The sequence below is a fragment of the Gossypium arboreum genome, chromosome 7 (assembly GCF_025698485.1).
Source record: "Gossypium arboreum isolate Shixiya-1 chromosome 7, ASM2569848v2, whole genome shotgun sequence".
NCBI classification, from domain to species: domain Eukaryota; kingdom Viridiplantae; phylum Streptophyta; class Magnoliopsida; order Malvales; family Malvaceae; genus Gossypium; species Gossypium arboreum.
The window spans coordinates 105,176,252-105,248,340 of NC_069076.1; the positions used below are offsets into that span (position 1 = coordinate 105,176,252).

Here is a 72,089-nt window from a genome sequence, read left to right on the forward strand (position 1 = left end):
TGCTCCACTGACACTTCAGGAAGACAAGATCTACAATCTTCAGCCTACTCCACTAAAACTTTAGGGAGCTAGGATGGTGGCTTAAATCTGCTTCACTGCAACTTTAGGAAGACTAGATTCGCCGTCTTCGATTTGCTCCACTGCAACTTCAGGGAGACAAGATCTACAATCTTCAGCCTACTCCACTACAATTTTAGGGAGTTAGGATGGTGGCTTAAATCTGCTTCACTGCAACTTCAGGAAGACTAGATTCACCGTCTTCGATCTGCTCCACTGCAACTTCATGGAGACAAGATCTGTAGAATCAGTTTCATAAGCTTATGCTTATACCAAATAATTAGGATGCTATGATCGATATGAATCAAAAGTTCCTAACTAGATGTGATGCTTATGTCAAATAATTAGGATGCTATGATCGAAATGAATGAAATGCTCCTAACTAGATGTGTTATGTATGATATATGAATGCAGAAATGAAGATGATCTATTTTTTTAAAAAAAAAGGCTTAAGGTATCATTGCTCGTTCATTAGGACATTATCACTGACGTATTACGCGGCCATCTTGTTCAGTTGGTATTCTTGACAGAAATCCCAAAGAAACAATCTCAATCTGCTCGATAAGCTTGCCCCACTGAAACTTTATGGAGTTTTTACTTATCCAACCCACTCCAACTCAGGGTATAGGATCAATTTGATTTGTCACACCATTCCTCGGGTGTAATGACCCTGTGCATATCTAATATTTTGCGTAAATGCAGAATATTATTTTTCTTTTCCTGAGAATGATCCCCTCTTACACTTAGGTTGACATTGCTCGTCATTTGTCGAGGTTGTGTCACCGACAAAATATCTTGCCTCTTCGTTAATCGATACCTTTAATAGAAAATCCGAAGAGATAGCCACAATTTAGACTCCTCTTTCTCAAACATTTCCATCCCTTAGGTTTGGTGAGTTCTAAACAACAGTCCTGTTTCAGGTTCTTCTACTATTTAGAAGCCTCCAGAGTAATATGCAGAACTTCTTTTATAAAAGTATTATTGGTCCATTAATCGTTATTTCAATGCAAAATGCTAAAAAAAGATCAAAACAATAGACAAAAAAGAAATTGGGTAAGAGCAAAGCTCGAAACAAATAAGTTAATCAAAGATTGCAAATACAATAAGAAGGCAATTAACTCTATATGAATAAGTTAATCAAAGATAGCAATGCAATAAGAAGGCAATTAATTCAACATGAATAAGTTAATCAAAGATAGCAATGTAATAAGAAGGAAATTTATTAGGAGCATATCTTGAAATGAATAAAGTAATCAAAGATAGTAAATTCAGTATGGGTAAGATGAAAACTAGGTGCCCCAGATATCACAGCCTGAGCTTCTCTGTACAAACTTCTTGAGGACCATTTTGAGCTCAATATGTATTTAAGGGATCCAGAGTACTTTGTCGATGCTTCAAGATGTAGCATACTTCTTCATTTTAATTCAGGCGTAGCAAGACCACTGTATGCCCCACTTTGATTCAAATTTGAGCCGCCCTTTTCGGGTTTTCAACTCAAATCCCTTTTGGTCTCAAGGCGCCCTTTACGGGTTTTCACATTGGCCTCTCCCATTTTTTTTATTTATTTTTTATAGGCGTCATTTACAGGTTTTCACCTTAGACTCTCCTTTTAGGTAGAATACTCCTCAACCGGATTTGAATTCACTGGATTGGGCAAATTTTTGCCATCAACGGCTAGAATCAATGCTCCTCTTAGAACGAGTGTAATGACCCAAAATTCGTGGGCACCAGAAAAGTGTGTTATCGAGCCTCCGTCTTAGTGAAATAAGTTCGAAAATAATTATTAAAAATATTTATGAGCCTAGTGGTGTGTCTAATTAGGTTTTAATTAAGTAAATTTAGCTTAATTTAGAGTAATTAGCAAAAAGGATTAAATTGAATAAAGAGTGAAAGTATTATAGATTAAAAGAAAGTAAAAAGGGCTAAAATGGCAATTAAACCATTTAGCATAAGTTGAGGCGGCAAACATGTTAAAATCTAAGATATTTTTAGATTTTAATTATGTAAATATATATAATTTAATTATTAATTACTTTTTATTTAAGTATATAGATATTTATTATTTATTATTATTATTCTATTAAATTATAATTTATATTATTAAAATAAATTTAAATAAAGGCAAATGTATGGTGATTAAATTATACAAGTGTAATGCATATATTTATACATGTGTAATATATTTATTTAATTAATTTTTATTTAAGTAAAAATATTTTTATCATATTAAAATATTAAATTATATAAACTAAGTAAAATAAGGACAATTGGATGGTGATGATGATGGGCAAGTGTAAGATATATGTGTGTCCAATTGTAATATGTATTTGTTATTAAATAAGATATTTATAATTATTATTATTATTATTATTATTATTATTATAAAGTTAAAAATTAAAGAATAAAAGAAATGAAATAAAATAAAGAAATAAAACAAAGTAAAGAAGAAACAGAGGACATTTCGAAACAGAGCAGGAAAGAAAAAGGAAAGAAAGAAGAAAGGGAAAATTCAGGTTTTAAAGCTTGAAGTTTAATTGGTAAGTTTAATCAAGTCATTTTCTTATAAATTTGATGTTTTTGGAATCTTAGAGTGAAATATTCTTGAATTTAAGTTGAAAATTTGAAAGTTAATAGATTTTTTAGTAGGGTTTATGTTGAACAAATGATGGAATTAGGGGTTTATTTGATAGAAATTTTGATTAGAATTGAATAAAGGATTGAATTGTAAACTAAGCTATAAGTTTTGAGTTTTGGGGATTAAATTGAAATAAATTCGAAATTATGAAAATATGATAAAAATTAAGTAGTTAGATGTGAGTTTGGCAAGAAATTGAGTAGCAAAAAGGTATGAATTGAGAAAGAAAAATATATAGGTTTAGTTGGGATTAAATTGGAATTAAAGTAAAAGTTAGATAAAAATTTCAGCATTTAAATTGTGTTATGCTAATAATTGTAAAATTATTTTAATTGTTCGTAGCTAATATCAAGCCCGAAGCATCGGCCCAAAAAGAAAAAGGAAAGATCGTCGAGGATTAAATCCGAAGAGCATTCTGGTTTGTATCACTATAACTCAAGCTTTATAATTAATATGTGTTTAATTTAATATGAATATATGGTAAGTATTTTAAGGTAAGTATTTAATGAACTGATAAAATTTGTGATTGGGTATTAAAATTGAGATTGATACTGAATTGAATTATGGGATACTGAATATTGTTTTGAATACTGGATTGAACCGTGAAATTCTTGAATAATGTTACGATCTTGCATTGAATTGTAAAATTTCTAATGAAGTGAATTCTTGTATTCATCGTGAAAATTGATCAAAATAATAAATTATAATTAATATTAAATCGAAATGGAAATTATCTTTGAAAAATGATTTAAATACCCTATTAACTAGTCGGTTAGTCGGATATAATTGGCATGCCATAGGATATGGAAGAGTACGGGTTTTTGCCGGCCTTCGATCGAGCACTTATATGCCAACTCATCATTATCGTTATCGTTCTCATTACCGATTCGACACTTTGTGTGTCGAATCTTTATCATTCTTATTCTGATTCAAGATTTTGTGTGTTGAATATCGCTATCGCCATCGCCATCGCTACCAATTCTCGATTCTTGATTAGGTATCAGTATCAGTTAAGGCACATTGTGCCGCACTGGTGTGTTGGTTGAAATCCGTGTATCCGTCGAGTCCGAGTCAAGTTAATAGGGCAAATAAAATAAATCTACTGATAAAACTAAATTTGAATGATATGGTATATGTAAAAGTTGAGAATTGAAATAAAGAAATAAGAATGGTATATATATAATCGAATGATAACGTAAAAAGATTGATTTGTTCATTAAGTGATGATAATTGTAATGTACAAGTATGTGTGTGATTTAATGTATTTAATTATAAACTGAATTATAGTGATACCACTAAGTATATGCATACTCAGCGTACGGTTGTTTCCGTGCGTAGGTTGTAGAAGTTAAGTACTGAACCAGCATCTAAAGCCAGACCCGACTTCAGCAAACTTTTGGTGATGTATATTTTCTTTTGGTAATGTGGCATGTACATAGGATGTGTATAAAGGTTATTATGTTTTGAATATAAATGGTTTAAAATGTTAGTATTACAAGTCTAAAAATTATAATGAAAAAGTTTATCCATTTCAATTTAATTAGTACAATGATAAATTTAAATTGATATTATATTGATTAAATTGATTAGAGGTATTTAGAATAGAAAATGAATGTGTGAAATAATTTGGTTGAATTGGTTATGCTTGAAATGGATATGGTTTTAATTGCAGGGGGTTTTATGTAAAAATAAGCGTAAATGTCATTAAATTTAAAAATTAAAAAATAAAAATTAGAGTACTTAAACGAGTCCCATTTCACTTAAATGTATGTTTTAGACTTTGAGAGTTTGATATAGGGATTTAGTAATTAAATTATGCTATGAATGTTATTTTATTTGTGAATTATTCATAAGTTGACTGATACGTCCAGTAATGCCTCGTAACTCTGTTCCCGCGACGGTTCGGGGTTAGGGGTGTTACAACGGGCATTCTTCACTACATAAGTTCTTTCCCAGTTTGGTGTCCACTTTCCTTTGAAAGTCATTTTGTATAAAAAGTATATTTTTCACCGCCAGGTCCCCCTCGTGGAATTCTCTAGGATGAACCTTTCTGACGTAAGCTTGCATCATTCATTTCTGGTACATTGGGCCATGATAGATGGCTTTCAACCTCTTTTCTTCAAATTCAACTGATCATATCGGGATTGGATCTATTCTGCTTGATCCAACTTCAACTTTGACAAGACTTGGCCAAAAGAAATCTCGTTTTCAAAATCATTTCTATCATTAAGCAAACGAGCAATGTATTGCCCCGGCGAAGGTTCTAGCCGACATTCGATAAGTATAGAGGGTAAATGGTAACTTTTTTATGCCAATCTTTACAAGCCTCGATTATCTTCCATGATTTTTTGTTGCATTATGATATGGCGTCTGATCTTTGAACAGATTGCCAACTTCTGACATTGGATCTTTCTGACGTTCTTTATCGGCACCTAATCTCTTTCACTCTCTTTTTTTTTGAGTCTGATGACTATCGACTTAGTAACATTGGCATACGACATGACTTTCACCCTTTCCGTGAATTAATCGACGACCTCAAAGATGAATCGATATCGGTTAGAAGCTTTTGACGAGATCAGCTTCATAATATCCATGCCCCATATATAGAAAATCTGTGAATAAATTAATGAGACATAAAAGTCTTGTCTTCTTTCGTTTGGCGTTCGCAGCTTTACTGATACAATCCCCTTCCATGTTGGATCAACAGCACTCGAACCTCATGATTAGTCTGGCTAACGTAAAACCATTAGCATATGTCCTCCTGACACTTATATGGACCCTTTTTAGCATCCACAGGCCTTAGTAGTCCAGGCATATCTTGATACGATCATGTGAAAATATCTTAGTATTCTTGGCATCTCGCTTTGTCTCTGTGGTGTTATACACTCCAATCTTTATCTCTTTTTCTTCTCTCAGGTTCACGACATCCATTGCCCCTTTGTAAGGTAGGATCTATTTCTCATCTTGTTCTACCATCCTTGACAAATCAGGAGATAGGCTACAATCTCTATCATCTTCAAGGTCCTGAGATCCCTCTAGAAACATATTTTGCTCAAAAAGAGACTCGAAATTAGTGACAGCGTCACTCACGTCATTGATATCTGAAGACCTATTATAGGTTCGAAGGCAGCTTCCAAAGAATAAATGATTCTAAGGATGATTATTTGTATGGTATGATCATGAATGAAAGAATCTAAGAATAATCGTTTGTACAATATGAAATGGAAAGAATAAAAGAATATTTACTCAAAACGATAACAAACATGTATTTCATTGAAATAAAGATTTTGGATATAAGCCTATTTTACAAAAGGATTCTTGTTGCTTCTAGGCTTAAAACAACAAGTGTGTTTTGAATATTACTCTAGATTAGCTCTAAAAATACAAGGATCTCTTTCATAGTCCCATTGTTCAAAACACTCTAAGTACGTAAGGGCAGAAGATTGGAAAAGTCTACTCCCGGGTTCTCTCTTCTGATACCTCGTTAATGTTCGGATTCCCCAATACCAGGTCTTATACTAGACTCTTGAGCTCGTTGTACCATTGGATTTCATGCCCCTATCCATCATGGAACTCATAATGTCCACCCTTTTAACAGAAAGGTTGGATAACAGATTTCCTGCTCCAGAGGGATCTTCGAATTTCACGATACCCAATTTGATAAATCTTTCGATTAGCTTCTTAAAAGCGGTACAGTTCTTGATAGAATGCCCCGTGATTCCCGCATGGTATTCACATTACCCGCTTGCATCGTACCATTTAGGGTATGGAGGCTGTATTGGTTCTATGTAAAAAAGGGATACAACATGTGCGTCGAATAGAATACGGTACAACTCCCTGTACGTGATTGGGATGGGCGCGAATTAGGGTTTTTATGAGTTTGATCTTCGATTAGGTTCTTGCCTTTATTGAGGCCTGATGGCTGGTAGTTACCGTCCTTGGCTGGCTTACTATAATCGGCTCCGAACGACCTCTGTCATACCTACTCGTGCTATTTGCTTTCTTTTCTTTCTTCTTCGGGGCCTTTAAAATCCACTCTTTCTTTTCCTTTGTTTCTGCCAGAACAACCGGTTTGGCTTGATCATCTTCCGAATTAGAACTTGAACCCATCGAGAAGTTCAACAGTGCCGAGGTATCAGCTCGATATTGGGGTCCGATAATGACGGGTACCCCTTGCATGTCTGGTTGGGTCAGGACGTTTATTGGGGTAAAACCTGGGGAATAGACGATCTCTTCATTATCATCCTCACTCTTGACCACTAGACCACTCCTTTTTTCAAATTCTCGGCCAGTAACTAGGTTAACTGGCCCATCATATTTCTTTGGAGTTCTAACATTTGTTCTCGCATATCTTATTGAATTCTGATCAATTGCTCTTGCATCTGTATTTGCCTTTGCTCTATTCTCTTCAACCTTTGGTCCATATCTTTTGTCGGTTTTGAAATAATTTTACCTAATTAGGGTCCTTTTGGGAAAATTTAATGCAAATGATGCAGTGCAGTGCAAATGATGCAATGCAATGCAAATGCATGGGATGGATGCAAAGGAAAGAAAGATGTTGATTTTGAATTCAATTCCCTTAAAACAACTTTTCTAAAAAACAAATTCTTTTACATAAAACGGATTACGTATACGGCCTTGCTTTCATATTCCAGGCGATGACACTGATCCCCTTTCTTCGTTAAAGTCAAATCTTGCAAGCTTCCAATACAGGCCTCTACTAGCTCATTTTTGCTTGATCCAGGCCACCAATTACTATCCTCGCAATGTTGATTAGCTCCTTTAAGAAATTCGGGATGCGACGGCTTTTAAATAATCTTTATCAGCTTAAATCCTTAGGTGAAGTCTTGTTTTCCTTCGCGAACTGTTAGCCTTCTTCTGTCGTGTTCACTTGGACCATATTCGGACAACCGTATTGTAATCCACTTTATCAAGAAATTCATTTTCTTATAACAAACTGTTCTATTTAGTAATCGAATATGAATCAACACCTCTTTTCTATGAAGATGCAATACAATGCAGTCATCAACAAAATAAAAACAAAATACGTTAGTACAGGAGAAATAAATGACAAATAAAACACCTATTCGGGTGATCACTAAAGGTTCGGAGTGGCTCTACCTAGGGTAAGCTCCTAGGTCTCACTATATGTGGCTCGGTTCTAGAGTAAAGGTACCCGAACCAGCAGATTCCTCGATCCTCATCCATTATAGGCTCATACGGATCGAGTTCAGTTCAGGGGAATACATTTTCCTATGACCATGCAGAGATGAAAATCTCACGAAATCATAGGTATGGATGTATCCCAGAAGTAATCCACTAGCCCATACGGAGATGAAAACCTCATGAAGGCGTAGTTTCTCACTCACACTTAGAGGGTGTGACCACAGCGGTCATGCAATAAAATGCATTATTATTCTACAAGATCCGAACCAAAACGATCATACAATCAAATGCAGTTGAAAGAATCATGATTTTCAAAACAAAATTTCAATTTTTTCGACAAAAGGACAACGAATAATCAATTTTATAGCTCGACTCTCAATGTCCCCAGCAGAGTCGCCAAGCTATCGAAACCATTTTTAAATTTTAAGAAAAACGGGAGATCGACTTTTAAAAGAACGAAAATGAGAATGGAGTCGCCACCAATCTTTTTTTGTTTAGGTGTGATTGGATCACCAAGAAGTTTGGTCATTTTAATAAAACATTTTGGCTTATTAAAACAACAATTTTGGTCTACATAAATATGAGAGAACAGGTCCGGGAGTCGGTTACGTATGAGGAAGGGTTAGCACCCTCATTACGCCCAAAATTGGTACCAAATCGATTAGATACTGTCTTTATGTCTAAGATTTAAAAATGTTTTTTTTTTGAAATGTGGTTCCTTTTATAAATATTTGAATAGCCCAAATTGGTCATCAAAATTCTCTTGTTTCGGAGAAATACAGCATCACATCCAGCACGATAGGACGCGATCCTTTATACCATTGAAGACACGATAAATTTCGATTTTCAAAAGTTTATATGTTGAAAATAACAAAAGGATGCCTAATTATTTAGTCCGACGAAAAACCGAAGCCCAGCACAGTAGGGCACGATTCCTCGAATTTTCGAACATTGAACATTACCCTGCCTTAGAAAACACGAGTGAAATTCCAAAGGAATATTTGATTATTTTGAACAAATGGGAAATCGAAACCCAGCACGATAGGGCACGACTCCCCGAATTCCCAAAAACCGAATATTACCTTCGCTTTAAAGAGTTTTTAAAGACATAGTGAAATTCTAAAGGGATATTCGATTATTTTGAACAAACGGGAAATTGCAACCCCGCACGATAGGGCACGCCTCCACGAATTTCCAAACATCGAATATTTCTTTCATTTTAAAGAGTTTTTAGAAAATATGAGTGAAATTCTAAAGGGACATTCGATTGTTTTGAGAAAACGAGAAATCACAACCCAGCACAATAGGGCACGATTCCGCGTATTGCCAAATATCGAACATCGCCTTCGTTTTAAAGGATTTTTAAATGAATGATTGTAAAAATAGCTTAAAATGCGTTAATACGGCTTGAACTAAAACGAAATCAATCTTAAAGATTTGGACCTTATAAAACCAAATTTCATAAACTAAGTGGAAAATAATGATATGGGATAATATACTCACATGAGATACAATCAATTAACAAGCTAATAATTAAGTATAACTAACCTAAAAAATATAACCCGACTAGGATCATGCATGGGAAATAATTGATATAATAATGCAATGACGAAAATAATAACAATACAACACAACCAAAATAATACACACAACAATATGCCACAATAATATACATAACATGATATAAAATAATCAAACCAATATGTGGAAAGCAAAAATAAAAATGTAATATGAAACAAGTTTAAAGTAGTGATAAGCACATGGTATATATGATGTATGAGTTGATGGATTGATCAATTAAAACCATTTGTAAAGACAAGCTTAATATACACATGGAACCATTAAAATATGTATTATAGAATGAATATCTTTAAAACACATAATATATATAAGTTGACAAATTTATGAGAAACTAAGGATATATAATTTTGAAATAGATATTATAGAATAAAAGTTTGAATCGAATTATATGTAAAATATTTTAAACACAATTCATTTAAAATTGACAATGTACATGACAACTTAGATAATAAAATATAATATGAAAGAATAATACATGGTGGGATATAATACACAATAGTGATAAGCTTACATCCAAACAATAATAATCGAAAATATGAAAACTAAAAAGGTAGCTATTTAAAGTAACAAATCAGAAGAAAACTATAACAAGTTATCAAACATAGATAAGTAGAATTAAATAGCAACACAAAAGACTAATGGGCAATATGAAATAATAATATATGAAATAATATAAAAACAACACATATAACATATAAAACAATATGAAAACTAGGAGACAATATTATACAAAACGATTTAAAAACTACATAAGAAATTAAAAGAGGAATAACACATGCTAGAATTTGAAATAATTTATATGTATAAAATAAAAACTAATAATATCCGAAAGATTATTAAAATAGATGCTATGAAAGAGGAGTTTGGATCGAATACTGTACAAAATATTTTAAAAACGAAACATGTCTATTTACGGTTGATAATATACATACAATGAGGAATAAGATTAACACCAATAACATATAAATGGTGACAACAATATTTGAAAGAGTCTTAGATAACAAAGATATATGATAAAATACGTTTTAAGGAATAAATTATATACAAAACAAAATTAAAAGGTATATACACAAAATAGTTTAAGATAAATAGCATATATAAAAAATATTGAAAGTAAATAATACGTAAAATAGTTTAAAATAACTAATACATGTACAACTTTAAAATGGGTGATAGTTTTAAAATGATTAAAAATACGTAATATGTAAAAAACTTAAAGTAAATAATAATAGAACAGTTTAAAATAAGTAATGTAAACAAAACTTAAAATATATAATAATGATAAAACAATTTTTTTTTAAAAAAATGAATAAACAAGACGGATTAGGGACTAAAATACAACTTAGTCGAACTTTTAGGGTAAATTTAAAATAAAAAGAAATCAAATCAGATTTAAGGAGTAAAATAACAAACGCGCAAAGGTGCAAGGACTGAAGAGAAAATTATCCCCAGCACTCATGCATGCTGTCCACTCAGTACCAAAATGGGACAAACGCAAAAACCATGGGGTCAAATTGAAAACGCAAAAGAAAGAGCAAAGGGGGCGAATTGAAAGCAAGTAGCAAAGTGGAAGGACCCGCAGCACAAATAACTCATAAGGCGTGAAAACACGCGGGTCATGGCCTCCATCTGGTCGGGTCGCGCGGGTCATGGCCTAAACGGTGCCGTTTTGAGGCCATTGACATTGGCCTAAAACGACGTCGTCTGATCAACGTACAAAAGCAAGAAGAAAGAAAAAAAAAGAAAAATCATTCTTTTATCTCTTAAAAAAAAATCAAAACACCCCCAAATTCTCTTAAAACAAGTTTCAGAACCCCTTTTTTCTTCAAAACTTTCCAACCTCTCCTCCCTCTCAGTTGACTCGTGGGCTTCACCGATGCCAAACGCGCCTCCACTCCGTCACGGTTCTGACCAGATCCACAAGGATCCGTCGACCAAGTCGTCCCCAAAAAAAGGTAAATAAACCCTCTTTCCTTTGATTCGTCGAATGGATTCAAAATAGAGTAAAAAAAAAAAGAACAAGAACAAAGAAATAATCTGTGAATCACCTTGAAATCTTTGCTTTTTTATAGTTGATTGTTTCGTATCTCTATTTCAATGTGCGTCGTGTGCGTGTTTGTTACATTCCCTTCTTTGGCTTTTGTAGTCGAAAGCAAAAATAAAGAAAAAAGAAAAAGAATACAAAAAAAAAAATTGCTCATTTTTCCTTGTCTCTGTTTTGCTGTTGTCCCTTTTGTTTTCTTGCAGGTACGGAGGCACTAGATGGCGTGTACGGAAGTGGTACGGTCGTGTCGATGTGGAGATGCAGACGAGGGCTGCTGCGAGGCTGTTGCGGCTCAATAGGGTGACCTAGGGTTCCTGTTAGTGTTTTAATTTTGGGCCATTTGAGCCTTGTATTTCTGGGCTGGTGCTTGGGTTGTAATTAGGTTAATTTGGGCCTTTTTGATGTCTAAATGGACTTGGACTGGATTATTTGGTTTTATTTATTTTAGCTTTATTATTTATTTTTTGTTTGTAACGGGCCGGGAAAATTTGGCCCACGACACCTTTTATTTTAGTACTCTACTTTGTAGGCCAGAAAATAACAAGAACAAATAAACTGATTTAAGTAATCAGCATAGTGAAGCAAGAAATCTTTTTAGGGCCGAAATTATATTATAATTTTACAATAATAAAAATGTAATTTTATTTTTATTAATTAAAATTTTAAAAATTTTAAAGGATTTAGATGAAAAATTTTCTATTTTAGGGGGGATGGGACCCCTACCAAGCTCCCTAGATACACTCCGGGTAATTAGATATTTAATATTGCAACTTGATGAAGACAAGGGATTTGAGTCAATTTCAGGTTCGAATTATTTCATGTGTGAACAATTTTGAGTTATTTTATTAAAATTATTTCAATTTTGGATCATTTCAAATTGGCTATAATAATTATTTGTTTGAGCCGTTTTAAATTTGGATAATTTTGGACAATTGTAATAGTGATTGTTCTTTTTTTATATTCTTAATGCCCGTTTTATAGTCCATATTTATGGTTTGTAGTTGCCCTTTCCAATATGTCGTCTCCAAGACTAGAACTTACGTTCTCTCTTAATCAACCCCCCTGAGTGAAATTTAAATTTTGGTCCTTTAAAATTTATAAAGTTTTAAATTAATATATAATTAAATTGCACTTTGACCCCCCAAAATGATAAAAAAAATTATTTAATTCTTTAAAAAATTATAAAGATATAAGCTTTTAAAATAATAAATTTATATTTTAGTTCTCAAAAAATTATAAAACTTAATTTTGGCCTCAAAAATTTATTGCCTTCACTCTTATCTTTAGGTATATAATATGTCTTAGCACTAAACTCAATACTTATTGGTAATGTAATACTACAATATAGAGCATTTAATTTTATATGAAACACATTTAATGGACTCAACCATCACAACTGAGAGCCTGCATGTCCTACTCAAATGAAGCACCAACATAAGTACCAATTGAGGAAGAGTTGGGTTTATTGTTTTCTTGCCACTTTGTTGAGAAAAAAAAGGACAATAGTCAACAGAAATGGCCACCGATTGTGGTGTCTATGGATTTCAACTTTTAAATTTCATATTCAAAAAGGGCAAAAAAAAGAAAGAAAAATGCCGAAAAATCATTAATTGCACTAGTGGTTTTTAAATTATGACAGATATTAAATTAATCTCGAATTTAGGTTTAAAATTTAGAATTTAAATTAAATTTTAAAATATTAATATTACAACAACGGATGTTAAAAGTCAACTTAAATCTAATTAAAATATATTTAAAACACTTGATAAAAAGAATATAAATATCAAACACGTGAACTTTATTTTAATATGTAATATCATTTGTAAACTTAGATTGGATACAATTCTATTAATGACATTTAGATTTTAATCATTTTACATAAATTACCAACATATGAGACACCATTTTTAGTTTTAGTTTACTTAATGTATATACAAATAATTATAATAATTTAATATAAAAATAAATAATTTTTGTTTCAAACGTAAAATTATAATTAATTTTTACGTGTATAATTAAAAAATAAAATTTCACTTTCATTGCACCACACCAAATCAAAATTTATTGATCGAATTATATATAAAATTAAAATTCATATATAATTTGAAATATATATTGACGAATAAAATTTTATCTAATTTGTTCATAAAGTAAGCACATTTGTGCTTATAATTTGATACGCTTAATTTAAATATTTTTTCATATTTAGAATTAAATTAATTGATGTAAAATCTTAATTAGCAAATTACTAATAGTGATTCGGTAATTTTGGATAAGATAGGTGGATAATGGAATAGAGATTTAGTGATAAGAGTTTACGAACTTTGTAGGAAAGATTGACGGGTGAATATACAAAAGATGTAAAAAGAAAAAGACATTCAGTGTAAACTGGAAAATTTAAACCCACCAGCATTAAGGGTTGCACATGGGACTAAATCCCAACAACATTGATTAAATGCTTAAAAATTGATGGCATATTGAATCTACCACCAATTAAGGAAAGGGCAAAAATAAACTTGAAAATGGCCCCCTTTTTAGGGTCCCACTAATCATCTCAATTACCACCAACCTCCTCGATAGAAATTCCAGGGAGCTTTTCATAATCCACTCATACAAAACTATTTTAAAAAACCCAGAATTTTTAAGCCAAAAAAACTGGAAAATGCTCCCTACACAATGTTAAAAGAGTAAAATTTTTTATAGGAAAAGTCAAATTACATGGAAGAAGAATGTAGAAGGTATGAATGAAGCAAAGGAGAATTGATTATGAATGGCTAAGTGATGATAAAGTACATGTAAAATGTTCATGAGAATATACTATAAACGAAAAATAAGAGAGAATAATAACAATAATAAAAAGAAAAAAGCCCACAAACTAGAAGCAAGATAGCAACATGAAGCAAGTGTTGCTTGTTGCTACCATTGTAAGGGCTTTAGATTACTATGGTTTTTCTTTTTTTTGGAAATTCATCCCTATACATACATCTTTCCTTTCAACCTACACTCTTCTCTTCTTTTATTTTCACAACTCCAAATATCAAATAATTTATGGGAGAGAATTTCTCCTCTTTTTGGGGTTTTTTTTATCAAGGTTAGAGGAAACTCTTGAAAGAATCAATAGAAAGGTGGCGGTGGAGGTGAAGCGTATGATACTCCGATTACTGGTGGAAGTGGCCCTTCGTATACGGGAGCCGGTGGAGGTGATGGTGGTGGAGGTGAATGATAATGGATTGGTGGGGGTGGGGGTGAAGGTGATGGAGGTGGTTTGTAATGAATTGGGGTGGGGTGATGGTGATGGTGGCGGCGGTGATGGCGTGTACTCTACACATGGTGGTGGTGGTGGTGGAGGTGGCTCAATACATGGAGGAGGTGGGGAATAAACAGGAGGTGGTGGTGGTGGTGGAGATAAGTATGGATAAATTGGTGGAGGAGGTGAATGTGGTGGGTGTGGTGGAGAATGTACAGGAGGTGGCGGTGAATGGTGTGGCGGTTGCAGGGAGTTATAGTAGTAAGGAACTGGTGGAGGTGGGGAAAACAATGGAGGTGGAGGAGGGGTGAATTTGGTGGTGGAGGAGGTGGAGACCTCACACAGTATACTGGTGAAGGTGGTGGAGGAGATGGTGGAGGTGGTGATGGATAAGTAGGTGGCGGGGTGATAGTGGAGGTGGGGATGGAGGTGGTGGTGGTGGAGAGTAAACTGCTGGTGGTGGTGGTGGTGGTGGAGGTGGAGGTGAATAAACAGGTGGAGGTGGAGATGGTGGCGGTGGAGGAGGAGAGTACACAGGTGGCGGCGGAGGTGGAGGTGGTGAAGGGGAGAGGAGGGGAGAGTATACTGGCGGTGGTGGCGGCGGAGGTGGTGATTGTGGAATAAAACAGGCGATGGGGGTGGCGGTGACAGCACAACAACCGGCGGCGGAGAAGGCGGAGGAGGAGACGGCAAAGAAGGAACAAAAGGAGCACATCTAAATGAATTACAATCCACCGGTCTAGACAAGAAAGACCTACATTGAGCAGCACTCCGTTGTAAAGGCCTCGCAGGCAAACAGTTCCTCCTATCGTCAAAAGCACGTAACCCCAAACAAACCGGCGGTTCTCCGGTGAAGAAATTATACGAAAACGTGAAATTCTCCAACTTCGGCAACCGACAAATACTTGCTGGAATCTTCCCAGACAACATATTATGTGCCACATTAAGCTGTTCAAGACTCACCATTCCCCCAATTTGCTCCGGCAAAGTACCCATTAACTCATTAAAGCTAACATCAAAAAGAGTCATATTTCTCAACCCCCCAATTTGCTTCACTTTTCTTGTGATCTATGTTTGGATAACGTGTTTACCCTTGCTTTAGCTGTTTTGAACTTTGTTAAAATCTTAATTAACAAATGTCAGATAACTTAAAGGAAAAAAAAGTGAAAAAAAAAAACAGAATAACTATGTTTGTAGCTATTTGACAAAAGAAAGAAAAAAGGGTTTGATTTTACGCAAATAACGTCAATCAAGGAGCCTTTGTTGCTCCAAATCAATGGCTAACAACAAATATTTTGGATGTTCATTTCCCATAATTATAGACTGGTCTTCCTTTTACAGAATTTAAATTGAAAAAAGCAACAAAAAGTTAGCTTATGTTTGAATGGGGTTCTAACAAAGGAATTGGACAGACAGGCTTAGCATCTAATCAGTTTGGTTTTGTAAATTAAATTACAAAGAATATTATTACAAACGATGTTTCTGGTTGGAACCAAGCATGTTAGGTACAACAAATCTGGCTAGGATGGCGCCCGGGTAAGCAGGGGCCTCAAAAATGGTGATCCATTTATGTTACACATGTACGCTCCGCCACTAGGATACCTTTGTGAAGGCATCATAATCTCTTAACTTCGCCATACAAATTGTTTTGCTACATCACAAGCTAACCATTTCAGACAATTAGACTACTACCGCTGGACTGGACTAATCAATTAAATTGGGAATTAGTTGGTATACAAGTATAAATATAAGTGTTGAATCCATCTCTAATAGGTGAATCGATTTTATAATTTTTTTAATAATTTATTTAATTATTGTTGGTCTGACAATTAATTTAATTAAATCAAAATTAATGATTTGATTGATTCGACAATTGATGTTTGAATTGAATTAGGAACTGATTGGAGTATCGATTTAAAGAGTGATTTGAACCGATCAGATTAAGAACTAATACGAACTAATTGAACTGTAATTTTAAAAAAATAAATAAATTTAATCAAATCAATTCAATTGATTGAACTAACAACTTAATTGATTTAACCATCGCTCAATTTAAAACATATTAAATTTAACCATCAATCCAATTATTAAATATTACTAACAAAATATCAATTACTTATCACATGTAATGTAATCATCCCATGTTACATAAGAAAGAATCAAGAAGTGGCCACCTAGCCTATTAGGAGGCGATACATGACAAGGGAAGCTGACCCATATTTATATCTCGCTACTGAGCAAGGGAGGTCCACACATAGACACTTTCCTTCAAGCCCCAACCCCCTTTTTTCATCCTCCCTACCTTCTTGCTCCTTCTCCTCTCCAGCCTTACTCTTCCATCAATCCCTACGACTTTCAACCCAAATAAGGTAAATCGACTCTAACTTCCACGCCACTTTTGATATCAACAAAGTTAATACAATGAAAATTTTGTACTTATACACTCTAAAATTTATAATTTAGTTTTGGCCCTCCCTAAAAGAAAGTTTTAACTTTGTCCCTTTATTTGGTCTTTATTCTTCCAAACATGTCCATCATGGATTGCCTACATTTAGGCCTAGTTCGGGAGAACAATTTTGCAAGTGACGTGGCACAAAATCATTAACGCATCTTTGCATTGAATTTCTAAAATTTTGGAAGTCTTCAATTAAAAGTTGAAGGGCTTAATGAGAATTTTTTAAAACTTTAAGGTATTAATTAAAATTTTCAAAAGCCTAATAAAAATTTTCAAAAATATTTAGATAGGCCAAGGCTCTCGGCTCCCGTTATGGTCTGTCTATACACAAAAATTGCAAAGGCAAGCCGAACACAATTTATAAAAGAATTTGAAGGTAGGGACATTGGCCCCTTTGTTCCTTCCAACACGAGAGGATAGGTAGTGTCAGGTAAAAATATTAGTAAAATTATCATTTTTTTAATTACGGTATGTTTTATGTTCATTTTACGATTCGTGAATATTAAATTTTTTGATATTTATTATTGTTCTTTTTAACGATATCGTTTTTAAAAAGAGAAATTGAATTCTCTTGTTAAAATTTTAATATACTTTACCATTACACTTAACACTTGTTAATAATAAATTACATTTTCATCTTTCAAAATCATATAATTCAATATCATTCTTCAATATAAAATTTTTGGACATTCAATGGCAAAATCGTATAGGCATATTGCATTTTCAATAAAGAACAAAAGTTCGAGATCTTAAAAATAATATTGTTAGGTGGACAACCATGAAATATGAACCTTGAATATAAATTATAAAAGCAGACATGAATAATTATAATAATAAAAAAGCTTATATGGAGTCCTCACTTTATACCTAGACATTCAATCATTTTATGGACCCAAAAATGGTATAATTACCATTTAAACTCTTCAAAGTTTTGTGAAATTATAAATTAATATAATAACCACAAATCAGTAATTCATTACTAACTTTTTAAAACAAATTTTTAGTTTCTCCTAAATTCACTCAAAAAGTCATATAATATTTTTAGGAGATTTGACTATTTTTTATTAGTGAATAATTCTAATTACATCCTCAAATTATCGGTGTTATATTAATTAGGTTCTTTTGCTATTAAAATTATTAATTTAACTATTAAATGATACATCAAATCTTATATGACATAACCTAAAATGAATATTGTTAAAATGCATGTTGTCAAAATCTTGATTTTGAAGTTTTCGGAACTTTTACGGATGCTTTATCGTTCAGTCTCTTTTTTTAGTTTTAATTTATTTTTAGTCTTTACTTTTAAAAGTTATGCTGCAATATCGTTTTTATTTTTTAATATTTTAAATTTAGCTATATAAGATTTGACATATCATTTAACAGTTTTAATAACAAAATGACTTGATTGATATAACTTGAATAATTTGAAGATATAATTAAAACAGAACTAATTTACAATGAGGTTTGAGAAGTGAGAACTCATAAAAAATAAAACTCGAAATTTGATGGTTAACATGTCAAATCTCCTTTAGAAATCCAAACAGAAAATAACATTGATGGCCCAAATAAATAGATATTATCATCTTGTTTAATGAACATGTATGTCATCACTACTTTCTCAAAGAGAAACTAATAGGCCCAAATATGAACACTAGGCCTAAATTACACCCATGGGCTTGTTAATTGTGGCTCATGTAAAATTTTTAAAAATTTTGGAGGCGTTAATTAAAATTCCAAAAATTTGAAGGGTTCTTAATTGAAATTTTAAAAAATTGAAAACCCCAAGGCACCCTGGCTCCATTATAGTCAGCCTCTTGTTATTATTAGGACTTCTAACATATGTTTATAAATATTAAATTTTGATTTTGATTTAATTGTGTATATTTAAAAAATAAAATTATTTATTTATTTTTATATTATAATTATTTATGTATGTAATATATAAATGTAAAATAGTATTATATCGATAATAATGTTAGATGTTTATAAATATTAAATCAAACTAAAATGATATGCACAAACCTAAAGTTCATGTATAACATTGTATTTTAAACCAAAGTTTATGTGTAATTTTAGGATTCATTCTTATGTTCTTCCCCATAAAATAAGATGATACATTTGAAATGTAAATTTTCAATATGACCTCATACTTAAGTGACTCGCTTTTAGTATCAAATTTTACAATTCAATTTATATAAATTGGATGCATCCCAAAGACCCTTAAAATTTAAAACTCGAAAAAAGTTGTCAACTGAATTTAAGGTACAATCGCAAAAAATTTCTATTACAGTGAAGTTTTAATAAACATTGAGTCCTATATTCGATCCTAGATACTATTACCCTTTAAATAAAAGATTCCAAATAGAGTTACTAATTCCATTACCAAAATTAAAGTCCTAATTAATTTTTTTCATCAAAGTCTTCAATTGTATTAATTTATGGGGACCGTATTTCATTTACTAACTTGACTCAAATTATACCGTTAAGAGGGGTGGCTTACTCTTGTTGTTGAAGTTGCATTACTAAGCCAACATCCCATCACCATCACAACAATTTAATAACCAAAAGGTTTTAGAAACTTGTTGAAAATTATGATATATTTAATTGTTGTGGTTAAAGTTATGACATGAAATTTGGATCAAGGTTAATACGGACGGCGCGTGGGCCTGAAGTTGTCGACGTTCGTCTGTTGGAGGAGTCTTGCGGGGCTCGGATGGGGACTGTATTTCATTTACTAACTTGACTCAAATTATACCGTTAAGAGGGGTGGCTTACTCTTGTTGAAGTTGCATTACTAAGCCAACATCCCATCACCATCACAACAATTTAATAACCAAAAGGTTTTAGAAACTTGTTGAAAATTATGATATATTTAATTGTTGTGGTTAAAGTTATGACATGAAATTTGGATCAAGGTTAATACGGACGGCGCGTGGGCCTGAAGTTGTCGACGTTCGTCTGTTGGAGGAGTCTTGCGGGGCTCGGATGGGGACTGGCAGCTTTGATTTGCGATGAATATAGGGCTGCTTCGGTTTTTCAATTGGAGGCAAGGGCATCCCGCTGGCTTGGGTGAATGGGGTATAGGAAGTAGAGTTGGAGAGTGACAATGGTGTTCTTGTCGAAGCTATTCGGGCTGTCTGTGCTGTGGACAGCAATCTTACTGAGTTACGCTTAGTGTCGCAAATGCTCAGTCGGAGTTGGTGGTCCGTTTACCGTAAATCCAACAAACTGCAAATCTGGTCGCTGATCATATGGCCAAACTTGCACATGCTGATATTGGTTTAATGCAAGTGTTTGCAGAACCACTCGGATCAGTTTTACGGATTCTGGCGGAAGACAACTCCAGTTTTGTAGTTGGTGCTAACTAGTCCTGTTAACTAGTTTCCATTCAACCCAAAAAGAAAATAAAAAATTATGAAATTGAAATTTATTTTTTCTTCGTTCTCAATCATATTCAATCATAATAAATTTGTATATTAATTAAATACTTAACATCATTTAAAAATTATTCCATATCATTATTTTAGTGGTAATAATTGAACGTAAAATCAATTTAGATTTATTAATAATATTACAAAAAAAAACTAAATTAAATCAAATTGAGATGAGTAAAACTTTAAAAATTTTAAATAACTTGATGAAAATTTCTAAAAGTTTTGAAAGAAAAGATACCTTGACTCTTATTGTAGTTCTGTTAAAATTATTAGAGTTACAATTTAGGGTTAATATTTGTTTCATTGATAATGTTTCACAAACATGTTGTATGTCTCTCTTTTTTTTAAAAAAATTGTATTAATTTTAATATTTTATTATATCTCTATAGGACAATTTGTCAACTCCTAATATTTCTCGTGGAGTATATTTTTCTCATAAAATAATTTGATACACCTGAAATTTAAATTTGTCAATATAACTCCATTTTTAAGTGCTTGGCTCCTAGTATCAAATTTTACAATTCAATTTTATATTAGATTAGATACTTTTTAAAGAATTTATTTTGTTTCAAATAATCACGAATTATAACTAATTAACATTCCGAATAAAATTATCAATTGAATTCATAATACAATCGTTATAGATTTTCAATATAAACATCACCTACCTTTCCTTATATATATAAATCCATGATGTTGATCAATGATTCCAAGACCCAAAATTCAACTGTATTAAATTATGGGGACCTTATTTCATTTACTAACTTGACTCCAATTAGACCATTAAGAGGGTCGTGTACTCTTGTTGTTGAAGTTGCATTACTAAATCCAGCACCCCATCTCTGTCACAATGACTAAAAAGCTTTAGAAACTTAGAGACTTAATTTCTCTATTTTTATAATTTTATTAGTAGGCCTACAATCATGATATATTTATTTGTTTCTGTTAAAGTTATAAAGTGAATTTCATTTTTTTTTTTACTATTATTCGATCATATAATTAGAGTGATATGATAGTCTAATTTATTGAATACTTAAAATTATCAATAAAAATTTACATATCAATTGAACATTTAAAACTATTTAAAAGCTTTTTCATGTCACCACTTTATTTTTTTAATATTAATCTCATCATAAGTTCGATCATATCTATTCTTTTAATAAAATGCCTAAAATTAACCATACCCTTCCCCAACCCTTAAATAGAAGAATAATAATTTCAAGTAATCGAACCCACGCCTACTAATAATGCTATAAGTCATATTAAAGTAAAACTATATATATATATATAAAGAATATTAATTTCATTATAAGTTCTTATCATATCTCTTTTTTGATACAATACCTAAAACTATCAATTGTCCCTCCCAACCCTTAAATATCAAATATTAAATTTCAATAATGTAGAAAACTAAAGCCATAATTAAACCTAAACATGTTCAAGAATGGTGCCTTTCGTTCAAGCCCAAGATTTGTCCGAATTTTGGGAGAGTTAGGACATACATATTAGAATTGAAAATGGGTTAGGATAAAAACATTAGACCTGTTTAAAATATGGGATGATTCAACTCTAAAATTCAAAACATGAGCTCGACTTAACACTTTTGAAGTTAATAATTTTTCTTTTATATATTATGAAAAATAGACATAGTATACTATAATGTAAATACTAGAAATATATTAAGTTGTTTTTGTTTATAAATTTTAAAAATAATAAATAAATAAGGATAGCAAGAGATATATATAATTACTAAATGGCTTAATATATCATTTGGTACTCGAGCTTGACACTTGTTTCTTATGTGGTATCTCGTATTATTTTTGGTCCAATTGAGTATCTATATTTGACAAAAGTTATATATTTTGGTATCCAAAGATAATGGTACTAACATTTAGTGCTTAATTCAGGTTTTCAAGATTGATTTTATGAAAGTTAATTGCTAAGATTATTAGGTTCGAATTTTTCATAATTTTTTGATATAATAAATTTAGTGCTAATTGTGAGTTTGTTTAATTTTGCATTTACTTTGTCAAATATAGTCGATAGATATGATTTAATTTAGGTTTTAGGGTTAATTTGATGAAAGTTAATTGTTAATTTTATTAGCTAATTATGAATTTTATGAAATCAACTTTAAAATCTGAATTGAACACCAAAAATTAATAATGTTACCTTTAAGTACCAAAATATATAATTTTATTAAATACAAGTACCACATAAACTAATAATATATTAAAATCGGATTTTGCCGGCTGCCCTACTCTCAACATTAACTCATCTAGATCATCATAGGATGCAAAATTACAAATCCTCTTTTAATATCTTCATCATAATGCATTATTTTTATAAGGTTACCTATTTGTAAGGATTTGTTTGTTTTAACAATACTTAGATAGCAAGTTGGGCAAAAGATTACCATAAGAACAACACAAATCATTGGGGTGGGATTTGGTAAATTGATGGGGAAATGCTTATTTTATTTAGTTTTCTTTGGTTGATTGGGGTCAATTTTTTTTATGATTTTAATATATAATTTTGTACTTGAATTTAATATATATTTAATATAGTTTGTGTGTTATTTTTAGTTCAATGTAATATTTATATTTAACAAAATTTATATATTATGGTGTTAAAGGTCACAATGATATATATATTTTTGTATTTAATTCGATTCTAATTTTGATTTCTTAAAATTCATAATCAACTAATAATATTAACAATTAACTTTCGCCAAATCAACTCTAAAACTAAAATTAAACACAAAAAATTAACATCGTTACTTTTAAGTACCAAAACATATAACTTTTTGTCAAATACAAGTATTAAATTGGACTAAAAATAGCACAAATACTACATTTAAAAAATGTCAAACTCCTATTTATAGATTCAAGTGCGTTAAAGCATATTATTCTCTTATTTATGAGTTGGAGAGAAGTTATGAGTAGTTTTAAGTATTACGTAAAAAAAACAGATAATAAACAAAAAGTTATTTTTGATAAGCAATGGCTTTATATTGTTCCATCAATACATGAAACCTAATCACAGCCAGTCCAAACACTAATTAAATGATAGTCATGCCCCATTTTTGAGGTAAAATTAAACCCAAAATTCAATTAAGTTTTACATCATTTTTTTTTTATGGTGTGCAAAGCTCTAACATCCCATGTGACTATCACCTTTTGTAGGGCCCCAGTTTCTATTTAATTTTCCCTCTTTCTGCATCTTTTGGTGAGATATAGTTTGCACCTTTGTCATTCTATTTGCAAATGGGAAATGTACAAGTAGAAGACTTGCTTGTTGGCTTTGCTTTTAATTTAATTTAAACAAATAGAATTGAAGCTCAAAATTGACAATGTTATGAAATTCTTTAATGCCATCTCATTTTTAATTTTTTTATTTTACTTAGATTTAGTGTTTAATAGAATCTCAATTAAATATTTAGTTGAGTTCAATAAAATTTATAAATGAAAGTATTAATTTTTTTTTATTTACAAAACTCCAACTCTGATAACATCATATGTTAATAGCCTATTTGAAATTTGAGAGCTAGGAAGGTGACCCTATATTGCCTTATGGAATGGTTCCTACATTTAACCACTGCTTTTATGGATAGTAGATTCTTCTTTTTTGGGAATATCTAACAATCATTCATAAGTTGAGATGTTTTTATATAATATAATTTTTCTTATTTTATAATATTATTAGTTTATCTAAATAATTAATAACGTTAACAATTTTAATTAAAATGTTGATATAGTTTATACTTAAAACACCTTTTCCAACAACAACAAAAAAAACCATGTGTTAATAAGTTGGAAAATGTGTTTTTGAGAAAATATTTTAATTAAACTTTAATTAGAACAAACGTGATAAAATTAGGATGATCAAATTATTTCAAATTAAAGTATAAGAATTAAATTCTAAAATTAAATATTGTATAAGGACCAAAACCAGGATTTTACCCTTTTATCTAAACTTTTCATATTTTTAGGGTAATGTACTTAATCATGCATTTATCCGCAAATGGGCTCTTCTTTCTTTGTTTGTCCATTCATCATTTAAATTATTATTGAAAGAGAACAACATTGTTCAATTTCATCCCTTTTATTTTAGTACTCTACTTTGTAGGCCGAAAATAACAAGAGCAAATAAACCGATTTAAGTAATCAAGATGGTGAAGTAAGAAATCTTTTAGGGCGAAATTATATTATAATTTTACAATAATAAAATGTAACTTTACTTTAATTAATTAAAATTTTAAAAATTTTAAAGGATTTAGATGAAAAAATTTTCATTTTTGGGGAGACGGGCCCCTACCAAGCCCCCTAGATACGCTCCGGGTAATCAGATATTTAATATTGCAACTTGATGAAGACAATGGATTTGAGTCAATTTCAGGTTTGAATTATTTCATGTTTAAACAATTTTGAGTTATTTTATTAAAATTATTTCAATTTTGGATCATTTCAAATTGACTGTAATAATTATTTGTTTGAGCCGTTTTAAATTTGGATAATTTTGGACAATTGTAACAGCGATTGTTTTTTTTTATATTCTTAATGCTCATTTTATAGTCCACGTTCATGGTTTGTAGTTGCCGTCTCCAATATGTCGTTTCCTAGACTAGAACTTACGTTCTCTCTTAAGCAGCCCCCAAGTTTTAAATTAATATATAATCAAATTGTACTTTGACCCCCCAAAATGATAAAAAAATTATTTAATTCTTTAAAAATTTATAAAGATATAAGCTTTTAAATGATAAAATTGCATTTTAATTCTCAAAAAATATAAAACTTAATTCTGGCCTCAAAAAAAATTCTTACCTTCGCTCTTATCTTTAGGTATATAATACTTATTGGTAATGTAATACTACAATATAGAGCATTTAATTTTATATGAAACACATTTAATGGACTCAACCATCACAACTGAGAGCCTGCATGTCCTACTCAAATGAAGCACTAACATAAGTACCAATTGAGGAAGAGTTGGGTTTATTGTTTTCTTGCCACATTGTTGAGAAAAAAAGGACAATAGTCAACAGAAACGGCCACCACTTGTGGTGTCTATGGATTTCAACTTTTAACATTTCATATTCAAAAATGGAAAAAAAAAAAAAGAAAAAGAAAAATGCCAAAAAATCATTAATTGCACTAGTGGTTTTTAAATTATGATAGATATTAAATTAATCTCAATTTAAGTTTAAAATTTAAAATTTAAATTAAAATTTAAAATATTAATATTACAAGAATGGATGTTAAAAGTCAACTTAAATCTAATTAAAATATATTTAAAACACTTGATAAAAAGAATATAAATATCAAACACGTGAACTTTATTTTAATATGTAATATCATTTGTAAACTTAGATTGGATACAATTCTATTAATGACATTTAGATTTTAATCATTTTTACATAAATTACCAACATATGAGACACCATTTTAGTTTTAGTTTACTTAATGTATACACAAATAATTATAATAATTTAATATAAAATAAATAATTTTTGTTTCAAACGTAAAAATTATAATTAATTTTACGTGTATAATTAAAAAATAAAATTTCACTTTCATTACACCACACCAAATCAAAATTTATTGATCGAATTATATATAAAATTAAAATTCATATATAATTTGAAATATATATTGACGAATAAAATTTTATCTAATTTGTTCATAAAGTAAGCACATTTGTGCTTATAATTTGATACGCTTAATTTAAATATTTTTTCATATCATATTCGAATTATCATTTTACAATAAAATTAATTGATGTAAAATCTTAATTAGCAAATTACTAATAGTGATTCGGTAATTTTGGATAAGATAGGTGGATAATGGAATAGAGATTTAGTGATAAGAGTTTACGAACTTTGTAGGAAAGATTGACGGGTGAATATACAAAAGATGTAAAAAGTGTAAATTGGAAAATTTAAACCCACCAGCATTAAGGGTTGCACATGGGACTAAATCCCAACAACATTGATTAAATGCTTAAAAATTGATGGCATATTGAATCTACCACCAATTAAGGAAAGGGCAAAAATAAACTTGAAAATGGCCCCCTTTTTAGGGTCCCACTAATCATCTCAATTACCACCTACCTCCTCGATAGAAATTCCAGGGAGCTTTTCATAATCCACTCATACAAAACTATTTTAAAAAACCCAGAATTTTTAAGCCAAAAAAACTGGAAAATGCTCCCTACACAATGTTAAAAGAGTAAAATTTTTTATAGGAAAAGTCAAATTACATGGAAGAAGAATGTAAAAGGTATGAATGAAGCAAAGGAGAATTGATTATGAATGGCTAAGTGATGATAAAGTACATGTAAAATGTTCATGAGAATATACTATAAACGAAAAAATAAGAGAGAATAATAACAATAATAAAAAGAAAAAAAGCCCACAAACTAGAAGCAAGATAGCAACATGAAGCAAGTGTTGCTTGTTGCTACCATTGTAAGGGCTTTAGATTACTATGGTTTTTCTTTTTTTTTTTGGAAATTCATCCCCTATACATACATCTTTCCTTTCAACCTACACTCTTCTCTTCTTTTATTTTTCACAACTCCAAATATCAAATAATTTATGGGAGAGAATTTCTCCTCTTTTTGGGGTTTTTTTATCAAGGTTAGAGGAAACTCTTGAAAGAATCAATAGAAAGGTGGCGGTGGAGGTGAAGCGTATGATACTCCGATTACTGGTGGAAGTGGCCCTTCGTATACAGGGAGCCGGTGGAGGTGATGGTGGTGGAGGTGAATGATAATGGATTGGTGGGGTGGGGTGAAGGTGATGGAGGTGGTTTGTAATGAATTGGGGGTGGGGTGATGGTGATGGTGGCGGCGGTGATGGCGTGTACTCTACACATGGTGGTGGTGGTGGTGGAGGTGGCTCAATACATGGAGGAGGTGGGGAATAAACAGGAGGTGGTGGTGGTGGTGGAGATAAGTATGGATAAATTGGTGGAGGAGGTGAATGTGGTGGGGGTGGTGGAGAATGTACAGGAGGTGGCGGTGAATGGTGTGGCGGTGGCGGGGAGTTATAGTAGTAAGGAACTGGTGGAGGTGGGGAAAACAATGGAGGTGGAGGAGGGGGTGAATTTGGTGGTGGAGGAGGTGGAGACCTCACACAGTATGCTGGTGAAGGTGGTGGAGGAGATGGTGGAGGTGGTGATGGATAAGTAGGTGGCGGGGGTGATAGTGGAGGTGGGGATGGAGGTGGTGGTGGTGGAGAGTAAACTGGTGGTGGTGGTGGTGGTGGTGGTGGTGGAGGTGGAGGTGAATAAACAGGTGGAGGTGGAGATGGTGGCGGTGGAGAAGGAGAGTACACAGGTGGCGGCGGAGGTGGAGGTGGTGAAGGGGAAGGGGGAGGGGGAGAGTATACTGGCGGTGGTGGCGGCGGAGGTGGTGATTGTGGAATAAAAACAGGCGATGGGGGTGGCGGTGACAGCACAACAACCGGCGGCGGAGAAGGCGGAGGAGGAGACGGAAAAGAAGGAACAAAAGGAGCACATCTAAATGAATTACAATCCACTGGTCTAGACAAGAAAGACCTACATTGAGCAGCACTCCGTTGTAAAGGCCTAGCCGGCAAACAGTTCCTCCTATCGTCAAAAGCACGTAACGCCAAACAAACCGGCGGTTCTCCGGTGAAGAAATTATACGAAAACGTGAAATTCTCCAATTTCGGCAACCGACAAATACTTGCTGGAATCTTCCCAGACAACATATTATGTGCCACATTAAGCTGTTCAAGACTCACCATTCCCCCAATTTGCTCCGGCAAAGTACCCATTAGCTCATTAAAGCTAACATCAAAAACAGTCATATTTCTCAACCCCCCAATTTGCTCCGGCAAACAAGATCGAAACCCATTGTTCATTAAAATTATCTCTTCAAGACTCGTCATGTTCCCAAGACTCACCGGCACACAACCGTGAAACTTGTTATTAGCCAAAACAATAACAGAAACGGGCGAGTTACCAAAATTATCCGGTAGATTAAATCCAAACCGGTTATGATTAATAAAAATAGCATCCAAATCTTTATCAAAAAGCTCTTTGGGCACAGTTCCTTCAAATTCATTAAACCTCAAATCCAAAAATTTAAGTAAAGGAAGCTTAAGAATCACTTCAGGGAACTTACCGGCGAACCGATTGTTGCTAAGATCCAACTCGAACATCAGCTTCAACTTTATAAACTTATGCGGAACCGTACCACAAAACCGGTTCGAGTTGATATGAAACAATGCCAGATCGGTGAGTAACCCAAGCTCCTCTGGCAAGTATCCGGCAATATCTCCATGGTTTAAATCAATACCGGCGACGGTTCTGATTCTCTTGTTATCAAGCGCTCGAGCACAGTAAACACCAGTATAGTCACACACCCCGGATCCAACCCAATCGGCGGTGAGATTAAACGGGTCGGAAAGAATCGCTTTTTTCCAAGCTTGTAGAGCTATATAAGCGTTTCTCAACCTCGGGTTTTCAAAAACCAGTGACGGGTCGACGGTGACATTCTCCCCTCTGTCACCGAACTCATCTCTGTAATAAAGCAGCTGTCGTTGCTTTATGTACGATACTTCCTTGTCGGTAAGTCCGCCATGGCTGGAAACATAATGCTCATCGCATGAGCATAAGGATACAAAAACTGATACTAAAAGAAACAAAAGGTAACAAAAAGAAGAATAACAATGGAGGTCGATAAGGTTCGTCTTCTTCATTTCACATGAGACATCTGATATTAAAAATGCCACCTTTTTTTGAACTTTTTTTAAACAAAAGCTTGGGTTTTGAAAATGGGGTTTGTGCAGAAAACATGAATTTGGGGTTTCAATTTGGAGATCTGAAGAAGAAAATGTAGAGAGAAGGAGACAAAAGAGAGAGCATTTTGGGTTTTTTCGAGTATGGAGATGTGTGTATGGGAGAGAAGATAAGGAATTTTGTAAAGCTGTTATATATAAAATATATTATTTAGATTTAAGGTCTAATATTATCTTTAGTCCTATATTATAGTAAAATTTGATATCCAGTCCTTTTACTTCAATTTTGGGATAATTTTAAATTTTCAAATCTTATAATATTATTATAGGTTCGGAAGGACAACACAATTACTTCATATCATTGAAGTAACATTACAATTCCTTTATCTTTTTATTCAATTACACGATTAAGATCGTATGAAAATTAGTCATTGTCTTGATTTGGATGGAGTAGTAATTAATTATACATTTATTTAGCATGGGTTCGAATGGTGTTATCTTATCCCTTACCCCTAATGTTATATTAAAAAAAGAAAAGAAAATCAAACATTCGTTAAAGAATTATAGGTATCCTATAAGAATGTGTCATATATTATGTTGTTATTAGCAGTTTTTTATTTTGAGATGAATTTGAACGAAATTGATAGTTCAAATGTCAAAATAGATAAAAAAAAATTCATGGACCAAAGTAAAAATACGAGTATAATTTAAAAGTTAAATCGTGGCCTAAGCTTGAATAAACCACTTTACACTTTTAACATATTTGTAACATCACAAAAAATGAATGACCAAATTATGTAAATTAAAATAGATAAATTAAATTTGAAATTTAAACATAGTAAAAGGACCAAAACCAAAATTATTGCTTTAAATTCAAAGTGAGAAACATATGATAATAATAATAAAGGGACAGCTAAATCACAACTCAAAGCCACCAGCTCCTTTTATTTCTATCTCAGTGTTATAATTAATAATATTAAAATTTCTCTTTCATAGCTAGGCTGACGACTTTCTTCCTTTTAGAATCTCATTCCCGTTTCAAACTTGAAACAAGAACCAACCCATTTTAATAAAAAAGGGGAAATTGTCACCCAGTACCTTCCCAATTTTTGAATTTTTAAAGTTTCAAATTATTTTAAAATAATATATGCGTTAGTAGGATTTTCCGACCACCACTGTTGACCACAAAAATAATATATCCACCGGGTAGACTGGTGATATCACAAGATTGGGGTGAAATTTTTTGGGTTAACTGGTTTAAAGTTTTAAAACATTCTGATAGATCCCTTAAAGCTTTAGTCTTATTTTCTGCATCGTTTTTAGTTTTAGACGTTAAATGTTAGCTTGTGTCTTGAGTTTATTTAGGTAAAAATATTATGAAGATTTAATAAGAGTTAGATTACATTTTGTCCATCCTACTTAAAAAAAAAATAGATAACTTAGTCCTTGCGTGTTAGATGAAAGAACAAATTAATTCTTTCTATTAAAAATTTTATTCATTTATATTATTGAAAACTGACATGACTAATAAAATAACTCATAACATGTCACATTTACCTCATCCGTTTTATAATTTAAATTTAATCATGTTCAAATTGAGGACGGTATTGAGGTAAAGTCCTTCTAACATTGTCAATTCCAAGTTTCAAACTTGATCCAAATACTTGAAGAACTAATGTAATATATAAATTGTCCATGAAACTTAGTTCATATATTCCATGTCTGATCCAAGTTAGAATTTAATGCAAAAACTGATAATTAAGTAACTAAAAAGGATTTAATTAATACAATTGTAATGCTTTGAGACTCCAATTGAAATATTTTACTATTTTTGTCCAGTTTATGAGGACTTTTCTTTACATGTGCTCCGATGGGAAAATTGAAGTAATTCAGCTATCAATAGTAACCAAAATGAAAATAATAGTAATTTGTTGGTACGTTACTTTCCACTTTCAAATACAGTTCTTACCGTTATCCCCACTATTTGTTACGAGTTATTAGAATTGGGTCGGGAATTAATTAATATATTTGTTGGTCTAAATGAATTATTTAGATTAATTAAAATTAAAATTAAAATAAAAGAAAGTTAATAACTAAATTAATTTATAATTTTATAAAAATATTAACTATTATTAGATTGACGATTAAACTAAAAATTAATAATTAAATTGATATGATAATTGATTAAAACTTTGGCTAAGAATTATTGAATGGGATTAATGGACTAAGAAATCTTATTTACTAAGATATTTTGTAACGCCCCCACGCCCGAAACCATCACCGGAGTCAAGCTTGAGGTGTTACTAAACTTATCTTACCTTTTAAACAACTCTAAATCACTTATTTTTGACACCACTGAAAATTAGGCCGTTACATTCTACCTCGGATTTGTGGTTTCGCAACCACTGTTCCGTTTAGGCCCTATTTCGGGATGTTACATTTCTCCCCCCCTTTAGGGATTTTCGTCTCGAAAATCTTACCTGTGAAGAGATTTTGGTACTATGCATACCGAAGAATGATGAGCTTATTCGAAAGATTTTACAGGAAGCACATAGTAGTTCTTTGTCTATTCATCCAGGTAGTATAAAGATGTATAATGATTTTAAAAAAAAAAATTTTGGAATACTCGAACAAGTCCCGTTCTACTTTTAATACGTGTTTGAACTTCGAGAGTTCAAGATAGGGACTTAATTATTATATTATACCATAAAAGTTATATTAATTGTAAATTATTCGCAAGTTGTCTGATATGTCCGGTAATGCCTCATAACCTCGTTCCGGTAACGGTTTGGGGTTAAGAGGTGTTAAATTGTTGGTATCAGAGCTATCAGGTTTAGCCGATTCTCGGGCTAAATTGGGCTCGGAAGTGAGTTTAGAAGTACATGCCACTGCCGAGTCGAAATTGAGTCGGGATTTTTGGATGCTAATGTATTTATTTGATTTTGTTTTATAGATAAAATGTCAGATGAAAGAATGGATAATGTTGAACAGGAAATGTATACTGGAAGTCGAGAATTAGAAGAAACTGAATCTGCTACACCTAGTGTGAATCCGTTAAATAATCAATCTCCTAACGTAGGGAGAGAAATAAATACCTCACAAGTGTTAAGAGATATAGCGATGCATTACAAACATATAGTGAGAGCTATACCGCTACTACATCTATACCTCTTGTCGACAGGCCCGATTAAAGAGGTACGAAAATATGGTGCCACGGAATTTCAGGGATTAAAAGGAGCTGATCCATCCGTTGCTGAAAATTGGATAGAAACAACAAAAAGAGTTTTGCAACAATTAGACTGCACCCCCCGAGAGAGTCTGATATGTGCAATATCACTGTTACAAGGAGAAGCGTATCTCTGGTGGGAATCTGTGGTTAGACATTTGCCGGATGATCAAGTAACTTGGGACTTGTTTCAAAAAGAATTTCAGAAGAAGTATATTGGGGAACTGTACATCGAAGAGAAAAAGCAAGAGTTTTTAGTGTTGAAACAGGGGAATATGTCAGTATTGGATTATGAGCGAGAGTTCTCTAGATTGAGCAAGTATGCTTTAGAATATGTTTCAACCGAGGCTGATAGTTGTAAACGATTTCTACGGGGACTACGAGATGAAATCAAGATTCAATTGGTAAGTCTCAGAATTACTGAACTTGTTGATCTGGTCGAGCGAGCAAAAATGATAGAACAAGTACTGGGCCTGGATAAAAAATCAGAAATTGGTAAATCAGTTGGGAAACATATGGGAACTACTAGTTCTAATCCATTACCGAAGAGATTCAAAGAATCAAGAAGTGACTGGAAATCTAGTTTTAGTTCAGACAGAGGTGGTAGAAGCAGAGGTAAACAGATGACAGTAACTACTAGCAGTGTGAGAGGTCCATCTCGAGGTGTAGAAATTCCAGACTGTGAGCACTGCGAAAAGAAACACAGAGGAGAATGTTGGAAAGTAACTAGAGGTTGCTTCAGATGTGGTTCTACAGACCATTTTATCAGAGACTGTCCGAATACCGATAGTGCTGCACCTGTATCGTCACAAAGATCGGTATTCTCTGCTAGAGGCGAGGTCGGTCGTAGAGGTAATTCGGCTTCGGAGGAGGTCTTTGGTAGAAGGAGCAGTGATATTGCTACTCAGCAGTCTGAAGCCAGAGTACCAGCTAGAGCTTATGTGGTCAGAAAACGAGAAGAAGGCGATGCACATGATGTTGTTACAGGTATATTTCTATTGTATTCTGAGCCTATTTATGCTTTAATTGATCCGGGTTCGTCACACTCTTATATAAATTCAAAACTAGTCGAATCGGGGAAATTAGAATATGAAATGTCTAAAGTTTCTATAGAAGTGTCTAGCCCTTTGGGACAAACGGTGTTAGTAGATAGAGTATGTCGGAGGTGCCCGTTAATGTTCATGTATCAAAATATCATGTATTTTCCTTACTATTTCATTTAACCATCTAAATTTTATAAATCATCCTTCACTACCCAAAGTAATATACATATTCAAGTGACTAAACAACACCTATGTACATGCCACTTTTATCCAAAAGAAAAATATACATCACCAAATTTGTGTTGGAGTCGGGATTGTTTTGGATGTTGAGCGAGACACTTGACTTCTACTAACTGCATGACGGAAACAACCGTCACGCGAGTATGGATATACTCAATGGTATTACTATAAATCGAGTCATATCAACAACAAGAAAAACATAAATATTAAAATACCTAACAATTAATGTCATATGTACTAATTCATAAATCAATGTATTTTCTCAAACTTAAATTTATATCACTTATGAATATACATTTCATACTTTTCTCTTATTATCACAATTCCAATTTCAATTGTAATTCTTCTCATTTCAATGCTTCAAATTCACATTTCAATTTTTCACCCTATTAACGTAATTTCGGACTTTGGCGGATACGGATCCAACCAAACACACCAATATGGCACCCAAAGCCTCATCGGATAGTTCAAGTAATAATTGACACCCAGTGTCTCATCGGCCTAGCAAAGTAAAGTTGGTACCAGTACCTCATCGAATCTATCCGAAGAAATATAGTGACACCCAGTGTCTCATCGACTCGAGGTCAAGTATCCTGAACACTTCCAATCCTATGGCATGCCAACTATATCCGACTCAGCCCGACTAGTTAATAGGGTATTCAATTCACTTTCTCAATCCTATATCACTTTCAATCCACAATTCAAATCACCAATCATTTTTCAATCAATACACTTTTCAAATAATTACATATTCCATAATTCACTTATTCAATTCAATTTGATTCAATTTGCATCACTTTCATTTTCACTCAATATTCATATCAATTTCACATACTTACCTCAAGTCTTACTTACCATACATAACAATAAAAATTCAGCAATCAATAATAATTAAAATTCAAATTATAGTAATACAAACCGTAATTCTCCCGTTTTAGTCCTCGATGACTTTCTCCTTTCCTTTCGATGCTGATGCTTCAGGTTCTTTGTTGGCTACGAAAATAATAATTTATAATCATCAATACAACATGATTCAATTTAATTCATGGGCCTAAACATGCAAATTTAACCATTTTTATGTATATATATAATTTCACCATTAAGCTGTCTACTTGAGTCATTATTACTAAATTATTTATATCTTGAGCTACGAAACTCCAAATTAATATCCGTAAATTTTCCTTAAAACTAGACTCATATATCTTCTAACCATAAAATTTCCAGAATTTTTGGTCTAGTCATTTAGTACAGTTTATTCGTTAAATACTCCCCTGTTATTTCATTTGACAGTTCTGACCTCTCTCTACTAAAAATAAATTATCTCATTATACAGAACTCGAACAAGGTTCTTGTTTATTTATTTTGAAACTAGATTCATTAAGGAGTTCACATATATAAATTACACTCCATAATAATTTTTGTACAATTTTTAATGATTTTCCAAATTTAAAACAGGGCATCTCGAAATCACCCCGAACCAGTCTTACAAAATTTCAAATATCTCTTGATTCATCAATTCATTGCTTACACTATTTATACTATAAGAAACTAGACTCAATAAGTTTTAATTACATATTTTTTTCATCCTCTAGTTCAATTTATACAATTTTTAGTGAATTTTCAAAGTCAGACCATTGCTACTTCCCAAAACTGTTTTGATGTAAAATGTTAATAACCAAATTTATAACACCAATTCACACCTTATTCCTATTCAAATTTCATTTAAACTCAAATTTAACTATTAAATTTTCAACATATTTTCTTAATTCCGAATTTTCCTCAATTTAGTCCCTAAAACACAAAACTTATAGTTTACTTTGCAATTCAATCCTTATTTCATTTCTAACTTGAATTCCTATCAATTTAACCCCTAATTCATCTTTTTATTCAACATGAACAATATTTAGAAATCTAATAACTTTCAAAATATCAACTTAATTTCATCAAAACTTTGTTCTAAAGCTTTTAAAACATCAAAATTAAGAGAAAATGACTAAATTTAGCTTACCAAATAAGTTTGAAGCTTCAAAATCTCAATTTTCCCTTTTTCTTTTCTTTCCCTTTTCTTCCCCTGTTTTTCGAATGCTCTCTGTTTCTTATTCTTCTTTGTTTCTTTTTATTCTTTTTCTTCATTTGTTTTATATACATATATATATAATATTATTTAATAATAATAGTTAATAATAATTTATAATTTATAATTCAATAATAATCTAGAGAAATCTTTAGATCTTTTTCTTTGTTTGCCGCCTCAACTATACTAAATGGTCTATTTTCCATTTTGGTCCTCTTCATTTTCTTTTAATCTACAATTTAACTTTCATCCTTTATTCAATTTAATCCTTTTTACTAATTACTCTAAATTAAGCTAAATTTACTTAATTAAAACCTAATTAAACACACTACTAGACTCATAAATATTTTTTAATAATTATTTTCGAACTTATTTCACTAAGACGGAGGCCCGATAACACATTTTTCTGGTGCCCACGGATTTTGGGTCGTTACATTTCCTCCCCCCTTAAAAAAATTTCGTCCTCGAAATTTTACCTGAAAATAAGTGAGGATACTGCGATCTCATAGTTTCCTCTGGCTCCCACGTTGCTTCTTCTACACTATGGCTTCTCCACAAGATTTTTACCGAGGGACTCGTTTGTTTCTTAATTCTTTCACTTCTCGAGCTAGTATTTGAACCGGTTCCTCTTCATATGACAGATCTGGTCTAATATCAATGTTTTCAGTAGAGATAATATGAGATGGATCCGATTGATACCTTCGTAACATGGAAACATGAAAAACATCATGAATTTGTTGTAATTAGAGGTAAAGCTAATCGGTAAGCAATCGGTCCAACTCTCTATAACTTCATATGGTCCGATAAACCGAGGACTTAACTTTCCTTTTCGCCAAATCTTAATACTTTTTCCAAGGAGAAACTTTGAGAAACACTTTATCTCCAATCGAATATTCAATGTCCCGACGTTTGAGATCAAGATAAGATTTTTGTCATCAAAAGTCGCTTTTAATCTCTGTTGAATCTTCTCGATTGTTTCTTCATTTCACGAATCAATTCCGCCCAATTATTTTTCTTTCATTCAACTCCGTCCAACATACTTGGTGATTTACATCTTCGACCATATAACGCTTCATACGGAGCCATCCGAATACTAGATTGGAAACTATTATTATAGACAAACTCAGCTAGTGGCAAATATCGCTCCCAACCCGCTTCAAAATCGATAATACAAGCTCAAGCATATCTTCTAGTACTGAATTACCCGCTCGGATTGTCCATCGTTAGGGATGAAAAGTCATCTTGAAACTAAGTTTAGTACCCAACGACTCATGTAACTGTCTCCAAAATCTCGATGTGAACCGGGGATCTCGATCTGAAATTATTGATATCGGAATGCCATGGAGTCTAACAATTTCTCGAACATACACGTCGCAAGTTTCGAACGACCAATCGATCCCGATCGCTATAAAATGTCTTGACTTGGTAAGTCTATCAACTATCACCCAAATAGCATTCTTTTGCTTGCTGACAACGGTAATCCCGTAATAAAATCCATTGTAATGCGATCCCATTTCCATTCAGGAATATTAATAGGCTGAAGCAATCCAGTAGGAACCTGATGTTCTTCCTTTACTCGTTGGCAAGTCAAACATTTACTTACAAATTCTACTATGTCTCTTTTCATCCCTGGCCACCAGTATAATTCTCTTAAATCTCGATACATTTTCGTGCCTCCGGGGTGCATAGCAAATGAACTATCATGAGCTTCCCGTAGAATCAACTCTTTAAGCTCAGAAGTATTTGGAATACAAATCCGATTTCGAAACCTCAAGCATCCACAATCATCAATACTAAAATTTTCTGCTGTGCCATTCTGTACCATCTCTCTTTTCTTCAATAATTTGTCATCTTCCAACTGAGCTGATCTAATCTGATCAAATATTACCGGTTTTACTCTCAATTCGGCCAAAAGACTCCCATCCTCACTGATACTAAGCCGTGCAAACATTGCTCTTAATTCAATTCTGACTTTTCGCTTAATGCATCACCTACAACATTAGCTTTTCTGGATGATAGTCTATAACACAATCATAATCTTCGTAAGCTCGATCCAACGCCTTTTCTCAAATTTAATTCCTTCGAGAAAGAAGATACTTCAAACTCTTATGATCAAGATAGATGTAGCATTTTCACCATAAAGATAATGTCTCCAAATCTTCAATGCAAAAATCACAGCTGCTAACTCAAGATCATGAGTGGGATAATTCCTTTCATGTGGTTTCAATTGACGAGATGCATAGGCTATTACCTTCCCATCCTGCATCAATACACAACCCAAACCACTCAAAGAAGCATCACTATACACTACAAAATCTTTACCCGATTCTGGCAATGTCAAAACTGGTGCCTCGGTTAACATTCGCTTCAATTCTATCACCATTTTCTGTCTGAATACTGAACCTCTTTTTATAGCAATCCAAAACTACCCCATGTTCATATAGCCAGTCCATACCCAAAATGATATCAAAATCACCAAAAGGCATGATCAACAAGTCCACAAGAAACATTTTATCATGTATTATTAACGGGCACCTCCGACATACTCTATCTACTAACACCGTTTGTCCCAAAGGGCTAGACACTTCTATAGAAACTTTAGACATTTCATATTCTAATTTTTCCGATTCGACTAGTTTTGAATTTATATAAGAGTGTGACGAACCCGGATCAATTAAAGCATAAATAGGCTCAGAATACAATAGAAATATACCTGTAACAACATCATGTGCATCGCCTTCTTCTCGTTTTCTGACCACATAAGCTCTAGCTGGTACTCTGGCTTCAGACTGCTGAGTAGCAATATCACTGCTCCTTCTACCAGCACCTCCTCTGGAAGCCGAATTACCTCTACCTGACCCTCTGCCTCTAGCAGTAGATACTGATCTTTGTGACGATACAGTGCAGACTATCGGTATTCTGGACGATCTCGATAAAATGGTCTAGAACCACATCCGAAGCAACCTCTAGTTACTTTCCAACATTCTCCTCTGTGTTTCTTTCCGCAGATGCTCACGATCTGAATTTCTACACCTCGAGATGGACCTCTCACATGCTAGTAGTTACTGTCATCTGTTTACCTCTGCTTCCACCACCTCTGTCTGAACTAAAACTAGATTTCCAGTCACTTCTTGATTCTTTGAATCTCTTGGTAATGGATTAGAACTAGTAGTTCCCATATGTTTCCCAACCGATTTACCAATTTCGATTTTTATCCAGCCCAAGACTTGTTCTATCATTTTTGCTCGCATGCGACCGGATCAACAAGTTCATGAATTCGAGACTTACCAATTGAATCTTGATTTCATCTCGTAGTCCCCGTAAAAATCGTTTACAACTATCACCTCGGTTGGAATATATTCTAAAGCATACCGCTCAATCTAGAGAACTCTCGCTCATAATCCAATCTTGACATATTCCCTGTTTCAACACTAAAACTCTTGCTTTTCTCTTCGATGTACAGTTCCCCAATATACTTCTTCGAAATTCTTTTTGAAACAAGTCCCAAGTTACCCGATCATCCGCAAATGTCTAACCACGATTCCCACCGAGATACGCTCCTCCTTATAAAGTTGATATTGCACATATCGACTCTCTCGGGGTGCAGTCTAATTGTTGCAAAACTCTTTTGTTGTTTCTATCCAATTTTCAAGAACGGATGGATCAGCTCCTTTTAATCCACAAATTGCGTGGCACCATATTTTCGTACCTCTTTAATCGGGCTGTCTCGACAAGAGGTATAGATGTAGTAGCGGTATAGCTCTCACTATATCTTGTAATGCATCGCCTATATCTCTTAACACTTGTGAGGTATTTATTTCTCTCCCTACGTTAGGAGATTGATTATTTAACAGATTCACACTAGGTGTAGCGATTCGCTTTCTTCTAATTCTCGACTTCCAAATACATTTCTGCTCAACATTATCCATTCTTTCATCGACATTTTATCTATAAAACAAAATCAAATAAATACATTAGCATCCAAAATCTCGACTCAATTTCAACTCGGCGTTGGCATGTACTTCTAAACTCACTTCGAGCCAAATTTAGCCCGAGAATCGGCTAAACTCGATAGCTCGATACCAAAATTGTAACACCTCTTAACCCCAAACCGTTACGAACGAGGTTATGAGGCATTACTGGACATATCGAGACAACTTGCGAATAATTTACAATTAATATAACTTTTATGGTATAATATAATAATTAAGTCCCTATCTTGAACTCTCGAAGTTCAAACACGATATTAAAAGTAGAACGGGACTTGTTCGAGTATTCCAAAATTTTTTTATAAAAATTTGGCAGATTCTGCTTATTTTTACCTAAACCTCCTGCAAATTCAAACCAAAACAACCAACACCAATATTTCACATTCATATAACTATTATTTATATCATTAACAAAATTTTAACTTAATAACTATCATAGCATCATTCAAAATTGATTAAAACTTCATTCATTTAACAACTTAATGTTCATGTATCAAAATATCATGTACTTTCCTTACTATTTCATTTAACCATCTAAATTTTATAAATCATCCTTCACTACCCAAAGTAATATACATATTCAAGTGACTAAACAACACCTATGTACATGCCACTTTTATCCAAAAGAAAATATACATCACCAAATTTGTGTTGGAGTCGGATTGTTTTGGATGTTGAGCCGAGACACTTGACTTCTACTAACTGCATGACGGAAACAACCGTCTGCTGAGTATGGATATACTCGATGGTATTACTATAAATCGAGTCATATCAACAACAAAAAACATAAATATTAAAATACCTAACAATTAATGTCATATGTACTAATTCATAAATCAATGTATTTTCTCAAACTTAAATTTATATCACTTATGAATATACATTTCATACTTTTCTCTTATTATCACAATTCCAATTTCAATTGTAATTCTTCTCATTTCAATGCTTCAAATTCACATTTCAATTTTTCACCCTATTAACGTAACTTTCGGACTTTGGCGGATACACGGATCCAACCAAACACACCAATATGGCACCCAAAGCCTCATCGGATAGTTCAAGTAATAATTGACACCCAGTGTCTCATCGGCCTAGCCAAGTAAAGTTGGTACCCAGACCTCATCGAATCTATCCGAAGAAATATAGTGACACCCAATGTCTCATCGACTCGAGGTCAAGTATCCTGAACACTTCCAATCCTATGGCATGCCAACTATATCCGACTCAGCCCGACTAGTTAATAGGGTATTCAATTCACTTTCTCAATCCTATATCACTTTCAATTCACAATTCAAATCACCAATCATTTTCAATCAATACACTTTTCAAATAATTACATATTCCATAATTCACTTATTCAATTCAATTTGATTCAATTTGCATCACTTTCATTTTCACTCAATATTCATATCAATTTCACATACTTACCTCAAGTCTTACTTACCATACATAACAATAAAAATTCAGCAATCAATAATAATTAAAATTCAAATTATAGTAATACAAACCGTAATTCTCCGTTTTAGTCCTCGATGACTTTCTCCTTTCCTTTCGATCTTGATGCTTCAGGTTCTTTGTTGGCTACGAAAATAATAATTTATAATCATCAATACAACATGATTCAATTTAATTCATGGGCCTAAACATGCAAATTTAACCATTTTTTATGTATATATATAATTTCACCATTAAGCTGTCTACTTGAGTCATTATTACTAAATTATTTATATCTTGAGCTACGAGACTCCAAATTAATATCCGTAAATTTTCCTTAAAACTAGACTCATATATCTTCTAACCATAAAATTTCCAGAATTTTTGGTCTAGTCATTTAGTACAGTTTATTCGTTAAATACTCCCCTGTTATTTCATTTGACAGTTCTGACCTCTCTCTACTAAAAATAAATTATCTCATTGTACAGAACTCGAACAAGGTTCTTGTTTATTTATTTTGAAACTAGATTCATTAAGGAGTTCACATATATAAATTACACTCCATAATAATTTTTGTACAATTTTTAATGATTTTCCAAATTTAAAACAGGGCATCTCGAAATCACCCCGAACCAGTCTTACAAAATTTCAAATATCTCTTGATTCATCAATTCATTGCTTACACTATTTATACTATAAGAAACTAGACTCAATAAGTTTTAATTACATATTTTTTCATCCTCTAGTTCAATTTATACAATTTTAGTGAATTTTCAAAGTCAGACCATTGCTACTTCCCAAAACTGTTTTGATGTAAAATGTTAATAACCAAATTTATAACACCAATTCACACCTTATTCCTATTCAAATTTCATTTAAACTCAAATTTAACTATTAAATTTTCAACATATTTTCTTAATTCCGAATTTTCCTCAATTTAGTCCCTAAAACACAAAACTTATAGTTTACTTTGCAATTCAATCCTTATTTCATTTCTAACTTGAATTCCTATCAATTTAACCCCTAATTCATCTTTTTATTCAACATGAACAATATTTAGAAATCTAATAACTTTCAAAATATCAACTTAATTTCATCAAAACTTTGTTTTAAAGCTTTTAAAATATCAAAATTAAGAGAAAAGGACTAAATTTAGCTTACCAAATAAGTTTGAAGCTTCAAAATCTCAATTTTCCCTTTTTCTTTTCTTTCCTTTTCTTCCCTGTTTTTCGAATGCTCTCTGTTTCTTATTCTTCTTTGTTTCTTTTTATTCTTTTTCTTCATTTGTTTTATATACATATATATATAATATTATTTAATAATAATAGTTAATAATAATTTATAATTTATAATTCAATAATAATCTAGAGAAATCTTTAGATTTTTTCTTTGTTTGCCGCCTCAACTATACTAAATGGTCTATTTTCCATTTTGGTCCTCTTCATTTTCTTTTAATCTACAATTTAACTTTCATCCTTTATTCAATTTAATCCTTTTACTAATTACTTTAAATTAAGCTAAATTTACTTAATTAAAACCTAATTAAACACACTACTAGACTCATAAATATTTTTTAATAATTATTTTCGAACTTATTTCACTAAGACGAAGGCCCGATAACACACTTTTCTGGTGCCCACGGATTTTGGGTCGTTACATATTTTACTTATTAAGAATATTTATCGTATTAATAAACTTAACTGTCAAGTAATTTTCAACCAGTAAAATTAAAATTAGACTAAATTCTTACTAAATCATTCTTATTAAAACTTGTAAGACCTGCATTAAGGGTAAATTAAGAATTTAAGACATGCCTTATATTCATACTAGAATTTGATTTATTTAAAATTAACCCTAAAATATATATATCTTTTTTATGTTGATTTTTTTGTTAAATTTATTTTTGGTATTGTATACACATGCACAATATGAACATATTCATACCACACATATATACATTATATTTAAAGCGAGTTGTCCAAATAAAAATCTATTATTTATTCTCTAGAAGTTTAAATCAGATCGATTCTATATACAAACAATTCTTGATTACCAAACTAAACACAGGAGTTGATTAAATCTTTATTTTAATACATGACATAAAGTGCCGCTTGTCAAAACTTTTAAAATGTGTTTACATTGAAAGATCCATGCATGTTGCTCGTCCGCATCAGGCTTGATGGTGATGGATTATAACCATAGATCATCATTTATCATAACAATCCATCAGCATCGGAATAAAAAAACTAACCCCTTCCAAGGGCAATGAGATAAAGGGGGGAAAAGTTTAATTTTGATTTTTGATCATCATCATCTAATTTTGTTGCTGTTAAAGTTATAAAGTGAAATTTATTTTTTTTTACTGTTATTCGATCGTATAATTAGAGTGATATGATAGTCTAATTTATTGAATACTTAAAATTATCAATAAAAATTTACATATCAATTGAATATTTAAAACCATTTAAAAGCTTATTTCATGTCATCACTTTATTATTTTTTTAATATTAATCTCATCATAAGCTCTTATCATATCTGCTCTTTTTAATGCAATGTCTAAAATTAACCATAGCCCTTCCCCAACCCTTAAATAGGAGAATAATGCGTTTCAGCGCAATCGAACCTACGCCCTTCTAATAATGTTATAAGTCATATTAAAGTAAAAAAATATATACAAAAAATAGTATTAATTTCATTATAGATTCTTATCATATCTGTTCTTTTTGATATCATGCCTAAAACTACCAATAGCCGCTCCCAACCCTTAAATATCAAATATTAAATAATGTAGAAAACTAAAGCCATTATTAAACCTAAACATGTTCAAGAGTCGTGCTTTCGTTCAAGCCCAAGATTTGTTCGAAATTTGGGAGAGTTAGGACATAAATATTAGGATTGAAAAATGGGTTAGGATAAAAACATTAGACCTGATTAAAATATGGGATGATTCTAACTCTAAAATTCAAAACATGAGCTCAACTTAACTCTTTTTGAAGTTTATAATTTTTTTCTTTAATATATTATGAAAAATAGACATAGTATACTATAATGTAAATACTAAAAATATATTAAGTTGTTTTTGTTTATAAATTTTTAAAAAAATAAATATATAAAGATAGCAAAAGATATATATAATTACTAAATGACTTAATACATCATTTGGTACTCGAGCTTGACACTTGTTTATTATGTGGTACTGTATTATTTTTGGTCCAACTGAGTATCTATATTTGACAAAAGTTATATATTTTGATATCCAAAGATAATAGTACTAACATTTAGTGCTTAATTCAGGTTTTCAAGGTTGATTTTATGAAAGTTAATTGCTAAGATTATTAGGTTTGAATTTTCATGATTTTGTTGATATAATAAATTTAGTGCTAATTGTGAATTTGTCTAATTTTGCATTTAATTTGTTAAATATAGTCGATGGATGTGATTTAATTTGGATTTTAGGGTTAATTTGATAAAAGTTAATTGTTAATTTTATTAGTTAATTATGGATTTTTACGAAATCAACTTTAAAATCTAAATTGAACACAAAAAAGTTAACAATGTTACCTTTAAGTACCAAAATATATAAATTTTATTAAATACAGGTATCACATCAGCTAATAATATATTAAATTCGGATTTGGCCGGCTGCTCCTACTCTCAACATTAACTCATCTAGATCATCATAGGGATGCAAAATTACAAATCCTCTTTTAATATCTTCATCAAAATGCATTATTTTTATAAGGTTACCTATTTGTAAGGATTTGTTTGTTTTTAACAATGCTTATATAGCAAGTATGGGCAAAAAGATTACCATAAGAACAACACAAATCATTGGGGGTGGGATTTGGTAAATTGATGGGGAAATGCTTATTTTATTTAGTTTTCTTTGGTTGATTGGGGTCAAATTTTTTTTATGATTTTAATATATAATTTTGTACTTAAATTTAATATATATTTAATATAGTTTGTGTGTTATTTTTAGTTCAATGTAATATTTGTATTTAACAAAATTTATATATTATGGTGCAAAAGGTAACAATGATATTTTTTATTTAATTCGGATTTTAAGTTTGATTTTATAAAATTCATAATTAGCTAATAATATTAGCAATTAACTTTCGTCAAATCAACTCTAAAACTAAAATTAAACACTAAAAAATTAACATCGTCACTTTACCAAAACTATAACTTTTTGTCAAATACAAGTATTAAATTGGACTAAAAAATAACAAAAATAATACATTTAAAAAATGTCAAACTCCTATTTATGGATTCAAGTGCGCTAAAGCGTATCATCCTCCTATTTATGAGTTGGAGAGAAGCTATAAGTAGTTTTAAATATTACGTAAAAAAAACAAATAATGAACAGAACCTATAATGAAATTGTTAAAAGAAATCATATATTAAATTATTTTTGATAAGCAATGGCTTTATATTGTTCCATCAATACATGAAACCTAATCATAGCCTGTCCAAACACTAATTAAATGATAGTTATGCCCCATTTTTGAGGTAAAATTAAACCCAAAATTCAATTAAGTTTTACATCATTTTTTTTATGGTGTGCAAAGCTCTAACATCCCATGTGACTATCACCTTTTGTAGGGCCCCAGTTTCTATTTAATTTTCCCTCTTTCTGCATCTTTTGGTGAGATATAGTTTGCATCTTTGTCATTCTATTTGTAAATGGGAAATGTACAAGTAGAAGACTTGCTTGTTGGCTTTGCTTTTAATTTAATTTAAACAAATAGAATTTAAGCTCAAAATTGACAATGTTATGAAATTCTTTAATGCCATCATTTTTTTATTTTACTTACATTTGATGTTTAATAGAATCTCAATTAAATATTTAGTTGAGTTCAATAAAATTTATAAATGAAAGTATTAATGTTTTTATTTACAAAACTCCAACTCTGATAACATCATATGTTAATAGCCTATTTGAAATTTGAGAGCTAGGAAGGTCACCGTAGATTGCCTTATGGAATGGTTCCTACATTCACCCACTGCTTTTATGGATAGTAGATTCTTCTTTTTATGGGAATATCTAACAATCATACATAAGTTGAGATGTTTTTTTATATATATTTTTATATAATATATTTTTCTTATTTTATAATATTATTAATTAATCTAAATAATTAATAAGGTTAACAATTTTAATTAAAATGTTGATATAGTTCGTACTTATAAACACCCTTTCCAACAAAAATAAAAACCATGTCAACAAGATAAGTTGGAAAATGTGTTTTTGAGAAAATATTTTAATTAAACTTTAATTAGAAGAAATGTGATAAAACTAGGATGATCAAATTATCTCAAATTAAAGTATAAGAACTAAATTTTAAAATTGAATATTGTATAAGGACCAAAACCAGAATTTTACCCTTTTTATCTAAACTTTTCATATTTTTAGGGTCATGTACCTAATCATGCTATTATCCGCCAGCCGGGGCTCTTCTTTCTTTGTTTGTCCATTCTCCCATTTAAATTATCATTGAAAGAGAACAACATTGATAATACTCTAAAATGACAGTGTTTTTATATATTAATCATGTGTTTATTTTGAGCTTGAGCCTACTAATTTGAGCTATTTATGTCTTTTTATCTTTTAGGGACTAAATTGGAGGCGAAAAGTAAATTCAAGGGAAAAAGCGTCAATTTGGAGATCAAATGGGTCAATATGCAACGTGGGACAAATATGGTGCCAAAAGTGTGAACATGGAAGGCACAAGGAGTTAAAAGCAAATAGAAGAGATTTTATTTTGGAAGACTCTATTTTATTTTATTAGGATGATTAATATTAAGATAATTATTAGGATTATTCAAATTTAGGATTTTATTTTAATTATCTTTGTTTATCTTTAATTAAATGTATTTATCTTTTTAGAATTTAAGTTCAATTAGACTATCTCCTAGCACTATAAATAGGGGGTGAAGTGACTCTATTTAGGGGCATCTTTTTCTGTAAACACTCTCCCCTTGAAAGTCTAGGCTTTTGTTTCTTCATATTTTCTTTCAATAAAATTCCTTTTTCTATTTTTATATTTATTTTCTTTTCCACCATTATCATGAGCCACTAAAGCCCTTCTAGCCAAAAGTTGTCAATATTTCCCCAAAAAGAGTTCTTGAGGCCTAGAATCCGTACTTAGCTTCTCACCAAGTATTCATCGTTTCTCCGCACTCCGGGCTGACGCTTCCGTCCATAGCCCTTAAGAAGTAAGCTTTTCAGCATATGTAAAGGCGGCCGTTTTGTATATTTTGGAAGGATTGCTTAGTCGGTTCGTTAACTTATTACGTCAGAGGTTGGCGAGCCAAAGAGACAAAATGGCGTGGGATTCGCCATTGAGAAGCGTTGATCTAGCATAGATTACTGGCTAGAGTCAGGTTCCCTAAAAATCGTAAGTCTAATCTTTGGAGCTGGTGGTCGTAGGCGTCCTCTTCCACTATAACTGGCTTACTTAAGTCGAGAAGGATCATCCAAAATTGAGCCCAAGGCGGAATGAGACAACCGGAGGCTGGAACTTTCCCATAAGAATTTCTTTTCTCTTAAAACTCTCTTTATTATTTTTATTATTTTCGTAATCATAATTTCAGTAAACTTTAAATTCTGTTTTTATTTTATTTTTTGCTTCCAAAATCAATTCTTGAATTCTGTTTTTTTTATTTTTTCTAGGAACGCAGGTTTTCTTGGGCACGATTCTGCCCAGGATTTCGAGAAACGAGCATTCGTATAATCCGGTCCCTGAGGATTCGACCCTACTCCCCCTTTACTATTTCTTTTTCGTTATTTTACAGCGAATAGGATATTTTTGGTGCTCTCAACGACGCATCAAACATTGTTCAATTTCATCCTTTTTATTTTAGTACTCTACTTTGTAGGCCAGAAAATAACAAGAGCAAATAAACTGATTTAAGTAATCAGCATGGTGAAGTAAGAAATTTTTTTAGGGCCAAAATTATATTATAATTTTACAATAATAAAAATGTAATTTTATTTTTATTAATTAAATTTTTAAAATTTTAAAGGATTTAGATGAAAAATTTTCCATTTTAGGGGGGACGGGGCCCCTGCCAAGCTAGATACGCTCCGGGTAATCAGATATTTAATATTGCAAGTCGATGAAGACAAGGGGTTTGAGTCAATTTCAGGTTCGAATTATTTAATGTTTGAACAATTTTGAGTTATTTTATTAAAATTATTTCAATTTTGGATCATTTCAAATTGGCTATAATAATTATTTGTTTGAGCCGTTTTAAATTTGGATAATTTTGGACAATTGTAATAGTGATTGTTCTTTTTTTATATTCTTAATGCCCGTTTTATAGTCCATATTTATGGTTTGTAGTTGCCCTTTCCAATATATCGTCTCCAAGACTAGAACTTACGTTCTCTCTTAAGCAACCCCCCTAAGTGAAATTTAAATTTTGGTCCTTTAAAATTTATAAAGTTTTAAATTAATATATAATCAAATTGCACTTTGACCCCCAAAATGATAAAAAATTATTTAATCTTATAAAAATTATAAAGATATAAACTTTTAAAATGATAAAATTACATTTTAATTCTCAAAAATTATAAAACTTAATTCGGCCTCAAAAAATTTATTGTCTTCGCTCTTTTCTTAGGTATATAATATGTCTTAGCACTTAACTCAATACTTATTGGTAATGTAATACTACAATATAGAGCATTTAATTTTATATGAAACACATTTAATGGACTCAACCATCACAACTGAGAGCCTGCATGTCCTACTCAAATGAAGCACCAACATAAGTACCAATTGAGGAAGAGTTGGGTTTATTGTTTTCTTGCCACTTTGTTGAGAAAAAAAAGGACAATAGTCAACAGAAATGGACACCAATTGTGGTGTCTATGGATTTCAACTTTTAAATTTCATATTCAAAAAGAGAAAAAAAAAAGAAAGAAAAATGCCGAAAAATCATTAATTGCACTAGTGATTCTTAAATTATGATGGATATTAAATTAATCTCAATTTAGATTTAAAATTTAGAATTTAAATTAAAATTTAAAATATTAATATTACAATAACGGATGTTAAAAGTTAACTTAAATCTAATTAAAATATATTTAAAACACTTGATAAAAAGAATACAAATATCAAATACGTGAATTTTATTTTAATATGTAATGTCATTTGTAAACTTGATTGGATACAATTCTATTCATGACATTTAGATTTTAATCATTTTTACATAAATTACCAACATATGAGACACCATTTTAGTTTACTTAATGTATACACAAATAATTATAATAATTCAATATAAAAATAAATAATTTTTGTTTCAAGCGTAAAATTTAATTTTTACGTGTATAATTAAAAAATAAAATTTCACTTTCATTTTACCAAATCAAAATTATTCATCAAATATATATAAAATCAAAATTCATATATAATTTTAACTTGAAATATATATTGCACAAATAAAATTTTATCTAATTTGTTCATAAAGTAAGCACATTTGTGCTTATAATTTGATACACTTGATTTAAATATTTTTGCATATCATATTGAATTATCATTTTAGAATTAAATTAATTGATGTAAAATCTTAATTAGCAAATTACTAACAGTGATTCGGCAATTTTGGATAAGATTGGTGTAACGACCCGAATTTTACCGTTACCGAAAAAGTGTATTTTCGGGTCTCCGTTTCTGAAAAATGGATTCGTAAATATTTATTAAAAATATTTACGAAGTCAATTGAGTGGTTAATTAGAGTTTAATTAAGTAAATTTAGTTTAATTAAGAGTAATTAGGAAAAATGACTAAATTGAATAAAGGATGAAAGTTAAATTGTAGATTAAAAGAAAATGAAGAGGACCAAAATGGCAATTATGCCATTTGTCCTAAGTGAGGCGGCATAAACATAAAAATCTGAGATTTTTATGTGTTAAAATATATATTAAATTATTATTATATTATAGTATATTATATTATTTATTATATTATATAAATAAGTAAAGAAACATAAGAAACAGAATGAAAGCAAACGAAACAGAGAAGAAACAGGGGAGAAAGAAAGAAAGAAAAAGAAAAAGGAAAATTTGGGTTTCAAGGCTCAAAGTTTAATTTGGTAAGTCAATTAAGTCATTTCTTCTTAAATTTTGATGTTTTAGAAGCTTTGAAACAAGACTTTGATGAAAATAAGTTGATATTTTGAGAGTTTATAGATTTTCAAGTATAGTTCATGTTGAATAAAATAGTGAATTAAGGGTTTAATTGAGTAAATTTCAAGCTAGAATTGATAATAGGATCAAATTGTAAAGTAAGTTATAAGTTTTATGTTGTAGGGACTAAATTGGTGAAAGTTTGAAATTAGGAAAGTATGCTGGAAATTTAATATTTAAATGAGAGTATGGATGAAATTTGAATAGAAATAAAGTATGAATTAAGATAAAAAGTAAGTAAATTTAGTTAGAATTAAATTGAAATTAAAGTAAATCAACATTTTGTACTAAGACTATTTTGGACAGCAACAGTAGTCTAAGTTTGAAAAATCACCAAAAATTTTAGAAATTGAATTAGAGGATGAATAAAAAATGAAATTAAATATTATTGAGTCTAGTTTCTTATAGAAGAAACGATATAAGCAATTGAATTGTAAATTATGAGATATAATGAATTTTGTGAGACAAGGTCAGAATGAATTCGGGTTCCCCTATTCTGACTTTGGAAAATCACCAAAAATTGAATAAAAATAATTAGAGGCTTAAAGTTACATGTTTAGAATCCCTAATGAGTCTATTTTCATTAGAAATCAACGAGAATGTTATCCAAGTTTTGTACTGTGAGATAATTAATTTTTAGTGAAGAAGGGACGAAACTGTCAGACAGCAGAATAGGGGTGAATTTAAAGAATAAACTGTACTTAATGGCTAAACCAAAAATTCTGAAAATTTTATTGTAAGAAGATTTGTGAGTCTAGTTTCAGGAAAAATTAGAGGATCTTAATTTAGAATTCTATAACTCAAGATATGAATTAGTAATGTATTAATGATCATGAATTGTATTAATTTAAGTAGTCAATGTGGTACCGAAATCTCGGCTAAGAAAGGACAAGACAAAGTCAACGGAGTTAGCTCGAAAATTATGGTTTGTATTTCTATAATCCGAACCTGATACTTAATTGTTGAATTTATTTCTTAATATGTATATTAAGTATTTTGAAGTAAGAATTATTGTGTTTTGCAAATGAAATGGATTGATATAGTATGTGATGAATTTATTGAATTTATATTGATTGAATTAGGCGTATATATATATAGATATATATATTGAATATCGAATATATATTGATTATTTGAATTGAATTGAAATATAAATTGTTTGAAAATTTTAAATATGAGATTTGTGATATTTGGATATTTGTTATTGAAAAGTGAATTGAATTGTATTGAATTATGAATTTATGTGATTAATTAAAATGTGTATTGATTGAAAAAATTGAAAGTGAATTGAATACCCTATTAACGATGTCGGGCTGAGTCGGATATAGTTGGCATGCCATAGGATTGGAAGTGTTCAGGATTCTTCGACCTCGAGTCGATGAGACACTTGGGTGTCACTATATTTCTTCGATAGATTCGATGAGGTCTTGGGTACCAACTTTACTTGACTAGGCCGATGAGACACTGGGTGTCAAATATTGCTTCGAACTATCCGATGAGGCCTTTGGGTGCCATATTGGTGTGTTTGGTTGGATCCGTGTATCCGCCAAGGTCCGAGTCTTGTTAATAGGGGTAAATAAGTGAAAAGATAAGTCGAGTGAATTTGATTGATTGAGCTATTGGAATGAAATGAGAAATTGAATTGAGAATTGAAATTGAGATATGAGATTGAAAACATGAACCAAAAGGTTCATGAAATGAGTGAAGTTCAAATGGATGATGATTGATGTTAGAATGAATTAAAATGGTATATTGTTAAGAAGTAAAGTGTGAAAACAAGTGAATTGTGAATATATGACTTGTATAGAATTTATATGGTAAGTAATTAAAATTTTATCTATAAAACAAATAAATGAATACTTATAATTGTTATTGTGATTTTAAGTTTAATTGTTATATTATTAAGTGTTCGGATTATGGAAATACCACTGAGTATACTATACTCATTGTCACGGTTTGTTTCGTCTTGCGAGTTTAGTAAAGATAGAACGTTGAATCGGCATCCCGATTCGATCCCGAATTCATTAAGGTAAAGTGTGTTAATTATTGGTAATGGCATGTACATAGGATGTTTTATGAGAGTCATTTAGGTTGTAGATGTACTCATGAAATGAGTAAATTATGGTTAACAGCGGTATGTAGTATGAATTTTGAAATTTACTAAAAATTAGTAGTGATTCTAAATTAGTCCCGAATTGAATTTATCTTTTTCATATTGGACCGCGAGGGCCCATTAAAGGGACGACATCTTAAAACTAGGATGTGTGTAAATATTTATTTTAATTAATGACCGAAATTGAACTGTACTGACTGGTAATGTCTCGTAACCCTGTTCCGATGACGGTATAGAGTTAGGGGGCGTTACAATTGGTGGAGATTTGGTGATAAGAATTTACGAACTTTGTAGGAAAGATTGATGGATGAATATACAAAAGATCTCAAAAGAAACCAACATTACAACACTTACTTTAACTAGTTCAAATAGATGATCAGTTCCTTCGTTTGTAATGGCACTGATTCTATATCTCTTAAAAAGAAAAAGACATTCAGTGTACATTGGAAAATTTAGACCCACCGGCATTAAGGATTGCACATGGGACTAAATCCCAACAACATTGATTAAATGCTTAAAAATTGATGGCATATTGAATCTACCACCAATTAAGGAAAGGGCAAAAATAAACTTGAAAATGGCCCCCTTTTTAGGGTCCCACTAATCATCTCAATTACCACCAACCTCCTCGATAGAAATTCCAGGGAGCTTTTCATAATCCACTCATACAAAACTATTTTAAAAAACCCAGAATTTTTAAGCCAAAAAAACTGGAAAATGCTCCCTACACAATGTTAAAAGAGTAAAATTTTTTATAGGAAAAGTCAAATTACATGGAAGAAGAATGTAGAAGGTATGAATGAAGCAAAGGAGAATTGATTATGAATGGCTAAGTGATGATAAAGTACATGTAAAATGTTCATGAGAATATACTATAAACGAAAAAATAAGAGAGATAATAACAATAATAAAAAGAAAAAAGCCCACAAACTAGAAGCAAGATAGCAACATGAAGCAAGTGTTGCTTGTTGCTACCATTGTAAGGGCTTTAGATTACTATGGTTTTCTTTTTTTTGGAAATTCATCCCTATACATACATCTTTCCTTTCAACCTACACTCTTCTCTTCTTTTATTTTCACAACTCCAAATATCAAATAATTTATGGGAGAGAATTTCTCCTCTTTTTGGGGTTTTTTTATCAAGGTTAGAGGAAACTCTTGAAAGAATCAATAGAAAGGTGGCGGTGGAGGTGAAGCGTATGATACTCCGATTACTGGTGGAAGTGGCCCTTCGTATACAGGGAGCCGGTGGAGGTGATGGTGGTGGAGGTGAATGATAATGGATTGGTGGGGGTGGGGTGAAGGTGATGGAGGTGGTTTGTAATGAATTGGGGTGGGGTGATGGTGATGGTGGCGGCGGTGATGGCGTGTACTCTACACATGGTGGTGGTGGTGGTGGAGGTGGCTCAATACATGGAGGAGGTGGGGAATAAACAGGAGGTGGTGGTGGTGGTGGAGATAAGTATGGATAAATTGGTGGAGGAGGTGAATGTGGTGGGTGTGGTGGAGAATGTACAGGAGGTGGCGGTGAATGGTGTGGCGGTTGCGGGGAGTTATAGTAGTAAGGAACTGGTGGAGGTGGGGAAAACAATGGAGGTGGAGGAGGGGGTGAATTTGGTGGTGGAGGAGGTGGAGACCTCACACAGTATACTGGTGAAGGTGGTGGAGGAGATGGTGGAGGTGGTGATGGATAAGTAGGTGGCGGGGGTGATAGTGGAGGTGGGGATGGAGGTGGTGGTGGTGGAGAGTAAACTGCTGGTGGTGGTGGTGGTGGTGGAGGTGGAGGTGAATAAACAGGTGGAGGTGGAGATGGTGGCGGTGGAGGAGGAGAGTACACAGGTGGCGGCGGAGGTGGAGGTGGTGAAGGGGGAGAGGGAGGGGGAGAGTATACTGGCGGTGGTGGCGGCGGAGGTGGTGATTGTGGAATAAAAACAGGCGATGGGGGTGGCGGTGACAGCACAACAACCGGCGGCGGAGAAGGCGGAGGAGGAGACGGCAAAGAAGGAACAAAAGGAGCACATCTAAATGAATTACAATCCACCGGTCTAGACAAGAAAGACCTACATTGAGCAGCACTCCGTTGTAAAGGCCTCGCAGGCAAACAGTTCCTCCTATCGTCAAAAGCACGTAACCCCAAACAAACCGGCGGTTCTCCGGTGAAGAAATTATACGAAAACGTGAAATTCTCCAACTTCGGCAACCGACAAATACTTGCTGGAATCTTCCCAGACAACATATTATGTGCCACATTAAGCTGTTCAAGACTCACCATTCCCCCAATTTGCTCCGGCAAAGTACCCATTAACTCATTAAAGCTAACATCAAAAAGAGTCATATTTCTCAACCCCCCAATTTGCTCCGGCAAACAAGATCGAAACCCATTGTTCATTAAAATTATCTCTTCAAGACTCGTCATGTTCCCAAGACTCGCCGGCACACAACCTTGAAACTTGTTATTAGCCAAAACAATAACAGAAACCGGCGAGTTACCAAAATTATCCGGTAGATTAAATCTAAACCGGTTATGATTAATAAAAATAGCATCCAAATCTTTATCAAAAAGCTCTTTGGGCACAGTTCCTTCAAATTCATTGAACCTCAAATCCAAAAATTTAAGTAAAGGAAGCTTAAGAATCACTTCAGGGAACTTACCGGCGAACCGATTGTTGCTAAGATCCAACTCGAACATCAGCTTCAACTTAATAAACTTATGCGGAACCGTACCACAAAACCGGTTCGAGTTGATATGAAGCAATGCCAGATCGGTGAGTAACCCAAGCTCCTCCGGCAAGTATCCGGCAATATCTCCATGGTTTAAATCAATACCGGCGACGGTTCTGATTCTCTTGTTATCAAGCGCTCGAGCACAGTAAACACCAGTATAGTCACACACCCCGGATCCAACCCAATCGGCGGTGAGATTAAACGGGTCGGAAAGAATCGCTTTTTTCCAAGCTTGTAGAGCTATATAAGCGTTTCTCAACCTCGGGTTTTCAAAAACCAGTGACGGGTCGACGGTGACATTCTCCCCTCTGTCACCGAACTCATCTCTGTAATAAAGCAGCTGTCGTTGCTTTATGTACGATACTTCCTTGTCGGTAAGTCCGCCATGGCTGGAAACATAATGCTCATCGCATGAGCATAAGGATACAAAAACTGATACTAAAAGAAACAAAAGGTAACAAAAAGAAGAATAACAATGGAGGTCGATAAGGTTCGTCTTCTTCATCTCACATGAGACATCTTATATTAAAAATGCCACCTTTTTTTGAACTTTTTTTAAACAAAAGCTTGGGTTTTGAAAATGGGATTTGTGCAGAAAACATGAATTTGGGGTTTCAATTTGGAGATCTGAAGAAGAAAATGTAGAGAGAAGGAGACAAAAGAGAGAGCCTTTTGGGTTTTTTCGAGTATGGAGATGTGTGTATGGGAGAGAAGATAAGCATTTTTGTAAAGCTGTTATATATAAAATATATTATTTAGATTTAAGGTCTAATATTATCTTTAGTCCTATATTATAGTAAAATTTGATATCCAGTCCTTTTACTTCAATTTTGGGATAATTTTAAATTTACAAATCTTATAATATTATTATAGGTTCGGAAGGACAACACAATTACTTCATATCATTGAAGTAACATTATAATTCTTTTATCTTTTATTCAATTACACGATTAAAATCATATGAAAATCAGTCATTGTCTTGATTTAGATAGAGTAGTGATTAATTATACATTTATTTAACATGGGTTGAATGGTGGTATCCTATCCCTTACCCTAATGTTATATTAAAAATAAAAATCAAACATTCATTAAAGAATTATAGGTATCCTATAAAAATGTGTCATATATTATGTTGTTATTAGCAACTTTTTATTTTGAGATGAATTTGAACGAAATTGATAGTTCAAGTGTCAAAATAGATAAAAAAAAATTCATGGACCAAAGTAAAAATACGAGTATAATTTAAAAGTTAAATCGTGGCATAAGCTTGAATAAACCACTTTACACTTTTAACATATTTGGAACGTCACAAAAAATGAATGACCAAATTATGTAAAATTTAAATAAATAGATTAAATTTGAAATTTAAATATAGTAAAAGGACCAAAACCAAAATTATTGCTTTAAATTCAAAGTGAGAAACATATGATAATAATAATAAAGGGACCGCTAAATCACAGCTCAAAGCCACCAGCTCCTTTTGTTTCAATCTCAGTGTTATAATTAATAATATTAAAATTTCTCTTTCATAGCTAGGCTGACGACTTTATTCTCTTTAGAATCTCATTCCCATTTCAAGCTTGAAACAAGAACCAAGCCATTTTAATAAAAAAGGGGAAATTGTCACCCAGTACCTTCCCAATTTTTGAATTTTTAAAGTTTCAAATTATTTTAAAATAATGAATGCGTTAGTAGGATTTTCCGACCACCATTGTTGACCACAAAAATAATATCTCCACCGGGTAGACTGGTTCATATATAAATTGGCCATGAAACTTGGTTCATATATTCCATGTCTGATCCAAGTTAGAATTTAATGCTAAAACTGATAATTTAATGCTAAAACTGATAATTAAGTAACTAAAAAGGATTTAATTAATACAATTGTAATGCTTTGAGACTCCAATTGAAATATTTTACTATTTTTGTCCAGTTTATGAACACTTTTCTTTCCATTGTTTTCAACTTCTTTTTTTCCATTTGTTCCGATGGGAAAATTGAAGTAATTCAGCTATCAATAGTAACCAGAATGAAAATAATAGTAATTTGTTGGTACGTTACTTTCCACTTTCAAATACAGTTCTTACCGTTATCCCCACTTTGCTACGAGCTTTTAGAATTGGGTCGGGAATTGATTAATATATTTGTTGGTATAAATGAATTACTTAGAATTAGTTAAAAATAAAAATTAAGATAAAAAATGTCAGTAACTAAATTGATTTATAATTTTATAAAAATATTTGTAACGCCCCAAAATTTGATAAATTTGTTTCTGTAAATAATTAACATAATTGTGTATCTGTTTTAGTGGTTAAGTGTTTTAGAAGTATATAAGAGGTCTCATGTTTAAGTCTTGTATTTGGTAAATTGTGACTTTTTCCTAAATTTAAGCCTTAACTTCTAGTCAGCAGGCTTATATTAAGTTATTTGTAATTTCATATTAGAATGGACCTACCGGTCTGGTGATTAAGTAAAGTGTTAATGAGCTAGAGGTCTTGAGTTTGAACCTCTGCGTGTACATGCGCGTATATATAATGTATATACGATTAATTACATTTAGGTACTAAATTATTAGTAAATTTATTATTACACTGCCTGCACCATCGAAAATCCCTTTTTTCTTCTCTTCTACAATTTAATTTTTTATTATAAAACAACTTTGAATGTCATAAATCTACGAATCAAAATTCAAACCACTTTCTTCTTCGATCTCCGGCATTGATTTTCAGATTAATGTTGATTTAAGATTTGTTCTTCTACTTTTCAATTAGGTATTAATCCACTGCACCATTCGTCAAATAGTTTCTTGGAGTTCACTAGTTAAATTTTTTAAAAATAAAAAAAACTTAATAATTCAATGACTTAAATAAAAATTTTCGAATAATTCAATATAATATTTAGATGGTGTTTGAGAGTAATAGTTATCTACTAGGACGCGATTGCTTCAACAATGATTGGATTTCAAGTGGTAATGAACAAAACCAGCCATTTTATCATATTGTTTGGCCATTTCGAGATAAGTTGAATTAGTCATTATTTTTCAATCCATTTTGTTTAAAGTACACGTTTTAATCATTTACAAAGTATTTCTTCTACTTATACTGTCTACCACCATATATATGATTCACAAACTAAAATAACTCAATTTGCATTGATACAAGTGGTTAAGAATGAATAAATAAGTTCCCTCTTCCATTCGTATTTAGATCACTTAGTGTAATTTTTTTTTTTGAATTGTGTTTGAATAAATCTTTAATAAATAATCAAATTGTAGAGATGTTATAGGATAAACTTCTTTTAAAAACCAGATATTTTTAAGCAAATTCAATTACATAAAAAGTCTTCAAATGGATCCTTACCGTGTAAGAGATAATCCAAGATTTCTTTAACAAACTAATGTCAATAAATATGGCAATTAGAGGGACTAAATCTCAAATCTTATCATAATATAAGGATTGACCATTAATTTTGACCGAAATAAATAGATAAATAAAGTGGTGTGGAAGTTTGTTTTTGTTGTTTGATGTTTAAATCAATAAAATATTCTAAAATGACTAGCAGGAAGTATTAACAAAAGAATAAGAATAGAATGTAACCATTTAAAAGAATATTATAAATTGATAGTAAAATTTATAATATTAAGAAAAATAAAAACAAAACGAATATACTCATATCACTTTCAATTATTAAATTCTAATTTTTTCTTAATTTGAGTTTTGTTATTACGATGCGATGCATTTAACTTATTTTTTCTTTTACTATTATATCATTATAATAACCAATCTTATCCTCTCTAATGTTAATCTATAAATTACTAGCTTGCTCGACTTGGATGTTGGAGTTTTTGTCAACATTTTAACCTCAACCAAAAGATTTCCATGATCTAAATTTAATCAAACAAGTGGGCAATTAAATGTGTGACCAAAAACATGGCAAATTGAAACTTCCAAAATTAACAAATTGACCCCATTTATTATTATTTTAATAATAACTTTTTCATTAATTTTGTCAAATTATTCATGACATATGATGACATAAATTTTAGTCTAATATATAATCTTATAAATAAATTTTAATTTTGTGCAATTTCATACACTAAACGTCATAAAATTAATATCATTTTATGTTAACATATTACTTACACAAATAATTATCTTTATTCAATATAAAATAAAATTTTATTTATTTATTTAAATGTATATAATTAAATCAAAATAAGAGTTTTATTGTATACATTTAAACTACAATCAATATTTCATGTTTATAATTGTATACAATCAAAGTTTATGTATCAATTTATACATTATATCAAAATTCATGTATAATTTTAACTTTTATCCCTATATATATATATAATATCAACGTTGGGTGCAATTTGAAAATATTATAATTTTTCCATTTTAAATGTAAAAAAATTGTCTAATTATACAAAAATATAAAAAAACGAAATTAATGAAAAAATACCTAATGATTGAAAGAAAGGTAAATAAACAAAAAGGATGAGATTATAAAGAAGAAGTAAATACAAAGTTAGAAGGAAATTTTTAAAATTGACGAAATTATTTTGGATAAGTATTGAAATTATATATTAGAATATTTTGGCTACATTTAACAACTAAGATATAAATACATTGTATTTTTCATGCTAATATTCACTTATGATACTTATTATTTGATTGTTATGAAATTAAATAATCACCAAAAATAAAGTCAATTTCTCTTTCATTATTCATTTTCATGAAAAGAACATAATCAATTTTTTCTTCAAAAATATCATTATCAAAGATAACTTAATTAGGAGCGTAGCGTATAAACGGCGGGATGGTACAGGTCATCATTGGACCCTTTAATGGCACCTAAGAAGGTGGAACTTTATTTTAGGTTTAATTATGAATTTCATCCTTCTATTTTACAAAAAATTAAGACATTGGTCCCTATACTTTAAAATGTTAAAATTTGGTCCTTGCACTTTTCAAAAGTTCAAGAGTTAGTCTAAGGTTAAAATATGCCATAAGTCCCTGAACTTTATAAATTTATAATTTAGTTCATATACTTTTTAGATTTTAAAATTAGGTCTAAGCTGTAACATTATTATTATTATTTTGTTAAATTGAATTTTTCACAACATTATTTTTAGTTACATTACTACCAAGTGAGTATTTTTTGAATGCAAAATGTCACCCCAACATATTTAACAAAAGAATTAAATGATATTAACGATTGGACCTAAATTTTGATATATATGAAAAGTAAAGGAACTAAATCATTTGAAATAAAAAAAGTATTAAGTATTAAATTTTAAATTTTAAATTTATAAAGAGTATAATGACCTATTACATATTTAAACTGTTAGTCTAATTGATAATTTTGATAATTTAGTCTGAACTGCTTGTTTTCAAATTAGGGATTTAATGGGAAGCTTTAACTATGTTGCTTAATTGGATTAGAATTTTAATTTTCACAAAATTCGAAGATTAAATTTTGATAGATTAAATTGGAGGGATTAATTTCTTAATTTTCATAAAATATAGGGATGGATTTCATAGTTGAACCTCTTTTTTATAACCTTACAAAAAATCCAACCGGCAATGCCAGCTATACTTCTCAAAACGACACGTTTCATGTGAAAGTTGCCTTCGTGTCGTCGCGGATTTTTGCTAAGGGGTCCCACTTGCTTCTGGTTTTGATGGGAATTGTACCCAAGGAAAGTTGATTAAGTTGTAAAAATAATAATTAAATTTAAAATTCCGATTTAAATTACTTGAATTTGTATTTGGTTGATTCAAACTTGAATTTAAAATACCTCAAATTTTAATTTAAATTGATTTAAACTCCAGTTTTAAATTTGATACAAAATTTAAAAGGATTTGAACTCCAATAATTGACTAACAAACACAAATAGTTAGGGGTGTAAATGAGTTATTGATACTTATAAATTATTTGGGTTCGATTTAAAAAAATTCAAATTCAATTCAGTAGTTATCGAGCCGAGCTCAAGCTTGAGCACCTTGAGCTATCGGTCGAGTTGAATTTGAACACTATGATATTCTATTCAAATGGCTCTCAATACTAAACAAGCTTTTCCTCTTTAGTATATTTTTTATATTATCAAATCACATCTTTACCTTTATTATATAGAAATAGGTTAATTATGAATAAACTTAAATTTAAAAATGAATGAGTTTAATCAAGTTTGATTATGTCTTAAATTGAGCTCAAATTTAAAAATTGATATTCAAGTCGAGCTCAAATTCGCTATTATCTAAAGTTTCGCTCAACTCAACATTATTACACCCCTACAAATGATTACATTACCTAAATTAAAAATAACTAACAAAGAATTAACCAAAACCCTAAAATGATTGATCTAAATTTTTGTGTGGTATTGAGAGAAGGGCAATTATATAAACAAGGTTAAGGTATCATCAAATATATTAGTAATTGCTTTCTTTTATAGTTGACAATTCGATTAAGAATCGAATAACCCAGCTAAATTGACATTTCTACGTGAATGCCAAGGTGGGTAAATTGCATGCGAGGGCTTATACCCTCAGTGGACCATGATGGTTAAGCTAGGGAAGGCAATGCCAAAAGCCAACGGCAGTGGGTTGGTCCATTATAAAGCAACATGCCATGAAAATGGCAGTGAACTTATATTAAAGATTTTTCATTCGAGTCTTGTTCAGCTTTTCAATAATCCACCAAAAAAGTGTGAATGGACCTGAAAAATAATGAACGTTGTCTTTGAGAATGCAATAGAGGGACCATATGCTGGTTCCTCTTATCAAATTCAAATGCACAAAATTTGGTTCCATTGGAGATAAAGATGCCCTATTCCTTCCTTACATAACATTTCTTTTTTTCGGTTACTCTTTAAAAATAAATTTAGGCTCAATTGTAAATATCGTTAATTTTTTTGTTAAATTTAAGTTAATTATTACGTCATTTTTAATTACATGACTATCAAGTGAGTGTTTTTTTTAATTTTAAAATATCATCCAACAAATTTAAAGTATTAACCATTAAACCTGAATTTTGAAATATAAAAATTAAATTTTAAATATTCAAAAAATATAAAATTTTGTAACAAGATAAGCCACTTTTGATATGGACATTTCAAACCACTCCAAGCCACTAACAAAAGCATAAGGGGTCACATTTTCATTGCAAGTAGCAATGAAAGGGGAAAAGAAAGAAGAACCAATTCATTTACAATTGGGGCTTAGAGTAGGTGAGTTGTTATTAAAACTGTTGAATTTAATTAAATTTGGGTTCCATTTAAAACTCAAGGTGTAAAATTTATATTTTTATGAATAATTATAATGTACACATAAAATAATTATAATGTACACCGATAATGAATTTTATTTTAAAAACCGTTACATGTTTTTAAAAATTAAAAGATATATATGGTCCTTGTGGCATATTTTTAGCTTCAATTGTGACACCAAAATAGTTTGACTACTAATGTAGAATATAATAATCCTTTATTTTTTGTGTTTAAATTCTACCAATGGCGAAGGGGAGAGAAGTTAGGGTATTGATTTTAAAGCTATTCATAAATTAGGTTGGATGGAATCACAACTTGATTTTGAATAACATTGTAAGTCTGACTTTTCAATTCATTTTATTGTTTAAATATTTTAAAAAAAATCTCTTTTTCTATATTTTATAATTAAATTTAAATTTGAAAATATTTTTATTATTTAATTTGGAATTCGAGTTGGATCAGCTTGAGACATGAAAATCTTTGTTGAATCCGGCCCAACCATTCAAGTAGGCCACCTAGGTCATGGACATTTCAACTTGGCTCCCTTGATTAAACGATTTAATTACACTTTTAGTCCCTCTGAAATATTAATAATTCAATTTAATCTTTTTTTTTATCTTTTTTTCTTAAATGCAAAATTTTCAATTTTTTTGGCCTCTCTAAAATATTAATAATTCAATTTAAGCAATATCAATACAAAATTTTTAGCTTTGATCCCTCTATTTTTTTAAAAAAATTTATCCCACCTTCCAAAAAATTCTTATCTTTACCCCTAAGCTCTACGTATAATTTATTTGAGTTGTAAATTTTATGAAGTTTACAAGTACAATCACAAATAATGCATCTGATAAACTAGAATTAGAGTGAACACAATGTAAAGCATAACAAATTGAAAACCAAAATATATTTAAACTTAAATCAAAATAAATTTAGATAAAACTCACGTATGATAAAACTTAAACCTAAAAATTTAAAAGAAAACCCACACATAAAATTTATCATAATCTAATTCAAAATTCAACCATCAAAATTCCGAGATAATTAGTTAGATGCAAACTAAAGGCTGGTGTTTCCAATCACTCAAAATCCTCGAAGGAGATTATATATGTATGTGTGACAAGACCAATAACCTCCCCCACAATAACTTCAAAAGTTAACATTTCCAAAGCTTGTTTGATTTTCTTTTCTAGTCCCAAAAACCTGCTGATCATTTATAGACGGCAAAGACCCATAAATTTTTTGGACCTTAAATAGAAAAATATCATAAGTTTGATGTGTTGGTTTCTAACACCATGAATCAACCTGTCTTAGAAGTCCCTACGCCATAAGTATCATTGTCCCACGGCAACATATTTTATAGATATACATGCATGATGAATCTAATATCTTGAAATCATCTAACACAAAACCCTGTTCGGATGGTAGGAAGGTACAATGGGCTCGAATCTCTTAATATCGACCCACGAATGAATGATCTTTTTTAACTCTAAAAAGAAAAAGAAAAAAGAAAAAGAAGGTACAATTAAAGGTTTACTTGCCTCCCTCGATGTACCACATTTTTTTAATATTTTCAATATTTTATCAAAATAGAGCAATAAATTATTTTTCAAAATAAAATAAACTTCTGTCTTGCTCCTCTCCGAAACATAAATGAATTGTAGAGTAAAAAATTTTTGGGACATTTATAAATATAGAAGTTAAAGTATGTTCAAGTCTTTGTTAACTATAATGACACTTAAAAGTCATTATCAACTTTTCGCATAATAATTTATTTGGCAATCTAATTTCATAAAAGAAATTATATTAACTATTCATTTAATTTTCATTTCTTTTAGTCTTTGAACTTATATTGTTTGTTAAATCATCTAAAGGGATAGAAAAGTTAACGTTTTTTTTAATTTTGCTGATGTAGCTTTCACGTGGTAGTCCATATGTATGTTATGTTAGCTGTTAATTAATTTTTTAAAAAATTAAAAATATTTTAAAATATTTTAATAATTTTTACATTTTAAAACAATTTTAATAATTTCAAGTACTTTTTATACTTTTTGGAATTTTTTAAATTAAAAAAATTAATTACTAACGTGGAACCCATATGACAATCCACATGTATGCCATGTCAACAAAGTTAACAAAACTTTAACTTTTCTATCATATTTTGAGGTAATTTGACAAATAATGCAAGTTTAAGAGTTGAAAGCAAAAAAATTAAATTAAATGGAGGACTAAAATAAATATTTTTATAAGATTAGAGGATCAAATAAATCATTATGCCTTAAATTTTAATGATACTATTAATTAAGTTCTAGGTATAATTATGTGACAACTAATATTAGTATATATTTTATTATCATTTATTTTAAATTAATATCATTTATAAATGATATATTAATAATTATCTCGAGGTAAATAAATTTTATCTGAACTTAACTTAACTCAACCCAATTAATTTTAAAATTAAACTCGCTCTTTTCAAAAATATATCCGACTTTATTAAATCGGGTTGGATTAAAAGCTATTTATCATCTCTAAATACAACTATTCAAATAAGTATAAGAAAAATGAGATTTAATCATTAAACTTGACAATGTTTATGGTTTTAAATCATGAACTTTATAATATTTATATAAAAGAAAAAGCTACCGATGAGTTATAACCTTTAAATACATAAGAAAATATTGGACACCTGAACATTATGAATATTGAGCAGTTGGTGACCTGTTCAATGCGATGGAACTTATTTACATATATAAACAAACAAACAAACAATCATGTCATGTGAATTTCAGAAGAAGCAGGGAAAAAGTAAGGTTGGGCAGAAAACTCAAAAATCTATTCCTTTTTTTTCTTTATTTTATGTCCCTAAAAGCTGTCGGCATATGAGAACCAAGTAAAGTATGTTCCATTCAACTTAACATAAACTAAAGTTAGATTTGCTTTTAAAACCTTAGAATTTGAAAATGCCACCTTCGTCTTTTTTCTACCTTACTCTCTCAACTATAATAATAAGAAAAATTCAAGTCTATTAAGTTCATTAGTATTTACCTTTAGCTGAATTTGCTTATAATAATAGCTATCAAACTAGTATCAAAATGGCACCGTTTGAAGCTCTGTATGGAAGGAAATGTAAAACTCCGTTGTATTGGTCTGAATTAAGTGAATCGAAGTTAGTGGGAGTGGATTTGATTTGGGAAACTGAAGAAAAAGTCCAGATTATTCGGGATAGTTTGAAAGCTGCTTCTGATCGTAAAAAATAGTTTGAAAGCTGCTTCTGATCGTAAAAAATCGTATGCAAAACTGAAGAGAAGAGATATAGAGTTCAATGTGGGCGATCATGTGTTCTTGAAAGTTTCTCCGTGGAAGAAAGTTCTACGGTTTGGTAGAAAGGGAAAACTTAGTCCACGATTTATCGGGCCGTATGAAATCATAAAAAGAATTGGTCCGGTAGCTTATAGATTGGCTTTGCCACCGGAACTTAAGAAGATCCATAATGTGTTCCATGAATCAACGTTGAGACGGTATAGGTTGGATCCTTCACATGTGTAACGGCCTAATTTTCAGTGGTGTCGGAAATGGTGATTTGAGATCACTAAATTCGACAAATAAGATTGAACAAGATAGTAATTTAATATTTATGAGTCAAGTAAGAATTTAGAAGAATTTGTGAAATGGTGAAATTAGTGAATTAAAAGAATTTATTAGGTCAAATGGGTCAAAAATGGGGTATCGAGACCTCAAAGTTGAAAATCGAGCTATAAATATTTTTGTAAATATTTATGGAGTGTCATTGAGTTAGTATTAAAGTTTCGTTAGAAAAATTTAACGTTTGGATGGCTAATTAATTGAAAAGGATTAAATTGAAAATAGCACAAAATTTGTTAAATTGTGAGTAAATAGCTTAAGTATTTAAAAAGATGGATTTAAAGAGCAATTAGACCCAAAGGTTAATGGCTGGACGGTTTGGGTATGAAATAAGCAAGAAAACAATGTGAACAAGGGGCAAAATTGGAAATAGATAAAAGTTAATAGTTAAATAATGATGTAATTGAAAAATCTAGACATTTCTTCATAATTTCTCAGCCAAAACGCCATAGAAGGTCTGGAGAAAGCTGGTTTTTCATATTTTTACATCATATCAAGAATCCAAAGAAGAACGAGGAAAAGAAAAAGTTGCAGAATAGTCCCAAAATTTCAATATCTTCTACAAATTAGCCGGGTAAGTTCATATGGTTGAATTTAGATGTTTATTTGTGAATGATTGAAGTTTATAATGTGTTATTATATACGAATTTGTTGTGGGATTGTGTAGATTTTGTTAATGAAAGAATAAATGTGGAAATGCAAATTAGGAAAAACGCAGGATTGAGTACGTTCGTATCGTGACGTGTGATGAATTGATGGATAAGACCATGGTTGTTCCATGGCAAAGTGTGAAATGTAGGTATGGTATCATCCATACTTGAGTTGTGAAATGTAGGTATGGTATTATCCATACTTGAAATGTGAAATGTAGGTATGGTATTATCAAATCCATACTGAGTTGTGAATCGTGGCATTGAGCAACGACGTACTCAATTTCGTAAGCCGTTTCCTAATTTGATTATAAGAAATAAAGAGAAATGATCCAAATGGAAGAGATTGAGTAGTTATTCTTGTTGAGCTCAACTATGTGAATTATTATAACAATGGTTGTGAATCGCAGGAAACTTTAGTAAGTGTTTTGGTATTGTTTGGAAATATTATGTTTGGTAAGCATTACTTTTAACCTATGAACTTACTAAGCTTCAATAAGCCTACTTGTGTGTGTTTAATATTTTTATGTAGATTGACTTGAAGTGAAGTGGGTAGATCGGATCAACACAACAAACTACACTATCCAGATCAATTCCAGTAGCTTTTGTTTTAAGTTTGAAGATTTATATGGCATGTGTAGAGTTTGAATGAATTGAAGTAAAGATGTTATAAACTAGTTAACAATATTTGTACTAAAACAGTTTTCGGTAAGTAGCAGTAGTTGACTTTGAAAAATCACTAAAAATAGTAGAAATGGAATTAAATAATGAATAAATTATGGAATCGAATCTCGATGAGTCTATTTTCATATGGAAGAAGCAAAACAGGTATATGAGCTATATTTTATGAGATGTTTAAATTTTTATGAAACAGGGCCAGAGCGATTTCTGGATCCCCTATTCTGAATTTGGAAATTCACCATAAATTTTACAAAGATAATTAGAAGCCATACTTTATATGTACAGATTCCTTATTGAGTCTAGTTTTATTAGAGACAAACGGCATAGTCATTGAAGCTCTGTACAGAGAGATATCTGATTCGTAATACACAAAGGTCAGAGTAGTCAAACCCTGAAATAGGGGAGATTTTAAATAATAAACTGTACTAATTGGCTTGACCAAAAATTCTAGAAAAAAATTTGTAAGTAGATATATGAGTATAAATTCAGAGAAAATTTACGGATTTGGATTTTGAGTTTTATAACTCGAGATATGAATTATTTAGCAACTATGACACAGTTGGACAGCTTGTCTGGAAAGTGTGATATAAATTGTTTGAATTTGTTTAAGTGCTCAAATAAGTTTAGTAATGCCTCGTGCTCGACTCGTGACGGTCTCGGGTAAAGGGGCGTTACATTTATTGGTATCGAGCCTGGTTTAGTCGATTCTGGAACGAATTTGATGTGTAAAGTGTTTAAAAATACATGCCATATAAATCTGTGATAGTGTGATGTGAATGATCCGATCTAATTACTAATTTTGTTATAGATTGTAAAGATGTCGATAGACCCGATGGTGCTAGTCGGGAAGAGGAAGTTAATAGTAGAATACAGACTTACGAGCGGGGAACAAGTGGTAATGTCCGATTTCTTTGATGAGAGAGGAAGAACTTAAAAATATGATTTACGGATTAATGAATCGGTGGTATCATGAAACAATACAAGGAAGAAGTCGGGCACAACAACCTCCTCCTCCCCTCTTGTACCACCGATTACAACCCGGTTGCTCCTCCTTTAATAGATGAATCTAGCAAAAGAACACCAATTGAAAAACTCGAAAGTTTGGAGTGAAGAATTTCGAGGAGATCGGACGATGATCCGGTTAAAGTAGAGTATTGGTTAAAGAGTTTGGAGAGAGTTTTAAACAAATGATGTGTTCTCCGGAGGACTATTTGGGATGTCGGTTTAGCTATTGAAAGAAGAAGCGTATAATTGGTGGGAAACCATTGAGGCGATGGTACTGCAGATAAACTTATCTGGAATTCTTCCAAAACGAATTTAAGAAGAAGTATGTGGGAAAGAGATATTTAGATAAGAAGAAGAGAATTTCTTGATCTTCTACAAGGGAATAAAACAAAGGCGAATATGAAAGAGAATTTGTGTATCTCAAGAGATATGCTCGGGATGTTGTAAGACAGAGGAAGAAATGTGCATTAGATTTGAAGGAGGGCTTAATGATGAAATCGAATGATGATTGGAGGTACAGAGATTCGAATTTGTGATTACATCGATCGAGCTCAAAAGATGGAAGAAGTGTATAATGAAAGATGCAAAGAGAAAGAAGAGGTAAAGAGGTATACAAAAGAAGTTTCTAGACCAACTTCGACTTTTTCGCCAAAAGTTCGAAATGATTCAGTCGACTGTTATAATCCGAACGATCGAATAACAATAAAACGACTCAACAAGATGTCGGAGTAACTAAGAAACCAGCAGACTAGTGTTAGTAGTGTGCAAAATATTCGAGACTTAGATGTAAAAATTGTGGTAGATTTCATATTGGTGAGTGTTGGGGAAAAGCGGAGCTTGCTATAAATGTGGTGGAACCGATCATTTTATTCGGACTGTCCTCAATTATTAAAAGAAGATAGAGAACAAGGGAGAAGCAAGCAAATACTCCTCGGAAAGGTAAACGTTCAGTCAAAGTAGTGCTCTGGGGATTTGTTCATTCGGGAACGAGAATCGCAACCCGATCGAGACAAGAGTACCTGCACGTACATATGCTATCCGGGCAAGGGAAGAAGCTTCTGCTCCAGATGTGATAGCTGGTAATTTCTATCTTTTTGATGATTCTGTGTATGCTTTAATTGATCCTGGATCTACACATTCATATATTTACCTTGCATTAGTGTCAAAAAAGAAAATGATATTGAGTCCATGACCTTGAATTGCAAGTCACTAATCCACTAGGGCAAAGTGTGTTGGTTAATTTAATATGTCGGAATTGTCCACTGAAAATACAAGGCTGTGAATTCTCTGCTGATTTAATGTTGTTACCTTTCCGAGAATTTGATGTTATTCTTGGAATGGATTGGTTGATTGAACACGATGCCATAGTGAATTGTAGAGAAAAGCGGATTGATTTAAAATGTCGAGACGGAAATAGTTTCAATGAGTTTGGGGATAAAAAGAATGATGTCGAAATTATTTCACCTTTACTGACTCGAAAATTGATTCGGAAAGGTAATAAAGCATTTCTAGCTTATATTCTTGATACTCGGGGTTCGAATTGAAGATGGAGCGATTGTCGATTGTTAATGAGTTTCTTGATGTGTTTCGAGAATTACCGGTTTACCCCGGATCGTGAGGTTGAATTCACAATTGATGTAATTAAGATGCAGCTCAATATCAATAACACCGTATAGAATGGCACCGGTGAGTTAAAAGAGTTGAAGACACAGTTGCAAGAGTTATTGGATAAAGGGTTCATCGGACCGAGTACATCACCTTGGGGCGCTTTGTCTTATTTGTGAAAAAGAAAGATGGTTCGTTGTGATTGTGTATTGATTACGAGCGGTTGAATAAGGTAACAATTAAAATAAATATCCATTACCTCGTATCGATGATTTGTTTGATCAACTGAAAGGTCTTTGCGGTGTTCTCAAAATAGACCTTAGATCTGGGTATTATCACCGAAGGTTAAAGAGTGTGATGTGCCAAAGACGCTTTTGAACTCGGTATGGTCACTACTGAATTTTTGGTAATGCCTTTTGGTTTAACGAATGCCCTGCTGCATTTATGGATTTAATGAATCGAATTTTTCAGTCTTATTTGGATAGATTTGTGGTGGTATGTATTGATGACATATTGGTCTATTCAAAGACGAAATCCGAACATGCACAAAGACTTGAGAATTGTACTACGACGTTGAGAGAAAAAGCAGTTATATGCGAAATTTAGTAAATGTGAGTTTTGGCTTCATGAGGTTGGATTTACGGGTCATATTATATCAATGAAGGAATTCGTGTGGATCCAAGTAAAGTTTGGCGGTGGTGAATTGGAAAACACCAAGAATGTAACTGAAGTCGAAGTTTTCGGGATTAGCGAGGATACTATCGCCGTTTTGTAAAGAATTTTTCCATGATTGCTTCACCAATGACTCGTTTATTACGGAAGAATGTTGAGTTTATGTGGTCGATAAATGTCGTGAGCTTTGATCGATTAAAGAAAATGTTAACGAAGCTCGGTCTTAACTCAACCGAATCGTATACCGTATGTTGTGTCTGATGATGCATCTTTAAGTAGTTTGGGTTGTGTGTTAATGCGATCGGGAAAGGTGGTGGCTTATGCTTCACGGCAATTAAAACCACATGAAAAGAATTACCCTACACATGATCTTGAGTTAGCTGCAATTGTTTTTGCCTTAAAAATTTGGAGACACTATTTATATGGTGAGAAGTGTTATATGTATACGGATCACAAAAGTTTGAAATACTTAATGACTCGAAGGAACCGAACTTAAGACGAGAGGCGGTGGTTAGAGTTCTTTGAAAGACTATGATTTGGTTATTGACTATCATCCGGGAAAGCTAATGTAGTTCTTGATGCCTTGAGTCGAAAGTCATCCTTGTTTGCACTTCGCAATGAATGCTCATTTGGCTCTTAATGAAGAAGGTGTTGTATTAGTAGAATTGAAGGTAAAACCGGTGTTTCTTCAACAAATTCGAAGCTGCAGAATGAAGATCCAAAATTGGTCTTTGAAACGACAAATGGTTCGGGATAATTTAGATTCGAGTTCAAGATTGATGATGAAGGTATATTGCCTATCATAATAGGATTTGTGTTCCCAATAATTCGATTTAAAGAATGATATTCTTTCGAAGCACATAATAGTATGTATTCTATTCATCCGGTAGTACAAAAATGTATGGTGATCTGAAAAAGACATATTGGTGGCTGGTATGAAAAGAGAAATTTCAAATTTATTGCAAAATGTTTGATTTGCCGCAAGTTAAAGCGAGCATCAAGTGCCAACGGGTTTATTACAACCCATTATGATTCTGAATGGAAGTGGGAGCATATTTTAATGGATTTTGTGTCGGGATTGCTGTGACTCAGAAAGAAAGATTCGATATGGGTGATTGTTGATAGATTGACAA

General features: G+C 31.5%; 2 protein-coding genes, 2 long non-coding RNA genes and 1 pseudogene across 5 annotated transcripts; 1 reads left to right on the forward strand and 4 right to left on the reverse strand.

Moving 5' to 3' along the window:
* Positions 1-10,865: 10,865 nt before the first annotated feature.
* On the forward strand, positions 10,866-12,051 carry LOC108485354 (uncharacterized). Its single transcript, XR_001871298.2, has 2 exons — positions 10,866-11,394; positions 11,687-12,051. It is a non-coding gene; the product is annotated as an uncharacterized LOC108485354 (long non-coding RNA).
* A 3,016-nt stretch (positions 12,052-15,067) lies between these two features.
* On the reverse strand, positions 15,068-15,759 carry LOC128295465 (leucine-rich repeat extensin-like protein 3). Its single transcript, XM_053031052.1, has 2 exons — positions 15,568-15,759; positions 15,068-15,445 (listed from the first exon to the last, which is right to left on the reverse strand). The coding sequence occupies exons 1-2, from the start codon at positions 15,757-15,759 to the stop codon at positions 15,068-15,070; spliced, it is 570 nt and encodes a 189-aa protein (XP_052887012.1).
* Positions 15,760-26,907: 11,148 nt separating this feature from the next.
* LOC108455219 (leucine-rich repeat extensin-like protein 4) lies at positions 26,908-29,560 on the reverse strand. Of its 2 annotated transcripts, XM_053030872.1 has the most exons (2): positions 27,834-29,560; positions 27,283-27,352 (listed from the first exon to the last, which is right to left on the reverse strand). In XM_053030872.1, the coding sequence occupies exons 1-2, from the start codon at positions 29,348-29,350 to the stop codon at positions 27,283-27,285; spliced, it is 1,587 nt and encodes a 528-aa protein (XP_052886832.1). In that variant the 5' UTR covers positions 29,351-29,560. The 2 variants fall into 2 exon arrangements, with proteins under 2 accessions (XP_052886831.1, XP_052886832.1); XM_053030871.1 differs by having other exon boundaries at positions 26,908-29,560.
* Positions 29,561-34,822: 5,262 nt separating this feature from the next.
* LOC128295139 (uncharacterized) lies at positions 34,823-36,278 on the reverse strand. Its single transcript, XR_008285462.1, has 2 exons — positions 35,907-36,278; positions 34,823-34,891 (listed from the first exon to the last, which is right to left on the reverse strand). It is a non-coding gene; the product is annotated as an uncharacterized LOC128295139 (long non-coding RNA).
* Positions 36,279-53,874: 17,596 nt separating this feature from the next.
* Positions 53,875-56,166, reverse strand: LOC108460167 (leucine-rich repeat extensin-like protein 4; annotated as a pseudogene).
* Positions 56,167-72,089: the final 15,923 nt, after the last annotated feature.

What these genes read in the sequence shown, in the direction of transcription:
- LOC128295465 (XM_053031052.1), bottom strand. Translation starts at nt 15,759, where the DNA reads ATGACTCTTTTTGATGTTAGCTTTAATGAGTTAATGGGTACTTTGCCG. An exon ending in TCTTCACCGGAGAACCGCCG is followed by an intron (nt 15,446 to 15,567) that starts GTTTGTTTGGGG and finishes TAATTCATTTAG; the next exon opens with ATGTGCTCCTTTTGTTCCTT.
- LOC108455219 (XM_053030871.1), bottom strand. Translation starts at nt 29,350, where the DNA reads ATGAAGAAGACGAACCTTATCGACCTCCATTGTTATTCTTCTTTTTGT.